The following is a 67,435-nucleotide window of genomic DNA, read 5'->3' as shown; positions in this document are numbered from 1 at the left end:
TCCCAGGGGCCTCTACTGCAAGTCCAGGGAGAGATATGGACCCCTGGGTAGCTTGCTGGGGTCAGAGGCCCCTAGGTGGAGGGCCACAGGGTACCTTGGGGCCTCTACTGCAAGTTCAGGGAGAGAGCTGGAGCCATGGGTAGCTTGCTGGGGTCAGAAGCCCCTGGGTGGAGGGCAAGGGGGCACCCTGGGAACTCTACTGCAAGTCCAGGGAGAGATGTGGACCCCTGGGTAGCTTGCCGGGGTCAAAGGGCCCTAGGTGGAGGGCCATGGGGCACCCTGGGGACTCTACTGCAAGTTCAAGGAGATAGGCAGGCCCCTGGGCAGCTTGCTGCGGTCAGACGGCCCTAGGTGGAGGGCCAAGGGTCAACCTGAGGCCTCTACTGCAAGTCCAGTGAGAGAAGTGAATCACTGGGAAGCTTGTTGGTGTCAAAGGCCCCTAGGGGGAGGGCCAGGGGGCACCGTAGGGCCTCTACTATAAATCCAGGGAGAGATGTGGACCCCTGGGTCGCTTGCTGGGGTCAGAGGCCCCTAGGTGGAGGGCCAGGGGGCACCCAGGGGCGTCTACTGCAAGTCCAGGGAGAGGTGTGGACCCCTGGGTAGCTTGCTGGGGTCAGAGGCCCCTAGGCGGAGGGCCAATGGGCACCCTGGGGCCTCTACTGCAAGTCCAGGGAGAGAGGTGAAGCCCTGGGTAGCTTTCTGGGGTCAGAGGCCAATAGGTGGAGGGCCAGAGGGCAGCCTAGGGCCTCTGCTGCAAGTCCAGGGAGAGAGGTGAATCACTGGGAAGCTTGCTGGGGTCAGTAGCCCCTAAGGGGAGGGTCAGGGGAAACTGTAGGGCCTCTACTATAAATCCAGGGAGAAAGGTGGACCCCTGGGTAGCTTTCTGGGGTCAGAGGCCCCTAGGTGGAGGGCCAAGGGGCACCCTGGGGCCTCTATTGCAAGTCCAGGGAGAGAGGTGGACTCCTGGGCAGCTTGCTGGGGTCAGAGGGCCCAAGGTGGAGGGCCATGGGGCACCTTGGGGACTCTACTGCAAGTCCAGGGAGATAGGTAGGCCCCTTGGTAGCTTGCTGTGGTCAGATGTCCCTTGGTGGAGGGCCACGGGGTACCCTGGGGCCTATACTGCAAGTCCAGGGAGAGAGGTGGACCCCTGGGTAGCTTGCTGGTGTCAGATGCAACTAAGTGGAGGGCCAGAGGGCACCCTGGGGCCTATACTGCAAGTCCAGGGAGAGAGGTGGACCCCTGGGTAGCTTGCTGGTGTTAGATGCCCCTAGTTGGAGGGCCAGGAGGCACCCTGGGTCCTATACTGCAAGTCCAGGGAGAGAGGTGGACCCCTGGGTAGCTTGCTGGGGTCAGATGCCCCTAGGTGGAGGGCCAGGGGGCACCCTGGTGCCTATACTGCAAGTCCAAGGAGAGAGGTGGACGCCTGGGTAGCTTGCTGGGGTCAGAGGCCCCTAGTTGGAGGGCCAGGGGGTACCCTGGGGCCTCTACTGCAAGTCCAGGGAGAGATGTGGACCCCTGGGTAGCTTGCTGGACTCAGAGGCCCCTAGGTGGAGGGCCAGGGGGCACCCTGTAAACTGTACTATAAGTCCAGGGAGAGAGGTGGACCCCTGGGTAGCTTGCTGGGGTCAGAGGCCCCTAGGTGGAGGGCCAGGGGTCACCCAGGGGCATCTACTGCAAGTCCAGGGAGAGAGGTGGACCCCTCGGTAGCTTGCTGGGGTCAGAGATCCCTAGGTGGAGGGCCAATGGGCACCCTGGGGCCTCTACTGCAAGTCCAGGGAGAGAGGTGGAGCCCTGGGTAGCTTGCTGGGGTCAAAGGCCCCTAGGTGGAGGGCCAGAGGGCAGCCTAGGGCCTCTACTACAAGTCCAGGGACAGAGGTGGAGCCCTGGGTAGCTTGCTGGGGTCAGTAGCCCCCGATGGAGGGCAAGGGGCACCCTGGGGCCTCTATTGCAAGTCCACGGAGGGAGCTGGACCCCTGAGTAGCTTGCTGGGTTCAGAGGCCCCTAGGTGGAGGGCCACGGGGTACCCTGGGGCCTCTACTGCAAGTCCAGGGAGAGATGTGGACCCCTGGGTAGCTTGCTGGACTCAGAGGCCCCTAGGTGGAGGGCCAGGGGGCACCCTGGGGCCTCTATTGCAAGTCCAGGAAGAAAGCTGGACCCCTGGGTAGCTTGCTGGGGTCAGAGGCCCCTAGGTGGAGGGCCACGGGGTACCCTAGGGGCCTCTACTGCAAGTCCAGGGAGAGAGGTGGAGCCCTGGGTAGCTTGCTGGGGCCAGTAGCCCCTGGGTGGAGGGCAAGGGGGCACCCTGGGGCCTCTACTGCAAGTCCAGGGAGAGAGGTGGAGCCCTGGGTAGCTTGCTGGGGTCAGAGGCCCCTAGGTGGAGGGCAAGGGGGCACCCTGTGGCCTATACTGCAAGTCCAGGGAGAGAGGTGGACCCCTGGGTAGCTTGCTGGGGTCAAAGGGCCCTAGGTGGAGGGCCAAGGGTCAACCTGGGGACTCTACTGCATGTCCAGGGAGAGAGGTGGAGCCCTGGGTAGCTTGCTGGGGTCAGAGGCCCCAGGTGGAGGGCCAGAGGGCAGCCTAGGGCCTCTACTACAAGTCCAGGGAGAGAGGTGGAGCCCTGGGTAGCTTGCTGGGGTCAGTAGCCCCGAGTTGGAGGGCCAGGGGGAACCCTGGGACCTATACTGCAAGTCCAGGAAGAGAGGTGGACCCCTGGGTAGCTTGCTGGGGTCAGAGGCCCCTAGGTGAAGGGCCATGGGGCACCCTGGGGAAACTACTGCAAGTCCAGGGAGATAGGCAGGCCCCAGGGCAGCTTGCTGGGGTCAGAGGCCCCTAGGTGGAGGGCCAAGGGTCACCCTGGGGCCTAGTCTGCAAGTGTAGGGAGAGAGGTGGACCCCTGGGTAGCTTGCTGGGGTCAGAGGCCCCTAGGTGGAGGGCCAAGGGGCACCCTGGGGCCTCTATTGCAAGTCCAGGGAGAGAGGTGGACCTCTGGGCAGCTTGCTTGGGTCAGGGGCCCCTAGGTGGAGGACCAGGGGGCACCCTGGGGCCTATACTGCTAGTCCAGAGATAGAGTTGGAGCCCTGGGTAGCTTGCTGGGGTCAGAGGGCCCTAGGTGGAGGGCCATGGGGCACCCTGGGGCCTCTATTGCAAGTCCAGGGAGATAGGTAGGCCCCTGGGTAGCTTGCTGGGGTCAGATGCCCCTAGGTGGAGGGCCAGAGGGCACCCTGGGGCCTATACTGCAAGTCCAGGGAGAGAGGTGGACCCCTGGGTAGCTTGCTGGTGTTAGATGCCCCTAGTTGGAGGGCCAGGGGGCACCCTGGGTCCTATACTGCAAGTCCAGGGAGAGAGGTGGACCCCTGGGTAGCTTGCTGGGGTCAGATGCCCCTAGGTGGAGGGCCAGGGGGCACCCTGGGGCCTTATACTGCAAGTCCAAGGAGAGAGGTGGAGCCCTGTGTAGCTTTCTGGGGTCAGTAGCCCCTTAGTGGAGGGCAAGGGGGCACCCTGGGGCCTCTATTGCAAGTCCACGGAGGGAGCTGGACCCCTGGGTAACTTGCTGGGTTCAGAGGCCCCTAGGTGGAGGGCCACGGGGTACCCTGGGTCCTCTACTGCAAGTCCAGGGAGAGATGTGGACGCCTGGGTTGCTTGCTGGACTCAGAGGCCCCTAGGTGGAGGGCCAGGGGGCACCCTGGGGCCTCTATTGCAAGTCCAGGGAGACAGCTGGACCCCTGGGTAGCTTGCTGGGGTCAGAGGCCCCTAGGTGGAGGGCCACGGGGTACCCTGGGGCCTCTACTGCAAGTCCAGGGAGAGAGGTGGAGCCAAGGGTAGCTTGCTGGGGCCAGTAGCCCCTGAGTGGAGGGCAAGGGGGCACCCTGGGGCCTCTACTGCAAGTCCAGGGAGAGAGGTGGAGCCCTGGGTAGCTTGCTGGGGTCAGAGGCCCCTAGGTGGAGGGCAAGGGGGCACCCTGTGGCCTATACTGCAAGTCCAGGGAGAGAGGTGGACCCCTGGGTAGCTTGCTGGGGTCAAAGGGCCCTAGGTGGAGGGCCAAGGGTCACCCTGGGGACTCTACTGCAAGTCCAGGGAGATAGGTAGGCCCCTGGGTAGCTTGCTGGGGTCAGATGCCCCTAGGTGGAGGGCCAGAGGGCACCTTGGGGCCTCTACTGCATGTCCAGGGAGAGAGGTGGAGCCCTGGGTAGCTTGCTGGGGTCAGAGGCCCCTAGGTGGAGGGTCACGGGGCACCCTGGGGCCTCTATTGCAAGTCCAGGGAGAGAGGTGGACCCCTCGGTAGCTTGCTGGGATCAGAGACCCCTAGGTGGAGGGCCAATGGGCACCCTGGGTTCTCTACTGCAAGTCCAGGGAGAGATGTGGACCCCTGGGTAGCTTGCTGGGGTCAGAGGCCCCTAGGTGGAGGGCCACGGGGTACCCTGGGGCCTCTACTGCAAATCCAGGGAGAGAGGTGGAGCCCTGGGTAGCTTGCTGGGGTCAGTAGCCCCTGGTTGGAGGGGCCAGGGGGCACCCTGGGGCCTATACTGCAAGTCCAAGGAGAGACGTGGACCCCTAGGTAGCTTGCTGGGGTCAGAGGCCCCTAGTTGGAGGGCCAGGGGGCACCCTGGGGACTATACTGCTAGTCCAGGAAGAGAGGTGGACCCCTGGGTAGCTTGCTGGACTCAGAGGCCCCTAGGTGGAGGGCCAGGGGGCACCCTGGGTCCTCTATTGCAAGTCCAGGGAGAGAGGTGGACCCCTGGGCAGCTTGCTTGGGTCAGGGGCCCCTAGGTGGAGGACCAGGGAGCACCCTGGGGCCTATACTGCAAGTCCAGGGAGAGAGTTGGAGCCCTGGGTAGCTTGCTGGGATCAGAGGGCCCAAGGTGGAGGGCCATGGGGCACCCTGGGGACTCTACTGCAAGTCCAGGGAGATAGGTAGGCCCCTGGGTAGCTTGCTGGGGTCAGAGGTCCCTTGGTGGAAGGCCACGGGGTACCCTGGGGCCTCTACTGCAAGTCCAGGGAGAGAGGTGGACCCCTGGGTAGCTTGGTGGTGTTAGATGCCCCTAGTTGGAGGGCCAGGGGGCACCCTGGGTCCTATACTGCAAGTCCAGGGAGAGAGGTGGACCCCTGGGTAGCTTGCTGGGGTCAGATGACCCTAGGTGGAGGGCCAGGGGGCACCCTGGTGCCTATACTGCAAGTCCAAGGAGAGAGGTGGACGCCTGGGTAGCTTGCTGGGGTCAGAGGCCCCTAGTTGGAGGGCCAGGGGGTACCCTGGGGCCTCTACTGCAAGTCCAGGGAGAGATGTGGACCCCTGGGTAGCTTGCTGGACTCAGATGCCCCTAGGTGGAGGGCCAGGGGGCACCCTGGAAACTCTACTATAAGTCCAGGGAGAGAGGTGTACCCCTGGGTAGCTTGCTGGGGGTCAGAGGCCCCTAGGTGGAGGGCCAGGGGTCACCCAGGGGCGTCTACTGCAAGTCCAGGGAGAGAGGTGGACCCCTCGGTAGCTTGCTGGGGTCAGAGACCCCTAGGTGGAGGGCCAATGGGCACCCTGGGGCCTCTACTGCAAGTCCAGGGAGAGAGGTGGAGCCCTGGGTAGCTTGCTGGGGTCAAAGGCCCCTAGGTGGAGGGCCAGAGGGCAGCCTAGGGCCTCTACTACAAGTCCAGGGAGAGAGGTGGAGCCCTGGGTAGCTTGCTGGGGTCAGTAGCCCCCGATGGAGGGCAAGGGGCACTCTGGGGCCTCTATTGCAAGTCCACGGAGGGAGCTGGACCCCTGAGTAGCTTGCTGGGTTCAGAGGCCCCTAGGTGAAGGGCCACGGGGTACCCTGGGGCCTCTACTGCAAGTCCAGGGAGAGATGTGGACCCCTAGGTAGCTTGCTGGACTTAGAGGCCCCTAGGTGGAGGGCCAGGGGGGACCCTGGGGCCTCTATTGCAAGTCCAGGAAGAAAGCTGGACCCATGGGTAGCTTGCTGGGGTCAGAGGCCCCTAGGTGGAGGGCCACGGGGTACCCTAGGGGCCTCTACTGCAAGTCCAGGGAGAGAGGTGGAGTCCTGGGTAGCTTGCTGGGGCCAGTAGCCCCTGGGTGGAGGGCAAGGGGGCAACCTGGGGCCTCTACTGCAAGTCCAGGGAGAGAGGTGGAGCCCTGGGAAGCTTGCTGGGGTCAGAGGCCCCTAGGTGGAGGGCAAGGGGGCACCCTGTGGCCTATACTGCAAGTCCAGGGAGAGAGGTGGACCCCTGGGTAGCTTGCTGGGGTCAAAGGGCCCTAGGTGGAGGGCCAAGGGTCAACCTGGGGACTCTACTGCATGTCTAGGGAGAGAGGTGGAGCCCTGGGTAGCTTGCTGGGGTCAGAGGCCCCAGGTGGAGGGCCAGAGGGCAGCCTAGGGCCTCTACTACAAGTCCAGGGAGAGAGGTGGAGCCCTGGGTAGCTTGCTGGGGTCAGTAGCCCCTAGTTGGAGGGCCAGGGGGCACCCTGGGACCTATACTGCAAGTCCAGGAAGAGAGGTGGACCCCTGGGTAGCTTGCCGGGGTCAGAGGCCCCTAGGTGAAGGGCCATGGGGCACCCTGGGGAAACTACTGCAAGTCCAGGGAGATAGGCAGGCCCCAGGGCAGCTTGCTGGGGTCAGAAGCCCCTAGGTGGAGGGCCAAGGGTCACCCTGGGGACTAGTCTGCAAGTGTAGGGAGAGAGGTGGACCCCTGGGTAGCTTTCTGGGGTCAGAGGCCCCTAGGTGGAGGGCCAAGGGGCACCCTGGGGCCTCTATTGCAAGTCCAGGGAGAGAGGTGGACCTCTGGGCAGCTTGCTTGGGTCAGGGGCCCCTAGGTGGAGGACCAGGGGGCACCCTGGGGCCTATACTGCTAGTCCAGGGAGAGAGTTGGAGCCCTGGGTAGCTTGCTGGGGTCATAGGGCCCTAGGTGGAGGGCCATGGGGCACCCTGGGGACTCTACTGCAAGTCCAGGGAGATAGGTAGGCCCCTGGGTAGCTTGCTGGGGTCAGATGCTCCTAGGTGGAGGGCCAGAGGGCACCCTGGGGCCTATACTGCAAGTCCAGGGAGAGAGGTGGACCCCTGGGTAGCTTGCTGGTGTTAGATGCCCCTAGTTGGAGGGCCAGGGGGCACCCTGGGTCCTATACTTTAAGTCCAGGGAGAGAGGTGGACCCCTGGGTAGCTTGCTGGGGTCAGATGCCCCTAGGTGGAGGGCCAGGGGGCACCCTGGGGCCTATACTGCAAGTCCAAGGAGAGAGGTGGACCCCTGGGTAGCTTGCTGGGGTCAGAGGCCCCTAGTTGGAGGGCCAGGTGGTACCCTGGGGCCTCTACTGCAAGTCCAGGGAGAGATGTGGACCCCTGGGTAGCTTGCTGGACTCAGAGGCCCCTAGGTGGAGGGCCAGGGGGCAGCCTGGAAACTCTACTATAAGTCCAGGGAGAGAGGTGGACCCCTTGGTAGCTTGCTGGGGTCAGAGGCCCCTAGGTGGAGGGCCAGGGGTCACCCAGGGGCGTCTACTGCAAGTCCAGGGAGAGAGTTGGACCCCTCGGTAGCTTGCTGGGGTCAGAGACCCCTAGGTGGAGGGCCAATGGGCACCCTGGGGCCTCTAATGCAAGTCCAGGGAGAGAAGTGGAGCCCTGGGTAGCTTGCTGGGGTCAAAGGCCCCTAGGTGGAGGGCCAGAGGGCAGCCTAGGGCCTCTACTACAAGTCCAGGGAGAGAGGTGGAGCCCTGGGTAGCTTTCTGGCGTCAGTAGCCCCTTAGTGGAGGGCAAGGGGGCACCCTGGGGCCTCTATTGCAAGTCCACGGAGGGAGCTGGACCCCTGGGTAACTTGCTGGGTTCAGAGGCCCCTAGGTGGAGGGCCACGGGGTACCCTGGGTCCTCTACTGCAAGTCCAGGGAGAGATGTGGACGCCTGGGTTGCTTGCTGGACTTAGAGGCCCCTAGGTGGAGGGCAAGGGGGCACCCTGGGGCCTCTATTGCAAGTCCACGGAGGGAGCTGGACCCCTGGGTAGCTTGCTGGGGTCAGAGGCCCCTAGAAGGAGGGCCACGGGGTACCCTGGGGCCACTACTGCAAGTCCAGGGAGAGAGGTGGAGCCCTGGGTAGCTTGCTGGGGCCAGTAGCCCCTGAGTGGTGGGCAAGAGGGCACCCTGGGGCCTCTACTGCAAGTCCAGGGAGAGAGGTGGAGCCCTGGGTAGCTTGCTGGGGTCAGAGGCCCCTAGGTGGAGGGCAAGGGGGCACCCTGTGGCCTATACTGCAAGTCCAGGGAGAGAGGTGGACCCCTGGGTAGCTTGCTGGGGTCAAAGGGCCCTAGGTGGAGGGCAAAGGGTCAAACTGGGGCCTCTACTGCATGTCCAGGGAGAGAGGTGGAGCCCTGGGTAGCTTGCTGGGGTCAGAGGCCCCTAGGTGGAGGGTCACGGGGCACCCTGGGGCCTCTATTGCAAGTCCAGGGAGAGAGGTGGACCCCTCGGTAGCTTGCTGGGATCAGAGACCCCTAGGTGGAGGGCCAATGGGCACCCTGGGTTCTCTACTGCAAGTCCAGGGAGAGATGTGGACCCCTGGGTAGCTTGCTGGGGTCAGAGGCCCCTAGGTGGAGGGCCACGGGGTACCCTGGGGCCTCTACTGCAAATCCAGGGAGAGAGGTGGAGCCCTGGGTAGCTTGCTGGGGTCAGTAGCCCCAGGTTGGAGGGCCAGGGGGCACCCTGGGGCCTATACTGCAAGTCCAAGGAGAGAGGTGGACCCCTGGGTAGCTTTGCTGGGGTCAGAGGCCCCTAGTTGGAGGGCCAGGGGGCACCCTGGGGCCTATACTGCAAGTCCAGGAAGAGAGGTGGACCCCTGGGTAGCTTGCTGGACTCAGAGGCCCCTAGGTGGAGGGCCAAGGGGCACCCTGGGGCCTCTATTGCAAGTCCAGGGAGAGAGGTGGACCCCTGGGCAGCTTGCTTGGGTCAGGGGCCCCTAGGTGGAGGACCAGGGGGCACCCTGGGGCCTATACTGCAAGTCCAGGGAGAGAGTTGGAGCCCTGGGTAGCTTGCTGGGATCAGAGGGCCCAAGGTGGAGGGCCATGGGGCACCCTGGGGACTCTACTGCAAGTCCAGGGAGATAGGTAGGCCCCTGGGTAGCTTGCTGGGGTCAGAGGTCCCTTGGTGGAAGGCCACGGGGTACCCTGGGGCCTCTACTGCAAGTCCAGGGAGAGAGGTGGACCCCTGGGTAGCTTGCTGGGGTCATAGGCCCCTAGGTGGAGGGCCAGAGGGCACACTGGGGCCTATAGTGCAAGTCCAGGGAGAGAGCTGGACCCCTGGGTAGCTTGCTGGTGTCAGATGCCCCTAGGTGGAGGGCCAGAGGGCACCCTGGGGCCTATACTGCAAGTCCATGGAGATGGAGAGAGGTGGACCCCTGGGTAGCTTGCTGGTGTTAGATGCCCCTAGTTGGAGGGCCAGGGGGCACCCTGGCTCCTATACTGCAAGTCCATGGAGAGAGGTGGACCCCTGGGTAGCTTGCTGGGGTCAGATGCCCCTAGGTGGAGGGCCAGGGGGCACCCTGGGGCCTATACTGTAAGTCCAAGGAGAGAGGTGGACCCCTGGGTAGCTTGCTGGGGTCAGAGGCCCCTAGTTGGAGGGCCAGGGGGTACCCTGGGGCCTCTACTGCAAGTCCAGGGAGAGATGTGGACCCCTGGGTAGCTTAAGGGACTCAAAGGCCCCTAGGTGGAGGGCCAGGGGGCACCCTGGAAACTCTACTATAAGTCCAGGGAGAGAGGTGGACCCCTGGGTAGCTTGCTGGGGTCAGAGGCTCCTAGGTGGAGGGCCAGGGGTCACCCAGGGGCGTCTACTGCAAGTCCGGGGAGAGAGGTGGACCCCTGGGTAGCTTGCTGGGGTCAAAGGGCCCTAGGTGGAGGGCCATGGGGAACCCTGGGGACTCTTCTGCAAGTTCAGGGAGATAGGCAGGCCCCTGGGCAGCTAGCTGGGGTCAGACGCCCCTAGGTGGAGGGCCAAGGGTCAACCTGGGGCCTCTACTGCAAGTCCAGTGAGAGAGGTGAATCACTGGGAAGCTTGCTGGTGTCAGAGGCCCCTAGGGGGAGGGCCAGGGGGCACCGTAGGGCCTCTACTATAAATCCAGGGAGAGATGTGGACCCCTGGGTCGCTTGCTGGGGTCAGAGGCCCCTAGGTGGAGGGCCAGGGGGCACCCAGGGGCGTCTACTGCAAGTCCAGGGAGAGATGTGGACCCCTGGGTAGCTTGCTGGGGTCAGAGGCCCCTAGGTGGAGGGCCAAGGGGCACCCTGGGGCCTCTACTGCAAGTCCAGGGAGAGGTGGACCCCTCGGTAGCTTGCTGGGGTCAGAGGCCCCTAGGTGGAGGGCCAATGGGCACCCTGGGGCCTCTACTGCAAGTCCAGGGAGAGAGGTGAAGCCCTAGGTAACTTGCTAGGGTCAGAGGCCCATAGGTGGAGGGCCAGAGGGCAGGCTAGGGCCTCTACTGCAAGTCCAGGGAGAGAGTTGAATCACTGGGAAGCTTGCTGGGGTCAGTAGCCCCAAAGGGGAGGGCCAGGGGGCACCGTAGGACCTCTACTATAAGTCCAGGGAGAGAGGTGGACCCTTGGGTAGCTTGCTTGGGTCCGGGGCCCCTAGGTAGAGGACCAGGGGGCACCCTGGGGCCTCTATTGCAAGTCCAGGGAAAGAGGTGGACCCCTCGGTAGCTTGCTGGGGTCAGAGACCCCTAGGTGGAGGACCAATGGGCACCCTGGGGCCTCTACTGCAAGTCCAGGGAGAGATGTGGACCCCTGGGTAGCTTGCTGGGGTCAGAGGCCCCTAGGTGGAGGGTCACGGGGCACTCTGGGGCCTCTATTGCAAGTCCAGGGAGAGAGGTGGACAACTCGGTAGCTTGCTGGGGTCAGAGACCCCTAGGTGGAGGGCCAATGGGCACCCTGGGGTTCTCTACTGCAAGTCCAGGGAGAGAGGCTGAGCCCTGGGTAGCTTGCTGGGGCCAGAGGCCCCTAGGTGGAGGGCCAGAGGGCAGCCTAGGGCCTCTACTACAAGTCCAGGGAGAGAGGTGGAGCCCTGGGTAGCTTGCTGGGGTCAGTAGCCCTTGGGTGGAGGGCAAGAGGGCACCCTGGGGCCTCTATTGCAAGTCCAGGGAGAGAGCTGGACCCCTGGGTAGCTTGCTGGGTTCGGAGGCCCCTAGGTGGAGGACCAGGGGGCACCCTGGGGCCTCTACTGCAAGTCCAGGGAGAGATGTGGACCCCTGGGCAGCTTGCTTGGGTCCGGGGCCCCTAGGTGGAGTACCAGGGGGTACCCTGGGGCCTTTACTGCAAGTCCAGGGAGAGATGTGGACCCCTGGGTAGCTTAAGGGACTCAAAGGCCCCTAGGTGGAGGGCCAGGGGGCACCCTGGAAACTCTACTATAAGTCCAGGGAGAGATGTGGAGCCCTGGGTAGCTTGCTGGGGTCAGAGGGCCCTAAGTGGAGGGCAAGGGGGCACCCTGGGGCCTCTATTGCAATTCCAGGGAGAGAGCTGGACCCCTGGGTAGCTTGCTGGGGTCAGAGGGCCCTACGTGGAGGGCCATGGGGCACCCTGGGGACACTACTGCAAGTCCAGGGAGATAGGCAGGCCCCTGGGCAGCTTGCTGGGATCAGAGGCCCCTAGGTGGAGGGCCAACGGTCACCCTGGGGCCTAGACTGCAAGTCTAGGGAGAGAGGTGGACCCCTGGGTAGCTTTCTAGGGTCAGAGGCCCCAAGGTGGAGGGCCAAGGGGCACCCTGGGGCCTCTATTGCAAGTCCAGGGAGAGAGGTGGACCCCTGGGCAGCTTGCTTGGGTCAGGGGCCCCTAGGTGGAGGACCAGGGGGCACCCTGGGGCCTATACTGCAAGTCCAGGGAGAGAGTTGGAGCCCTGAGTAGCTTGCTGGGGTCAGAGGGCCCAAGGTGGAGGGCCATGGGGCACCCTGGGGACTCTACTGCAAGTCCAGGGAGATAGGTAGGCCCCTGGGTAGCTTGCTGGGGTCTGAGGTCCCTAGGTGGAGGGCCAAGGGTCACCCTGGGGCCTCTACTGCAAGTCTAGGGAGAGAGGTGGACCACTGGGAAGCTTGCTGGTGTCAGAGGCCCCTAGGGGGAGGGCCAGGGGGCACCCTGGGGCCTCTATTGCAAGTCCAGGGAGAGAGGTGGACCTCTGGGCAGCTTGCTTGGGTTGGGGGCCCCTAGGTGGAGGACCAAGGGGCACCCTGGGGCCTATACTGCTAGTCCAGGGAGAGAGTTGGAGCCCTGGGTAGCTTGCTGGGGTCAGAGGCCAATAGAAGGAGGGCCAGAGGGCAGCCTAGGGCCTCTACTGCAAGTCTAGGAGAGAGGTGAATCACTGGGAAGCTTGCTGGGGTCAGTAGCCCCTAAGGGGAGGGTCAGGGGGCACCGTAGGGCCTATACTATAAGTCCAGGGAGAGAGGTGGAACCCTGGGTAGCTTGCTGGGTTCAGAGGCCCCTGGGTGGAGGGCCACGGGGTACCCTGGGGCCTCTACTGCAAGTCCAGGGAGAGAGTTGGACCCGTGGGTAGCTTGCTGGGGTCAGAGGGCCCTACGTGGAGGGCCATGGGGCACCCTGGGGACTTTACTGCAAGTCCAGGGAGATAGGTAGGCCCCTGGGTAGCTTGCTGGGGTCAGAGGTCCCTAGGTGGAGGGCCAAGGGTCACCCTGGGGCCTCTACTGCAAGTCTAGGGAGAGAGGTGGACCACTGGGAAGCTTGCTGGTGTCAGAGGCCCCTAGGGGGAGAGCCAGGGGGCACCCTGGGGCCTCTATTGCAAGTCCAGGGAGAGAGGTGGACCTCTGGGCAGCTTGCTTGGGTCAGGGGCCCCTAGGTGGAGGAACAGGGGGCACCCTGGGGCCTATACTGCTAGTCCAGGAAGAGAGTTGGAGCCCTGGGTAGCTTGCTCGGGTCAGAGGGCCCTAGGTGGAGGGCCATGGGGCACCCTGGGGACTCAACTGCAAGTCCAGGGAGATAGGTAGGCCCCTGGGTAGCTTGCTGGGGTCAGAGGCCCATAAGTGGAGGGACAAGGGTCACCCTGTGGCATAGTCTGCAAGTCTAGGGAGAGAGGTGGACCCCTGGGTTGCTTTCTGGGGTCAGAGGCCCCTAGGTGGAGGGCAAAGGGGCACCCTGGGGCCTCTATTGCAAGTCCAGGGAGAGAGGTGGACCCCTGGGCAGCTTGCTTGGGTCAGGGGCCCGTAGGTGGAGGACCAGGGGGCACCCTGGGGCCTATACTGCAAGTCCAGGGAGAGAGTTGGAGCCCTGGGTAGCTTGCTGGGGTCAGAGGGCCCAAGGTGGAGGGCCATGGGGCACCCTGGGGACTCTACTGCAAGTCCAGGGAGATAGGTAGGCCCCTGGGTAGCTTGCTGGGGTCAGAGGTCCCTAGGTGGAGGGCCACGGGGTACCCTGGGGCCTCTACTGCAAGTCCAGGGAGAGATGCGGACCCCTGGGTAGCTTGCTGGGGTCAGAGGTCCCTAGGTGGAGGGCCAGAGGGCACACTGGGGCCTATACTGCAAGTCCAGGGAGAGAGGTGGACCCCTGGGTAGCTTGCTGGTGTCAGATGCCCCTAGGTGGAGGGCCAGAGGGCACCCTGGGGCCTATACTGCAAGTCCAGGGAGAGAGGTGGGCCCCTGGGTAGCTTGCTGGTGATAGATGCCCCTAGTTGGAGGGACAGGGGTCACCCAGGGGCGTCTACTGCAAGTCCAGGGAGAGAGGTGGGCCCCTGGGTAGCTTGCTGGTGATAGATGCCCCTAGTTGGAGGGACAGGGGTCACCCAGGGGCGTCTACTGCAAGTCCAGGGAGAGAGGTGGACCCCTCGGTAGCTTGCTGGGGTCAAAGGCCCCTAGGTGGAGGGCCAGAGGGCAGCCTAGGGCCTCTACTACAAGTCCAGGGAGAGAGGTGGAGCCCTGGGTAGCTTGCTGGGGTCAGTAGCCCCTGGGTGGAGGGCAAGGGGGCACCCTGGGGCCTCTATTGCAAGTCCACGGAGGGAGCTGGACCCCTGGGTAGCTTGCTGGGTTCAGAGGCCCCTAGGTGGAGGGCCACGGGGTACCCTGGGGCCTCTACTGCAAGTCCAGGGAGAGATGTGGACCCCTGGGTAGCTTGCTGGATTCAGAGGCCCCTAGGTGGAGGGCTAGGGGGCACCCTGGGGCCTCTATTGCAAGTCCAGGGAGAAAGTTGGACCCCTGGGTAGCTTGCTGGGGTCAGAGGCCCCTATGTGGAGGGCCACGGGGTACCCTGGGGCCTCTACTGCAAGTCCAGGGAGAGAGGTGGAGCCCTGGGTAGCTTGCTGGGGTCAGAGGCCCCTAGGTGGAGGGCCAGGGGGCACCCAGGGGTGTCTACTGCAAGTCCAGGGAGAGATGTGGACCCCTGGGTAGCTTGCTTGGGTCAGAGGCTCCTAGGTGGAGGGCCAAGGGGCACCCTGGGGCCTCTACTGCAAGTCCAGGGAGAGGTGGACCCCTCGGTAGCTTGCTGGGGTCAGAGGCCCCTAGGTGGAGGGCCAATGGGCACCCCGGGGCCTCTACTGCAAGTCCAGGGAGAGAGGTGGACCCCTCGGTAGCTTGCTGGGGTCAGAGACCCCTAGGTGGAGGACCAATGGGCACCCTGGGGCCTCTATTGCAAGTCCAGGGAGAGAAGTGGACCCCTCAGTAGCTTGCTGGGGTCAGAGACCCCTAGGTGGAGGGCCAATGAGCACCCTGGGGCCTCTACTGCAAGTCCAGGGAGAGAGGTGGACCCCTGGGTAGCTTGCTGGGGTCAGAGGCCCCTAGGTGGAGGGCCAGAGGGCAGCCTAGGGCCTCTACTACAAGTCCAGGGAGAAAGGTGGAGCCCTGGGTAGCTTGCTGGGGTCAGTAGCCCTTGGGTGGAGGGCAAGAGGGCACCCTGGGGCCTCTATTGCAAGTCCAGGGAGAGAGCTGGACCCCTGGGTAGCTTGCTGGGTTCGGAGGCCTCTAGGTGGAGGGCCACGGGGTACCCTGGGGCCTCTACTGCAAGTCCAGGGAGAGATGTGGACCCCTGGGTAGCTTGCTGGACTCAGAGGCCCCTAGGTGGAGGGCCACGGGGTACACTGGGGCCTCTACTGCAAGTCCAGGTAGAGAGGTGGAGCCCTGGGTAGCTTGCTGGGGTCAGTAGCCCCTGGGTGGAGGGCAAGGGGGCACCCTGGGGCCTCTACTGCAAGTCCAGGGAGAGAAGTGGAGCCCTGGGTAGCTTGCTGGGGTCAGAGGCCCCTATGTGTAGGGCAAGGGGGCACCCTGTGGCCTATACTGCAATTCCAGGGAGAGATGTGGACCCCTGGGTAGCTTGCTGGGGTCAGAGGGCCCTAGGTGGAGGGCCATGGGGCACCCTGGTGACTCTACTGCAAGTCCAGGGAGATAAGCAGGCACCTGGGCAGCTTGCTGGGGTCAGAAGCCCCTAGGTGGAGGGCCAAGGGTCACCATGGGGCCTAGTCTGCAAGTCTAGGGAGAGAGGTGGACCCCTGGGTAGCTTTCAGGGGTCAGAGGCCCCTAGGTGGAGGGCCAAGGGGCACCCTGGGGCCTCTATTGCAAGTCCAGGGAGAGAGGTGGACCCCTGGGTAGCTTTCTGGGGTCAGAAGCCCCTAGGTGGAGGGCCAAGGGTCACCCTGGGGCCTAGTCTGCAAGTCTAGGGAGAGAGGTGGAGCCCTGGGTAGCTTGCTGGGGTCAAAGGCCCCTAGGTGGAGGGTTAGAACGCAGCCTAGGGCCTCTACTACAAGTCCAGGGAGAGAGGTGGAGCCCTGGGTAGCTTGCTGGGGTCAGTAGCCCTTAATGGAGGGCAAGGGGCACCCTGGGGCCTCTATTGCAAGTCCACGGAGGGAGCTGGACCCCTGAGTAGCTTGCTGGGTTCAGAGGCCCCTAGGTGGAGGGCCACGGGGTACCCTGGGGCCTCTACTGCAAGTCCAGGGAGAGATGTGGACCCCTGGGTAGCTTGCTGGGGACAGAGGCCCCTAGTTGGAGGGCCAGGGGGCACCCTGGGGCCTCTACTAAAAGTCTAGGGAGAGAGGTGGACCCCTGGGTAGCTTGCTGGGGTCAGAGACCACTAGGTGGAGGGCCAATGGGCACCCTGCGGCCTCTACTGCAAGTCCAGGGAGAGAGGTGGAGCCCTGGGTAGCTTGCTGAGGTCAGAGGCCCCTAAGTGGGGGGCCAGAGGGCAGCCTAGGGCCTCTACTTAAAGTCTAGGGAGAGAGGTGGAGCCCTGGGTAGCTTGCTGGGGTCAGTAGCCCCTGGGTGGAGGGCAAGGGGGCACCCTGGGGCCTCTATTGCAATTCCAGGGAGAGAGCTGGACCCCTGGGTAGCTTGCTGGGTTCAGAGGCCCCTAGGTGGAGGGCCACGGGGTTCCCAGGGGCCTCTACTGCAAGTGCAGGGAGAGATGTGGACCCCTGGGTAGCTTGCTGGGGTCAGAGGCCCCTAGGTGGAGGGCCACAGGGTACCTTGGGGCCTCTACTGCAAGTTCAGGGAGAGAGCTGGAGCCATGGGTAGCTTGCTGGGGTCAGAGGCCACTAGGTGGAGGGCAAGGGGGCACCCTGTGGCCTATACTGCAAGTCCAGAGAGAGAGCTGGACCCCTGGGTAGCTTGCTGGGGTCAAAGGGCCCTAGGTGGAGGGCCAAGGGTCAACCTGGGGCCTCTACTGCAAGTCCAGGGAGAGAGAAGGAGCCCTGGGTAGCTTGCTGGGGTCAGAGGCCACTAGGTGGAGGGCAAGGGGGCACCCTGTGGCCTATACTGCAAGTCCAGGGAGAGAGGTGAAGCCCTAGGTAACTTGCTAGGGTCAGAGGCCCATAGGTGGAGGGCCAGAGGGCAGGCTAGGGCCTCTACTGCAAGTCCAGGGAGAGAGTTGAATCACTGGGAAGCTTGCTGGGGTCAGTAGCCCCAAAGGGGAGGGCCAGGGGGCACCGTAGGACCTCTACTATAAGTCCAGGGAGAGAGGTGGACCCTTGGGTAGCTTGCTTGGGTCCGGGGCCCCTAGGTAGAGGACCAGGGGGCACCCTGGGGCCTCTATTGCAAGTCCAGGGAAAGAGGTGGACCCCTCGGTAGCTTGCTGGGGTCAGAGACCCCTAGGTGGAGGACCAATGGGCACCCTGGGGCCTCTACTGCAAGTCCAGGGAGAGATGTGGACCCCTGGGTAGCTTGCTGGGGTCAGAGGCCCCTAGGTGGAGGGTCACGGGGCACTCTGGGGCCTCTATTGCAAGTCCAGGGAGAGAGGTGGACAACTCGGTAGCTTGCTGGGGTCAGAGACCCCTAGGTGGAGGGCCAATGGGCACCCTGGGGTTCTCTACTGCAAGTCCAGGGAGAGAGGCTGAGCCCTGGGTAGCTTGCTGGGGTCAGAGGCCCCTAGGTGGAGGGCCAGAGGGCAGCCTAGGGCCTCTACTACAAGTCCAGGGAGAGAGGTGGAGCCCTGGGTAGCTTGCTGGGGTCAGTAGCCCTTGGGTGGAGGGCAAGAGGGCACCCTGGGGCCTCTATTGCAAGTCCAGGGAGAGAGCTGGACCCCTGGGTAGCTTGCTGGGTTCGGAGGCCCCTAGGTGGAGGACCAGGGGGCACCCTGGGGCCTCTACTGCAAGTCCAGGGAGAGATGTGGACCCCTGGGCAGCTTGCTTGGGTCCGGGGCCCCTAGGTGGAGTACCAGGGGGCACCCTGGGGCCTCTATTGCAAGTCCAGGGAGAGATGTGGACCCCTGGGTAGCTTGCTGGGGTCAGAGGGCCCTAGTTGGAGGGCCATGGGGCACCCTGGGGACTCTACTGCAAGTCCAGGGAGATAGGCAGGCACCTGGGCAGCTTGCTGGGGTCAGAAGCCCCTAGGTGGAGGGCCAAGGGTCACCCTGGGGCCTAGTCTGCAAGTCTAGGGAGAGAGGTGGACCCCTGGGTAGCTTTCTGGGGTCAGAGGCCCCTAGGTGGAGGGCCAAGGGGCACCCTGGAGCCTCTATTGCAAGTCCAGGGAGAGAGGTGGACCCCTGGGCAGCTTGCTTGGGTCAGGGGCCCCTAGGTGGAGGACAAGGGGGCACCCTGAGGCCTATACTGCAAGTCCAGGGACAGAGTTGGAGCCCTGGGTAGCTTGCTGGGGTCAGAGGCCCCTAGGTGGAGGGCCATGGGCTACCCTGGGGACTCTACTGCAAGTCCAGGGAGTTAGGTAGGACCCTGGGTAGCTTGCTGGGGTTAGAGACCCCTAGGTGGAGGGCCAAGAGTCACCCTGGGGCCTCTACTGCAAGTCTAGGGAGAGAGGTGGACCACTGGGAAGCTTGCTGGTGTCAGAGGCCCCTAGGGGGAGGGCCTTGGGGCACCCTGGGGCCTCTACTGCAAGTCCAGGGAGAGAGGTGGACCCCTGGGTAGTTTGCTAGGGTCAGAGGCCCCTAGGTGGAGGACCAGGGGGCACCCTGGGGCCTATACTGCAAGTCCAGGGAGAGAGTTGGAGCCCTGGGTAGCTTGCTGGGGTCAGAGGGCCCTAGGTGGAGGGCCATGGGGCACCCTGGGGACTCTACTGCAAGCCCAGGAAGAGATGTGGACCCCTAGGTAGTTTGCTGGGGTCAGAGGCCCCTATGTGGAGGGCCAGGGGACACCTTGGGGCCTCCACTATAAGTCCAGGGAGAGAGGTGGAGCCCTGGGTAGCTTGCTGGGATCAGAGGCCCCTAGGTGGAGGGCCAGGGGGCACCCAGGGGCCTCTACTTAAAGTCCAGGGAGAGAGGTGGACCCCTGGGTAGCTTGCTGGGGTCAGAGGCCCCTAGGTGGAGGGCCACGGGGTACCCAGGGGCCTCTACTGCAAGTCCAGGGAGAGTTGTGGACCCCTGGGTAGCTTGCTGGGGTCAGAGGCCCCTAGGTGGAGGGCCACGGGGTACCCAGCAGCGTCTACTGCAAGTCCACGGAGAGATGTGGACCCCTGGGTAGCTTGCTGAAGTCAGAGGCCCCTAGGTGGAGGGTCACTGGGCACCCTGGGGCCTCTATTGCAAGTCCAGGGAGAGAGGTGGACCCCTCTGTAGCTTGCTGGGCTCAGAGACCCCTAGGTGGAGGGCCAATGGGCACCCTGCGGCCTCTACTGCAAGTCCAAGGAGAGAGGTGGAGCCCTGGGTAGCTTGCTGGGGTCAGAGTGCCCTAAGTGGAGGGCAAGGGGGCACCCTGGGGCCTCTATTGCAATTCCAGGGAGAGAGCTGGACCCCTGGGTAGCTTGCTGGGTTCAGAGGCCCCTAGGTGGAGGGCCACAGGGTACCCAGGGGCCTCTACTGCAAGTCCAGGGAGAGTTGTGGACCCCTGGGTAGCTTGCTGGGATCAGAGGCCCCTAGGTGGAGGGCCACGGGGTACCCTGGGGCCTCTTCTGCAAGTCCAGGGAGAGAGTTGGACCCCTGGGTAGCTTGCTGGGGTCAGAGGGCCCTACGTGGAGGGCCATGGGGCACCCTGGGGACACTACTGCAAGTCCAGGGAGATAGGCAGGCCCCTGGGCAGCTTGCTGGGGTCAGAGGCCCCTAGGTGGAGGGCCAACGGTCACCCTGGGGCCTAGTCTGCAAGTCTAGGGAGAGAGGTGGACCCCTGGGTAGCTTTCTAGGGTCAGAGGCCCCAAGGTGGAGGGCCAAGGGGCACCCTGGGGCCTCTATTGCAAGTCCAGGGAGAGAGGTGGACCTCTGGGCAGCTTGCTTGGGTTGGGGGCCCCTAGGTGGAGGACCAAGGGGCACCCTGGGGCCTATACTGCTAGTCCAGGGAGAGAGTTGGAGCCCTGGGTAGCTTGCTGGGGTCAGAGGGCCCTAGGTGGAGGGCCATGGGGCACCATGGGGACTCTACTGCAAGTCCAGGGAGATAGGTAGGCCCCTGGGTAGCTTGCTGGGGTCAGAGGCCCCTAGGTGGAGGGCCAAGGGTCACCCTGGGGCCTAGTCTGCAAGTCTAGGGAGAGAGGTGGACCCCTGGGTAGCTTTCTGGGGTCAGAGGCCCCTAGGTGGAGGGCCAAGGGGCACCCAGGTGCTTTTATTGCAAGTCCAGGGAGAGAGGTGGACCCCTGGGCAGCTTGCTTGGGTCAGGGGCCCCTAGGTGGAGGACCAGGGGGCACCCTGGGGCCTATACTGCAAGTCCAGGGAGAGAGTTGGAGCCCTGGGTAGCTTGCTGGGGTCAGAGGGCCCAAGGTGGAGGGCCATGGGGCACCCTGGGGGCTCTACTGCAAGTCCAGGGAGATAGGTAGGCCCCTGGGTAGCTTGCTGGGGTCAGAGGTCCCTAGGTGGAGGGCCAAGGGTCACCCTGGGGCCTCTACTGCAAGTCTAGGGAGAGAGGTGGACCACTGGGAAGCTTGCTGGTGTCAGAGGCCCCTAGGGGGAGGGCCAGGGGGCACCCTGGGGCCTTTATTGCAAGTCCAGGGAGAGAGGTGAACCTCTGGGCAGCTTGCTTGGGTCAGGGGCCCCTAGGTGGAGGACCAGGGGGCACCGTGGGGCCTATACTGCTAGTCCAGGGAGAGAGTTGTTGGCCTGGGTAGCTTGCTGGGGTCAGAGGGGCCCTAGGTGGAGGGCCATGGGGCACCCTGGGGACTATACTGCAAGTCCAGGGAGATAGGTGGACCCTGGGTAGCTTGCTGGGGTCAGAGGCCCCTAGGTGGAGGGCCAAGGGTCACCCTGGGGCCTCTACTGCAAGTCTAGGGAGAGAGGTGGACCACTGGGAAGCTTGCTGGTGTCAGAGGCCCCTAGGGGGAGGGCCAGGGGGCACCTTAGGGCCTCTACTGCAAGTCCAGGGAGAGAGGTGGACCTCTGGGCAGCTTGCTTGGGTCAGGGGCCCCTAGGTGGAGGACCAGGGGGCACCCTGGGGCCTATACTGCTAGTCCAGGAAGAGAGTTGGAGCCCTGGGTAGCTTGCTCGGGTCAGAGGGCCCTAGGTGGAGGGCCATGGGGCACCCTGGGGACTCAACTGCAAGTCCAGGGAGATAGGTAGGCCCCTGGGTAGCTTGCTGGGGTCAGAGGCCCATAAGTGGAGGGACAAGGGTCACCCTGTGGCATAGTCTGCAAGTCTAGGGAGAGAGGTGGACCCCTGGGTTGCTTTCTGGGGTCAGAGGCCCCTAGGTGGAGGGCAAAGGGGCACCCTGGGGCCTCTATTGCAAGTCCAGGGAGAGAGGTGGACCCCTGGGCAGCTTGCTTGGGTCAGGGGCCCGTAGGTGGAGGACCAGGGGGCACCCTGGGGCCTATACTGCAAGTCCAGGGAGAGAGTTGGAGCCCTGGGTAGCTTGCTGGGGTCAGAGGGCCCAAGGTGGAGGGCCATGGGGCACCCTGGGGACTCTACTGCAAGTCCAGGGAGATAGGTAGGCCCCTGGGTAGCTTGCTGGGGTCAGAGGTCCCTAGGTGGAGGGCCACGGGGTACCCTGGGGCCTCTACTGCAAGTCCAAGGAGAGATGTGGACCCCTGGGTAGCTTGCTGGGGTCAGAGGTCCCTAGGTGGAGGGCCAGAGGGCACACTGGGGCCTATACTGCAAGTCCAGGGAGAGAGGTGGACCCCTGGGTAGCTTGCTGGTGTCAGATGCCCCTAGGTGGAGGGCCAGAGGGCACCCTGGGGCCTATACTGCAAGTCCAGGGAGAGAGGTGGAGCCCTGGGTAGCTTGCTGGGGTCAGTAGCCCCTGGGTGGAGGGCAAGGGGGCACCCTGGGGCCTCTATTGCAAGTCCACGGAGGGAGCTGGACCCCTGGGTAGCTTGCTGGGTTCAGATGCCCCTAGTTGGAGGGACAGGGGTCACCCAGGGGCGTCTACTGCAAGTCCAGGGAGAGAGGTGGACCCCTCGGTAGCTTGCTGGGGTCAGAGACCCCTAGGTGTAGGGCCAATGGGCACCCTGGGGCCTCTACTGCAAGTCCAGGGAGAGAGGTGGAGCCCTGGGTAGCTTGCTGGGGTCAAAGGCCCCTAGGTGGAGGGCCAGAGGGCAGCCTAGGGCCTCTACTACAAGTCCAGGGAGAGAGGTGGAGCCCTGGGTAGCTTGCTGGGGTCAGTAGCCCCTGGGTGGAGGGCAAGGGGGCACCCTGGGGCCTCTATTGCAAGTCCACGGAGGGAGCTGGACCCCTGGGTAGCTTGCTGGGTTCAGAGGCCCCTAGGTGGAGGGCCACCGGGTACCCTGGGGCCTCTACTGCAAGTCCAGGGAGAGATGTGGACCCCTGGGTAGCTTGCTGGATTCAGAGGCCCCTAGGTGGAGGGCTAGGGGGCACCCTGGGGCCTCTATTGCAAGTCCAGGGAGAAAGTTGGACCCCTGGGTAGCTTGCTTGGGTCAGAGGCCCCTATGTGGAGGGCCACGGGGTACCCTGGGGCCTCTACTGCAAGTCCAGGGAGAGAGGTGGAGCCCTGGGTAGCTTGCTGGGGTCAGAGGCCCCTAGGTGGAGGGCCAGGGGGCACCCAGGGGCGTCTACTGCAAGTCCAGGGAGAGATGTGGACCCCTGGGTAGCTTGCTGGGGTCAGAGGCTCCTAGGTGGAGGGCCAAGGGGCACCCTGGGGCCTCTACTGCAAGTCCAGGGAGAGGTGGACCCCTCGGTAGCTTGCTGGGGTCAGAGGCCCCTAGGTGGAGGGCCAATGGGCACCCCGGGGCCTCTACTGCAAGTCCAGGGAGAGAGGTGGACCCCTCGGTAGCTTGCTGGGGTCAGAGACCCCTAGGTGGAGGACCAATGGGCACCCTGGGGCCTCTATTGCAAGTCCAGGGAGAGAAGTGGACCCCTCAGTAGCTTGCTGGGGTCAGAGACCCCTAGGTGGAGGGCCAATGAGCACCCTGGGGCCTCTACTGCAAGTCCAGGGAGAGAGGTGGACCCCTGGGTAGCTTGCTGGGGTCAGAGGCCCCTAGGTGGAGGGCCAGAGGGCAGCCTAGGGCCTCTACTACAAGTCCAGGGAGAAAGGTGGAGCCCTGGGTAGCTTGCTGGGGTCAGTAGCCCTTGGGTGGAGGGCAAGAGGGCACCCTGGGGCCTCTATTGCAAGTCCAGGGAGAGAGCTGGACCCCTGGGTAGCTTGCTGGGTTCGGAGGCCTCTAGGTGGAGGGCCACGGGGTACCCTGGGGCCTCTACTGCAAGTCCAGGGAGAGATGTGGACCCCTGGGTAGCTTGCTGGACTCAGAGGCCCCTAGGTGGAGGGCCACGGGGTACCCTGGGGCCTCTACTGCAAGTCCAGGTAGAGAGGTGGAGCCCTGGGTAGCTTGCTGGGGTCAGTAGCCCCTGGGTGGAGGGCAAGGGGGCACCCTGGGGCCTCTACTGCAAGTCCAGGGAGAGAAGTGGAGCCCTGGGTAGCTTGCTGGGGTCAGAGGCCCCTATGTGTAGGGCAAGGGGGCACCCTGTGGCCTATACTGCAATTCCAGGGAGAGATGTGGACCCCTGGGTAGCTTGCTGGGGTCAGAGGGCCCTAGGTGGAGGGCCATGGGGCACCCTGGGGACTCTACTGCAAGCCCAGGAAGAGATGTGGACCCCTAGGTAGTTTGCTGGGGTCAGAGGCCCCTAGGTGGAGGGCCAGGGGACACCTTGGGGCCTCCACTATAACTCCAGGGAGAGAGGTGGAGCCCTGGGTAGCTTGCTGGGATCAGAGGCCCCTAGGTGGAGGGCCAGGGGGCACCCAGGGGCCTCTACTAAAAGTCCAGGGAGAGATGTGGACCCCTGGGTAGCTTGCTGGGGTCAGAGGCCCCTAGGTGGAGGGCCACGGGGTACCCAGGGGCCTCTACTGCAAGTCCAGGGAGAGTTGTGGACCCCTGGGTAGCTTGCTGGGGTCAGAGGCCCCTAGGTGGAGGGCCACGGGGTACCCAGCAGCGTCTACTGCAAGTCCACGGAGAGATGTGTACCCCTGGGTAGCTTGCTGAAGTCAGAGGCCCCTAGGTGGAGGGTCACTGGGCACCCTGGGGCCTCTATTGCAAGTCCAGGGAGAGAGGTGGACCCCTCGGTAGCTTGCTGGGGTCAGAGAACCCTAGGTGGAGGGCCAATGGGCACCCTGTGGCCTCTACTGCAAGTCCAAGGAGAGAGGTGGAGCCCTGGGTAGCTTGCTGGGGTCAGAGGGCCCTAGGTGGAGGGCAAGGGGGCACCCTGGGGCCTCTATTGCAATTCCAGGGAGAGAGCTGGACCCCTGGGTAGCTTGCTGGGTTCGGAGGCCCCTAGGTGGAGGGCCACGGGGTACCCAGGGGCCTCTACTGCAAGTCCAGGGAGAGTTGTGGACCCCTGGGTAGCTTGCTGGGGTCAGAGGCCCCTAGGTGGAGGGCCACGGGGTACCCTGGGGCCTCTTCTGCAAGTCCAGGGAGAGAGTTGGACCCCTGGGTAGCTTGCTGGGGTCAGAGGGCCCTACGTGGAGGGCCATGGGGCACCCTGGGGACACTTTTGCAAGTCCAGGGAGATAGGTGGACCCCTCGGTAGCTTGCTGGGGTCAGAGAACCCTAGGTGGAGGGCCAATGGGCACCCTGTGGCCTCTACTGCAAGTCCAAGGAGAGAGGTGGAGCCCTGGGTAGCTTTCTAGGGTCAGAGGCCCCAAGGTGGAGGGCCAAGGGGCACCCTGGGGCCTCTATTGCAAGTCCAGGGAGAGAGGTGGACCCCTGGGCAGCTTGCTTGGGTCAGGGGCCCCTAGGTGGAGGGCCATGGGGCACCCTGGGGACTCTACTGAAAGTCCAGGGAGATAGGTAGGCCCCTGGGTAGCTTGCTGGGGTCTGAGGTCCCTAGGTGGAGGGCCAAGGGTCACCCTGGGGCCTCTACTGCAAGTCTAGGGAGAGAGGTGGACCACTGGGAAGCTTGCTGGTGTCAGAGGCCCCTAGGGGGAGGGCCAGGGGGCACCCTGGGGCCTCTATTGCAAGTCCAGGGAGAGAGGTGGACCTCTGGGCAGCTTGCTTGGGTTGGGGGCCCCTGGGTGGAGGACCAAGGGGCACCCTGGGGCCTATACTGCTAGTCCAGGGAGAGAGTTGGAGCCCTGGGTAGCTTGCTGGGGTCAGAGGGCCCTAGGTGGAGGGCCATGGGGCACCATGGGGACTCTACTGCAAGTCCAGGGAGATAGGTAGGCCCCTGGGTAGCTTGCTGGGGTCAGAGGCCCCTAGGTGGAGGGCCAACGGTCACCCTGGGGCCTAGTCTGCAAGTCTAGGGAGAGAGGTGGACCCCTGGGTAGCTTTCTGGGGTCAGAGGCCCCTAGGTGGAGGGCCAAGGGGCACCCAGGTAATTTTATTGCAAGTCCAGGGAGAGAGGTGGACCCCTGGGCAGCTTGCTTGGGTCAGGGGCCCCTAGGTGGAGGACCAGGGGGCACCCTGGGGCCTATACTGCAAGTCCAGGGAGAGAGTTGGAGCCCTGGGTAGCTTGCTGGGGTCAGAGGGCCCAAGGTGGAGGGCCATGGGGCACCCTGGGGGCTCTACTGCAAGTCCAGGGAGATAGGTAGGCCCCTGGGTAGCTTGCTGGGGTCAGAGGTCCCTAGGTGGAGGGCCAAGGGTCACCCTGGGGCCTCTACTGCAAGTCTAGGGAGAGAGGTGGACCACTGGGAAGCTTGCTGGTGTCAGAGGCCCCTAGGGGGAGGGCCAGGGGGCACCCTGGGGCCTCTATTGCAAGTCCAGGGAGAGAGGTGAACCTCTGGGCAGCTTGCTTGTGTCAGGGGCCCCTAGGTGGAGGACCAGGGGGCACCGTGGGGCCTATACTGCTAGTCCAGGGAGAGAGTTGGAGCCCTGGGTAGCTTGCTGGGGTCAGAGGGGCCCTAGGTGGAGGGCCATGGGGCACCCTGGGGACTCTACTGCAAGTCCAGGGAGATAGGTGGACCCTGGGTAGCTTGCTGGGGTCAGAGGCCCCTAGGTGGAGGGCCAAGGGTCACCCTGGGGCATCTACTGCAAGTCTAGGGAGAGAGGTGGACCACTGGGAAGCTTGCTGGTGTCAGAGGCCCCTAGGGGGAGGGCCAGGGGGCACCGTAGGGCCTCTACTGCAAGTCCAGGAAGAGAGGTGGACCCCTGGGTAGTTTGCTGGGGTCAGAGGCCCCTAGGTGGAGGGCCAGGGGGCACCCTGGGGCCTCTTCTAAAAGTCCAGGGAGAGAGGTGGACCCCTGGGTAGCTTGCTGGGGTCAGAGGCCCCTAGGTGGAGGGCCAGAGGGCAGCCTAGGGCCTCTACTACAAGTCCAGGGAGAGAGGTGGAGCCCTGGGTAGCTTGCTGGGGTCAGTAGCCCCTAATGGAGGGCAAGGGGCACCCTGGGGCCTCTATTGCAAGTCCACGGAGGGAGCTGGACCCCTGAGTAGCTTGCTGGGGTCAGAGGCCCCTAGGTGGAGGGCCACGGGGTACCCTGGGGCCTCTACTGCAAGTCCAGGGAGAGAGGTGGACCACTGGGAAGCTTGCTGGTGTCAGAGGCCCCTAGGGGGAGGGCCAGGGGGCACCGTAGGGCCTCTACTGCAAGTCCAGGAAGAGAGGTAGACCCCTGGGTAGTTTGCTGGGGTCAGAGGCCCCTAGGTGGAGGGCCAGGGGGCACCCTGGGGCCTCTTCTAAAAGTCCAGGGAGAGAGGTGGACCCCTGGGTAGCTTGCTGGGGTCAGAGGCCCCTAGGTGGAGGGCCAGAGGGCAGCCTAGGGCCTCTACTACAAGTCCAGGGAGAGAGGTGGAGCCCTGGGTAGCTTGCTGGGGTCAGTAGCCCCTAATGGAGGGCAAGGGGCACCCTGGGGCCTCTATTGCAAGTCCACGGAGGGAGCTGGACCCCTGAGTAGCTTGCTGGTGTCAGAGGCCCCTAGGTGGAGGGCCACGGGGTACCCTGGGGCCTCTACTGCAAGTCCAGGGAGAGATGTGGACCCCTGGGTAGCTTGCTGGGGTCAGAGGCCCCTAGGTGGAGGGCCAGGGGGCACCCTGGGGCCTCTACTAAAAGTCCAGGGAGAGAGGTGGACCCCTGGGTAGCTTGCTGGGGTCAGAGACCCCTAGGTGGAGGGCCAATGGGCACCCTGCGGCCTCTACTGCAAGTCCAGGGAGAGAGGTGGAGCCCTGGGTAGCTTGCTGGGGTCAGAGGCCCCTAAGTGGGGGGCCAGAGGGCAGCCTAGGGCCTCTACTTAAAGTCTAGGGAGAGAGGTGGAGCCCTGGGTAGCTTGCTGGGGTCAGTAGCCCCTGGGTGGAGGGCAAGGGGGCACCCTGGGGCCTCTATTGCAATTCCAGGGAGAGAGCTGGACCACTGGGTAGCTTGCTGGGATCAGAGGCCCCTAGGTGGAGGGCCACGGGGTTCCCAGGGGCCTCTACTGAAAGTCCAGGGAGAGATGTGGACCCCTGGGTAGCTTGCTGGACTTAGAGGCCCCTAGTTGGAGGGCCAGGGGGTACCCTGGGGCCTCTACTGCAAGTCCAGGGAGAGATGTGGACCCCTGGGTAGCTTGCTGGACTCAGAGGCCCCTAGGTGGAGGGCCAGGGGGCAGCCTGGAAACTCTACTATAAGTCCAGGGAGAGAGGTGGACCCCTTGGTAGCTTGCTGGGGTCAGAGGCCCCTAGGTGGAGGGCCAGGGGTCACCCAGGGGCGTCTACTGCAAGTCCAGGGAGAGAGTTGGACCCCTCGGTAGCTTGCTGGGGTCAGAGACCCCTAGGTGGAGGGCCAATGGGCACCCTGGGGCCTCTACTGCAAGTCCAGGGAGAGAGGTGGAGCCCTGGGTAGCTTGCTGGGGTCAAAGGCCCCTAGGTGGAGGGCCAGAGGGCAGCCTAGGGCCTCTACTACAAGTCCAGGGAGAGAGGTGGAGCCCTGGGTAGCTTTCTGGGGTCAGTAGCCCCTTAGTGGAGGGCAAGGGGGCACTCTGGGGCCTCTATTGCAAGTCCACGGAGGGAGCTGGACCCCTGGGTAACTTGCTGGGTTCAGAGGTCCCTAGGTGGAGGGCCACGTGGTACCCTGGGTCCTCTACTGCAAGTCCAGGGAGAGATGTGGACGCCTGGGTTGCTTGCTGGACTTAGAGGCCCCTAGGTGGAGGGCCAGGGGGCACCCTGGGGCCTCTATTGCAAGTCCAGGGAGACAGCTGGACCCCTGGGTAGCTTGCTGGGGTCAGAGGCCCCTAGAAGGAGGGCCACGGGGTACCCTGGGGCCTCTACTGCAAGTCCAGGGAGAGAGGTGGAGCCCTGGGTAGCTTGCTGGGGCCAGTAGCCCCTGAGTGGAGGGCAAGGGGGCACCCTGGGGCCTCTACTGCAAGTCCAGGGAGAGAGGTGGAGCCCTGGGTAGCTTGCTGGGGTCAGAGGCCCCTAGGTGGAGGGCAAGGGGGCACCCTGTGGCCTATACTGCAAGTCTAGGGAGAGAGGTGGACCCCTGGGTAGCTTTCTGGGGTCAGAGGCCCCTAGGTGGAGGGCCAAGGGGCACCCAGGTGCTTTTATTGCAAGTCCAGGGAGAGAGGTGGACCCCTGGGCAGCTTGCTTGGGTCAGGGGCCCCTAGGTGGAGGACCAGGGGGCACCCTGGGGCCTATACTGCAAGTCCAGGGAGAGAGTTGGAGCCCTGGGTAGCTTGCTGGGGTCAGAGGGCCCAAGGTGGAGGGCCATGGGGCACCCTGGGGGCTCTACTGCAAGTCCAGGGAGATAGGTAGGCCCCTGGGTAGCTTGCTGGGGTCAGAGGTCCCTAGGTGGAGGGCCAAGGGTCACCCTGGGGCCTCTACTGCAAGTCTAGGGAGAGAGGTGGACCACTGGGAAGCTTGCTGGTGTCAGAGGCCCCTAGGGGGAGGGCCAGGGGGCACCCTGGGGCCTCTATTGCAAGTCCAGGGAGAGAGGTGAACCTCTGGGCAGCTTGCTTGTGTCAGGGGCCCCTAGGTGGAGGACCAGGGGGCACCGTGGGGCCTATACTGCTAGTCCAGGGAGAGAGTTGGAGCCCTGGGTAGCTTGCTGGGGTCAGAGGGGCCCTAAGTGGAGGGCCATGGGGCACCCTGGGGACTCTACTGCAAGTCCAGGGAGATAGGTGGACCCTGGGTAGCTTGCTGGGGTCAGAGGCCCCTAGGTGGAGGGCCAAGGGTCACCCTGGGGCATCTACTGCAAGTCTAGGGAGAGAGGTGGACCACTGGGAAGCTTGCTGGTGTCAGAGGCCCCTAGGGGGAGGGCCAGGGGGCACCGTAGGGCCTCTACTGCAAGTCCAGGAAGAGAGGTGGACCCCTGGGTAGTTTGCTGGGGTCAGAGGCCCCTAGGTGGAGGGCCAGGGGGCACCCTGGGGCCTCTTCTAAAAGTCCAGGGAGAGAGGTGGACCCCTGGGTAGCTTGCTGGGGTCAGAGGCCCCTAGGTGGAGGGCCAGAGGGCAGCCTAGGGCCTCTACTACAAGTCCAGGGAGAGAGGTGGAGCCCTGGGTAGCTTGCTGGGGTCAGTAGCCCCTAATGGAGGGCAAGGGGCACCCTGGGGCCTCTATTGCAAGTCCACGGAGGGAGCTGGACCCCTGAGTAGCTTGCTGGGGTCAGAGGCCCCTAGGTGGAGGGCCACGGGGTACCCTGGGGCCTCTACTGCAAGTCCAGGGAGAGATGTGGACCCCTGGGTAGCTTGCTGGGGTCAGAGGCCCCTAGGTGGAGGGCCAGGGGGCACCCTGGGGCCTCTACTAAAAGTCCAGGGAGAGAGGTGGACCCCTGGGTAGCTTGCTGGGGTCAGAGACCCCTAGGTGGAGGGCCAATGGGCACCCTGCGGCCTCTACTGCAAGTCCAGGGAGAGAGGTGGAGCCCTGGGTAGCTTGCTGGGGTCAGAGGCCCCTAAGTGGGGGGCCAGAGGGCAGCCTAGGGCCTCTACTTAAAGTCTAGGGAGAGAGGTGGAGCCCTGGGTAGCTTGCTGGGGTCAGTAGCCCCTGGGTGGAGGGCAAGGGGGCACCCTGGGGCCTCTATTGCAATTCCAGGGAGAGAGCTGGACCCCTGGGTAGCTTGCTGGGATCAGAGGCCCCTAGGTGGAGGGCCACGGGGTTCCCAGGGGCCTCTACTGAAAGTCCAGGGAGAGATGTGGACCCCTGGGTAGCTTGCTGGACTTAGAGGCCCCTAGTTGGAGGGCCAGGGGGTACCCTGGGGCCTCTACTGCAAGTCCAGGGAGAGATGTGGACCCCTGGGTAGCTTGCTGGACTCAGAGGCCCCTAGGTGGAGGGCCAGGGGGCAGCCTGGAAACTCTACTATAAGTCCAGGGAGAGAGGTGGACCCCTTGGTAGCTTGCTGGGGTCAGAGGCCCCTAGGTGGAGGGCCAGGGGTCACCCAGGGGCGTCTACTGCAAGTCCAGGGAGAGAGTTGGACCCCTCGGTAGCTTGCTGGGGTCAGAGACCCCTAGGTGGAGGGCCAATGGGCACCCTGGGGCCTCTACTGCAAGTCCAGGGAGAGAGGTGGAGCCCTGGGTAGCTTGCTGGGGTCAAAGGCCCCTAGGTGGAGGGCCAGAGGGCAGCCTAGGGCCTCTACTACAAGTCCAGGGAGAGAGGTGGAGCCCTGGGTAGCTTTCTGGGGTCAGTAGCCCCTTAGTGGAGGGCAAGGGGGCACCCTGGGGCCTCTATTGCAAGTCCACGGAGGGAGCTGGACCCCTGGGTAACTTGCTGGGTTCAGAGGCCCCTAGGTGGAGGGCCACGGGGTACCCTGGGTCCTCTACTGCAAGTCCAGGGAGAGATGTGGACGCCTGGGTTGCTTGCTGGACTTAGAGGCCCCTAGGTGGAGGGCCAGGGGGCACCCTGGGGGCTCTATTGCAAGTCCAGGGAGACAGCTGGACCCCTGGGTAGCTTGCTGGGGTCAGAGGCCCCTAGAAGGAGGGCCACGGGGTACCCTGGGGCCTCTACTGCAAGTCCAGGGAGAGAGGTGGAGCCCTGGGTAGCTTGCTGGGGCCAGTAGCCCCTGAGTGGAGGGCAAGGGGGCACCCTGGGGCCTCTACTGCAAGTCCAGGAAGAGAGGTGGAGCCCTGGGTAGCTTGCTGGGGTCAGAGGCCCCTAGGTGGAGGGCAAGGGGGCACCCTGTGGCCTATACTGCAAGTCCAGGGAGAGAGGTGGACCCCTGGGTAGCTTGCTGGGGTCAAAGGGCCCTAGGTGGAGGGCCAAGGGTCAACCTGGGGCCTCTACTGCATGTCCAGGGAGAGAGGTGGAGCCCTGGGTAGCTTGCTGGGGTCAGAGGCCCCTAGGTGGAGGGTCACGGGGCACCCTGGGGCCTCTATTGCAAGTCCAGGGAGAGAGGTGGACCCCTCGGTAGCTTGCTGGGATCAGAGACCCCTAGGTGGAGGGCCAATGGGCACCCTGGGTTCTCTACTGCAAGTCCAGGGAGAGATGTGGACCCCTGGGTAGCTTGCTGGGGTCAGAGGCCCCTAGGTGGAGGGCCACAGGGTACCCTGGGGCCTCTACTGCAAATCCAGGGAGAGAGGTGGAGCCCTGGGTAGCTTGCTGGGGTCAGTAGCCCCTGGTTGGAGGGCCAGGGGGCACCCTGGGGCCTATACTGCAAGTCCAAGGAGAGAGGTGGACCCCTGAGTAGCTTTGCTGGGGTCTGAGGCCCCTAGTTGGAGGGCCAGGGGGCACCCTGGGGCCTATACTGCAAGTGTAGGGAGAGAGGTGGACCCCTGGGTAGCTTTCTGGGGTCAGAGGCCCCTAGGCGGAGGGCCAAGGGGCACCCTGGGGCCTCTATTGCAAGTCCAGGGAGATAGGTAGGCCCCTGGGTAGCTTGCTGGGGTCAGAGGTCCCTTGGTGGAAGGCCACGGGGTACCCTGGGGCCTCTACTGCAAGTCCAGGGAGAGAGGTGGACCCCTGGGTAGCTTGCTGGGGTCATAGGCCCCTAGGTGGAGGGCCAGAGGGCACACTGGGGCCTATACTGCAAGTCCAGGGAGAGAGCTGGACCCCTGGGTAGCTTGCTGGTGTCAGATGCCCCTAGGTGGAGGGCCAGAGGGCACCCTGGGGCCTATACTGCAAGTCCATGGAGATGGAGAGAGGTGGACCCCTGGGTAGCTTGCTGGTGTTAGATGCCCCTAGTTGGAGGGCCAGGGGGCACCCTGGGTCCTATACTGCAAGTCCAGGGAGAGAGGTGGACCCCTGGGTAGCTTGCTGGGGTCAGATGCCCCTAGGTGGAGGGCCAGGGGGCACCCTGGGGCCTCTACTGCAAGTCCAAGGAGAGAGGTGGACCCCTGGGTAGCTTGCTGGGGTCAGAGGCCCCTAGTTGGAGGGCCAGGGGGTACCCTGGGGCCTCTACTGCAAGTCCAGGGAGAGATGTGGACCCCTGGGTAGCTTAAGGGACTCAGAGGCCCCTAGGTGGAGGGCCAGGGGGCACCCTGGAAACTCTACTATAAGTCCAGGGAGAGAGGTGGACCCCTGGGTAGCTTGCTGGGGTCAGAGGCTCCTAGGTGGAGGGCCAGGGGTCACCCAGGGGCGTCTACTGCAAGTCCAGGGAGAGAGGTGGACCCCTCGGTAGCTTGCTGGTGTCAGAGACCCCTAGGTGGAGGGCCAATGGGCACCCTGGGGCCTCTACTGCAAGTCCAGGGAGAGAGGTGGACCCCTCGGTAGCTTGCTGGGATCAGAGACCCCTAGGTGGAGGGCCAAAGGGCACCCTGGGTTCTCTACTGCAAGTCCAGGGAGAGATGTGGACCCCTGGGTAGCTTGCTGGGGTCAGAGGCCCCTAGGTGGAGGGCCACGGGGTACCCTGGGGCCTCTACTGCAAATCCAGGGAGAGAGGTGGAGCCCTGGGTAGCTTGCTGGGGTCAGTAGCCCCTGGTTGGAGGGCCAGGGGGCACCCTGGGGCCTATACTGCAAGTCCAAGGAGAGAGGTGGACCCCTGGGTAGCTTTGCTGGGGTCAGAGGCCCCTAGTTGGAGGGCCAGGGGGCACCCTGGGGCCTATACTGCAAGTCCAGGAAGAGAGGTGGACCCCTGGGTAGCTTGCTGGACTCAGAGGCCCCTAGGTGGAGGGCCAGGGGGCACCCTGGGGCCTCTATTGCAAGTCCAGGGAGAGAGGTGGACCCCTGGGCAGCTTGCTTGGGTCAGGGGCCCCTAGGTGGAGGACCAGAGGGCACCCAGGGGCGTCTACTGCAAGTCCAGGGAGAGATGTGGACCCCTGGGTAGCTTGCTGGGGTCAGAGGCCCCTAGGCGGAGGGCCAATGGGCACCCTGGGGCCTCTACTGCAAGTCCAGGGAGAGAGGTGAAGCCCTGGGTAGCTTTCTGGGGTCAGAGGCCAATAGGTGAAGGGCCAGAGGGCAGCCTAGGGCCTCTGCTGCAAGTCCAGGGAGTGGGGTGAATCACTGGGAAGCTTGCTGGGGTCAGTAGCCCCTAAGGGGAGGGCCAGGGGGCACCGTAGGGCCTCTACTATAAGTCCAGGGAGAAAGGTGGACCCCTGGGTAGCTTTCTGGGGTCAGAGGCCCCTAGGTGGAGGGCCAAGGGGCACCCTGGGGCCTCTATTGCAAGTCCAGGGAGAGAGGTGGACTCCTGGGCAGCTTGCTTGGGCCAGGGGCCCTTAGGTGGAGGACCAGGGGTCACCCTGAAGCCTATACTGCAAGTCCAGGGAGAGAGTTGGAGCCCTGGGTAGCTTGCTGGGGTCAGAGGACCCAAGGTGGAGGGCCATGGGGCACCTTGGGGACTCTACTGCAAGTCCAGGGAGATAGGTAGGCCCCTGGGTAGCTTGCTGGGGTCAGATGTCCCTTGGTGGAGGGCCACGGGGTACCCTGGGGCCTCTGCTGCAAGTCCAGGGAGAGATGTGGACCCCTGGGTAGCTTGCTGGGGTCAGAGGCCCCTAGATGGAGGGCCAGAGGGCACACTGGGGCCTATACTGCAAGTCCAGGGAGAGAGGTGGACCCCTGGGTAGCTTGATGGTGTCAAATGCAACTAAGTGGAGGGCCAGAGGGCACCCTGGGGCCTATACTGCAAGTCCAGGGAGAGAGGTGGACCCCTGGGTAGCTTGCTGGTGTTAGATGCCCCTAGTTGGAGGGCCAGGAGGCACCCTGGGTCCTATACTGCAAGTCCAGGGAGAGAGGTGGACCCCTGGGTAGCTTGCTGGGGTCAGATGCCCCTAGGTGGAGGGCCAGGGGGCACCCTGGTGCCTATACTGCAAGTCCAAGGAGAGAGGTGGACGCCTGGGTAGCTTGCTCGGGTCAGAGGCCCCTAGTTGGAGGGCCAGGGGGTACCCTGGGGCCTCTACTGCAAGTCCAGGGAGAGATGTGGACCCCTGGGTAGCTTGCTGGACTCAGAGGCCCCTAGGTGGAGGGCCAGGGGGCACCCTGGAAACTTTACTATAAGTCCAGGGAGAGAGGTGGACCCCTGGGTAGCTTGCTGGGGTCAGAGACCCCTAGGTGGAGGGCCAATGGGCACCCTGGGGCCTCTACTGCAAGTCCAGGGAGAGAGGTGGAGCCCTGGGTAGCTTGCTGGGGTCAAAGGCCCCTAGGTGGAGGGCCAGAGGGCAGCCTAGGGCCTCTACTACAAGTCCAGGGAGAGAGGTGGAGCCCTGGGTAGCTTGCTGGGGTCAGTAGCCCCTAATGGAGAGCAAGGGGCACCCTGGGGCCTCTATTGCAAGTCCACGGAGGGAGCTGGACCCCTGAGTAGCTTGCTGGGTTCAGAGGCCCCTAGGTGGAGGGCCACGGGGTACCCTGGGGCCTCTACTGCAAGTCCAGGGAGAGAGGTGGACCCCTGGGTAGCTTGCTGGGGTCAGAGACCCCTAGGTGGAGGGCCAATGGGCACCCTGCGGCCTCTACTGCAAGTCCAGGGAGAGAGGTGGAGCCCTGGGTAGCTTGCTGGGGTCAGTAGCCCCTGGGTGGAGGGCAAGGGGGCACCCTGGGGCCTCTATTGCAATTCCAGGGAGAGAGCTGGACCCCTGGGTAGCTTGCTGGGTTCAGAGGCCCCTAGGTGGAGGGCCACGGGGTTCCCAGGGGCCTCTACTGCAAGTCCAGGGAGAGATGTGGACCCCTGGGTAGCTTGCTGGGGTCAGAGGCCACTAGGTGGAGGGCCACAGGGTACCTTGGGGCCTCTACTGCAAGTTCAGGGAGAGAGCTGGAGCCATGGGTAGCTTGCTGGGGTCAGTAGCCCCTGGGTGGAGGGCAAGGGGGCACCCTGGGGCCTCTACTGCAAGTCCAGGGAGAGATGTGAACCCCTGGGTAGCTTGCCGGGGTCAAAGGGCCCTAGGTGGAGGGCCATGGGGCACCCTGGGGACTCTACTGCAAGTTCAAGGTGATAGGCAGGCCCCTGGGCAGCTTGCTGGGGTCAGACGGCCCTAGGTGGAGGGCCAAGGGTCAACCTGAGGCCTCTACTGCAAGTCCAGTGAGAGAAGTGAATCACTGGGAAGCTTGTTGGTGTCAGAGGCCCCTAGGGGGAGGGCCAGGGGGCACCGTAGGGCCTCTACTATAAATCCAGGGAGAGATGTGGACCCCTGGGTCGCTTGCTGGGGTCAGAGGCCCCTAGGTGGAGGGCCAGGGGGCACCCAGGGGCGTCTACTGCAAGTCCAGGGAGAGATGTGGACCCCTGGGTAGCTTGCTGGGGTCAGAGGCCCCTAGGCGGAGGGCCAATGGGCACCCTGGGGCCTCTACTGCAAGTCCAGGGAGAGAGGTGAAGCCCTGGGTAGCTTTCTGGGGTCAGAGGCCAATAGGTGGAGGGCCAGAGGGCAGCCTAGGGCCTCTGCTGCAAGTCCAGGGAGAGAGGTGAATCACTGGGAAGCTTGCTGGGGTCAGTAGCCCCTAAGGGGAGGGCCAGGGGAAACCGTAGGGCCTCTACTATAAATCCAGGGAGAAACGTGGACACCTGGGTAGCTTTCTGTGGTCAGAGGCCCCTAGGTGGAGGGCCAGGGGGCACCCTGGGGCCTCTATTGCAAGTCCAGGGAGAGAGGTGGACTCCTGGGCAGCTTGCTGGGGTCAGAGGGCCCAAGGTGGAGGGCCATGGGGCACCTTGGGGACTCTACTGCAAGTCCAGGGAGATAGGTAGGCCCCTGGGTAGCTTGCTGGGGTCAGAGGTCCCTTGGTGGAGGGCCACGGGGTACCCTGGGGCCTCTGCTGCAAGTCCAGGGAGAGATGTGGACCCCTGGGTAGCTTGCTGGGGTCAGAGGCCCCTAGGTGGAGGGCCAGAGGGCACACTGGGGCCTATACTGCAAGTCCAGGGAGAGAGGTGGACCCCTGGGTAGCTTGCTGGTGTCAGATGCAACTAAGTGGAGGGCCAGAGGGCACCCTGGGGCCTATACTGCAAGTCCAGGGAGAGAGGTGGACCCCTGGGTAGCTTGCTGGTGTTAGATGCCCCTAGTTGGAGGGCCAGGAGGCACCCTGGGTCCTATACTGCAAGTCCAGGGAGAGAGGTGGACCCCTGGGTAGCTTGCTGGGGTCAGATGCCCCTAGGTGGAGGGCCAGGGGGCACCCTGGTGCCTATACTGCAAGTCCAAGGAGAGAGGTGGACGCCTGGGTAGCTTGCTGGGGTCAGAGGCCCCTAGTTGGAGGGCCAGGGGGTACCCTGGGGCCTCTACTGCAAGTCCAGGGAGAGATGTGGACCCCTGGGTAGCTTGCTGGACTCAGAGGCCCCTAGGTGGAGGGCCAGGGGGCACCCTGGAAACTCTACTATAAGTCCAGGGAGAGAGGTGGACCCCTGGGTAGCTTGCTGGGGTCAGAGGCCCCTAGGTGGAGGGCCAGGGGTCACCCAGGGGCGTCTACTGCAAGTCCAGGGAGAGAGGTGGACCCCTCGGTAGCTTGCTGGGGTCAGAGACCCCTAGGTGGAGGGCCAATGGGCACCCTGGGGCCTCTACTGCAAGTCCAGGGAGAGAGGTGGAGCCCTGGGTAGCTTGCTGGGGTCAAAGGCCCCTAGGTGGAGGGCCAGAGGGCAGCCTAGGGCCTCTACTACAAGTCCAGGGAGAGAGGTGGAGCCCTGGGTAGCTTGCTGGGGTCAGTAGCCCCCGATGGAGGGCAAGGGGCACCCTGGGGCCTCTATTGCAAGTCCACGGAGAGAGCTGGACCCCTGAGTAGCTTGCTGGGTTCAGAGGCCCCTAGGTGGAGGGCCACGGGGTACCCTGGGGCCTCTACTGCAAGTCCAGGGAGAGATGTGGACCCCTGGGTAGCTTGCTGGACTCAGAGGCCCCTAGGTGGAGGGCCAGGGGGCACCCTGGGGCCTCTATTGCAAGTCCAGGAAGAAAGCTGGACCCCTGGGTAGCTTGCTGGGGTCAGAGGCCCCTAGGTGGAAGGCCACGGGGTACCCTAGGGGCCTCTACTGCAAGTCCAGGGAGAGAGGTGGAGCCCTGGGTAGCTTGCTGGGGCCAGTAGCCCCTGGGTGGAGGGCAAGGGGGCACCCTGGGGCCTCTACTGCAAGTCCAGGGAGAGAGGTGGAGCCCTGGGTAGCTTGCTGGGGTCAGAGGCCCCTAGGTGGAGGGCAAGGGGGCACCCTGTGGCCTATACTGCAAGTCCAGGGAGAGAGGTGGACCCCTGGGTAGCTTGCTGGGGTCAAAGGGCCCTAGGTGGAGGGCCAAGGGTCAACCTGGGGACTCTACTGCATGTCCAGGGAGAGAGGTGGAGCCCTGGGTAGCTTGCTGGGGTCAGAGGCCCCAGGTGGAGGGCCAGAGGGCAGCCTAGGGCCTCTACTACAAGTCCAGGGAGAGAGGTGGAGCCCTGGGTAGCTTGCTGGGGTCAGTAGCCCCTAGTTGGAGGGCCAGGGGGCACCCTGGGACCTATACTGCAAGTCCAGGAAGAGAGGTGGACCCCTGGGTAGCTTGCTGGGGTCAGAGGCCCCTAGGTGAAGGGCCATGGGGCATCCTGGGGAAACTACTGCAAGTCCAGGGAGATAGGCAGGCCCCAGGGCAGCTTGCTGGGGTCAGAGGCCCCTAGGTGGAGGGCCAAGGGTCACCCTGGGGCCTAGTCTGCAAGTGTAGGGAGAGAGGTGGACCCCTGGGTAGCTTTTTGGGGTCAGAGGCCCCTAGGTGGAGGGCCAAGGGGCATCCTGGGACCTCTATTGCAAGTCCAGGGAGAGAGGTGGACCTCTGGGCAGCTTGCTTGGGTCAGGGGCCCCTAGGTGGAGGACCAGGGGGCACCCTGGGGCCTATACTGCGAGTCCAGGGAGAGAGTTGGAGCCCTGGGTAGCTTGCTGGGGTCAGAGGGTCCTAGGTGGAGGGCCATGGGGCACCCTGGGGACTCTACTGCAAGTCCAGGGAGATAGGTAGGCCCCTGGGTAGCTTGCTGGGGTCAGATGCCCCTAGGTGGAGGGCCAGAGGGCACCTTGAGGCCTATACTGCAAGTCCAGGGAGAGAGGTGGACCCCTGGGTAGCTTGCTGGTGTTAGATGCCCCTAGTTGGAGGGCCAGGGGGCACCCTGGGTCCTATACTGCAAGTCCAGGGAGAGAGGTGGACCCCTGGGTAGCTTGCTGGGGTCAGATGCCCCTAGGCGGAGGGCCAGGGGGCACCCTGGGGCCTATACTGCAAGTCCAAGGAGAGAGGTGGACCCCTGGGTAGCTTTCTGGGGTCAGAGGCCCCTAGTTGGAGGGCCAGGGGGTACCCTGGGGCCTATACTGCAAGTCCAGGGAGAGAGTTGGAGCCCTGGGTAGCTTGCTGGGATCAGAGGGCCCAAGGTGGAGGGCCATGGGGCACCCTGGGGACTCTACTGCAAGTCCAGGGAGATAGGTAGGCCCCTGGGTAGCTTGCTGGGGTCAGAGGTCCCTTGGTGGAAGGCCACGGGGTACCCTGGGGCCTCTACTGCAAGTCCAGGGAGAGAGGTGGACCCCTGGGTAGCTTGCTGGTGTTAGATGCCCCTAGTTGGAGGGCCAGGAGGCACCCTGGGTCCTATACTGCAAGTCCAGGGAGAGAGGTGGACCCCTGGGTAGCTTGCTGGGGTCAGATGCCCCTAGGTGGAGGGCCAGGGGGCACCCTGGTGCCTATACTGCAAGTCCAAGGAGAGAGGTGGACGCCTGGGTAGCTTGCTGGGGTCAGAGGCCCCTAGTTGGAGGGCCAGGGGGTACCCTGGGGCCTCTACTGCAAGTCCAGGGAGAGATGTGGACCCCTGGGTAGCTTGCTGGACTCAGAGGCCCCTAGGTGGAGGGCCAGGGGGCACCCTGGAAACTCTACTATAAGTCCAGGGAGAGAGGTGGACCCCTGGGTAGCTTGCTGGGGTCAGATGCCCCTAGGTGGAGGGCCAGGGGGCACCCTGGTGCCTATACTGCAAGTCCAAGGAGAGAGGTGGACGCCTGGGTAGCTTGCTGGGGTCAGAGGCCCCTAGTTGGAGGGCCAGGGGGTACCCTGGGGCCTCTACTGCAAGTCCAGGGAGAGATGTGGACCCCTGGGTAGCTTGCTGGACTCAGAGGCCCCTAGGTGGAGGGCCAGGGGGCACCCTGGAAACTCTACTATAAGTCCAGGGAGAGAGGTGGACCCCTGGGTAGCTTGCTGGGGTCAGAGGCCCCTAGGTGGAGGGCCAGGGGTCACCCAGGGGCGTCTACTGCAAGTCCAGGGAGAGAGGTGGACCCCTCGGTAGCTTGCTGGGGTCAGAGACCCCTAGGTGGAGGGCCAATGGGCACCCTGGGGCCTCTACTGCAAGTCCAGGGAGAGAGGTGGAGCCCTGGGTAGCTTGCTGGGGTCAAAGGCCCCTAGGTGGAGGGCCAGAGGGCAGCCTAGGGCCTCTACTACAAGTCCAGGGAGAGAGGTGGAGCCCTGGGTAGCTTGCTGGGGTCAGTAGCCCCCGATGGAGGGCAAGGGGCACCCTGGGGCCTCTATTGCAAGTCCACGGAGAGAGCTGGACCCCTGAGTAGCTTGCTGGGTTCAGAGGCCCCTAGGTGGAGGGCCACGGGGTACCCTGGGGCCTCTACTGCAAGTCCAGGGAGAGATGTGGACCCCTGGGTAGCTTGCTGGACTCAGAGGCCCCTAGGTGGAGGGCCAGGGGGCACCCTGGGGCCTCTATTGCAAGTCCAGGAAGAAAGCTGGACCCCTGGGTAGCTTGCTGGGGTCAGAGGCCCCTAGGTGGAAGGCCACGGGGTACCCTAGGGGCCTCTACTGCAAGTCCAGGGAGAGAGGTGGAGCCCTGGGTAGCTTGCTGGGGCCAGTAGCCCCTGGGTGGAGGGCAAGGGGGCACCCTGGGGCCTCTACTGCAAGTCCAGGGAGAGAGGTGGAGCCCTGGGTAGCTTGCTGGGGTCAGAGGCCCCTAGGTGGAGGGCAAGGGGGCACCCTGTGGCCTATACTGCAAGTCCAGGGAGAGAGGTGGACCCCTGGGTAGCTTGCTGGGGTCAAAGGGCCCTAGGTGGAGGGCCAAGGGTCAACCTGGGGACTCTACTGCATGTCCAGGGAGAGAGGTGGAGCCCTGGGTAGCTTGCTGGGGTCAGAGGCCCCAGGTGGAGGGCCAGAGGGCAGCCTAGGGCCTCTACTACAAGTCCAGGGAGAGAGGTGGAGCCCTGGGTAGCTTGCTGGGGTCAGTAGCCCCTAGTTGGAGGGCCAGGGGGCACCCTGGGACCTATACTGCAAGTCCAGGAAGAGAGGTGGACCCCTGGGTAGCTTGCTGGGGTCAGAGGCCCCTAGGTGAAGGGCCATGGGGCATCCTGGGGAAACTACTGCAAGTCCAGGGAGATAGGCAGGCCCCAGGGCAGCTTGCTGGGGTCAGAGGCCCCTAGGTGGAGGGCCAAGGGTCACCCTGGGGCCTAGTCTGCAAGTGTAGGGAGAGAGGTGGACCCCTGGGTAGCTTTTTGGGGTCAGAGGCCCCTAGGTGGAGGGCCAAGGGGCATCCTGGGACCTCTATTGCAAGTCCAGGGAGAGAGGTGGACCTCTGGGCAGCTTGCTTGGGTCAGGGGCCCCTAGGTGGAGGACCAGGGGGAACCCTGGGGCCTATACTGCGAGTCCAGGGAGAGAGTTGGAGCCCTGGGTAGCTTGCTGGGGTCAGAGGGTCCTAGGTGGAGGGCCATGGGGCACCCTGGGGACTCTACTGCAAGTCCAGGGAGATAGGTAGGCCCCTGGGTAGCTTGCTGGGGTCAGATGCCCCTAGGTGGAGGGCCAGAGGGCACCTTGGGGCCTATACTGCAAGTCCAGGGAGAGAGGTGGACCCCTGGGTAGCTTGCTGGTGTTAGATGCCCCTAGTTGGAGGGCCAGGGGGCACCCTGGGTCCTATACTGCAAGTCCAGGGAGAGAGGTGGACCCCTGGGTAGCTTGCTGGGGTCAGATGCCCCTAGGTGGAGGGCCAGGGGGCACCCTGGGGCCTATACTGCAAGTCCAAGGAGAGAGGTGGACCCCTGGGTAGCTTTCTGGGGTCAGAGGCCCCTAGTTGGAGGGCCAGGGGGTACCCTGGGGCCTATACTGCAAGTCCAGGGAGAGAGTTGGAGCCCTGGGTAGCTTGCTGGGATCAGAGGGCCCAAGGTGGAGGGCCATGGGGCACCCTGGGGACTCTACTGCAAGTCCAGGGAGATAGGTAGGCCCCTGGGTAGCTTGCTGGGGTCAGAGGTCCCTTGGTGGAAGGCCACGGGGTACCCTGGGGCCTCTACTGCAAGTCCAGGGAGAGAGGTGGACCCCTGGGTAGCTTGCTGGTGTTAGATGCCCCTAGTTGGAGGGCCAGGAGGCACCCTGGGTCCTATACTGCAAGTCCAGGGAGAGAGGTGGACCCCTGGGTAGCTTGCTGGGGTCAGATGCCCTTAGTTGGAGGGCCAGGAGGCACCCTGGGTCCTATACTGCAAGTCCAGGGAGAGAGGTGGACCCCTGGGTAGCTTGCTGGGGTCAGATGCCCCTAGGTGGAGGGCCAGGGGGCACCCTGGTGCCTATACTGCAAGTCCAAGGAGAGAGGTGGACGCCTGGGTAGCTTGCTGGGGTCAGAGGCCCCTAGTTGGAGGGCCAGGGGGTACCCTGGGGCCTCTACTGCAAGTCCAGGGAGAGATGTGGACCCCTGGGTAGCTTGCTGGACTCAGAGGCCCCTAGGTGGAGGGCCAGGGGGCAGCCTGGAAACTCTACTATAAGTCCAAGAGAGAGGTGGACCCCTTGGTAGCTTGCTGGGGTCAGAGGCCCCTAGGTGGAAGGCCAGGGGTCACCCAGGGGCGTCTACTGCAAGTCCAGGGAGAGAGGTGGACCCCTCGGTAGCTTGCTGGGGTCAGAGACCCCTAGGTGGAGGGCCAATGGGCACCCTGGGGCCTCTACTGCAAGTCCAGGGAGAGAGGTGGAGCCCTGGGTAGCTTGCTGGGGTCAAAGACCCCTAGGTGGAGGGCCAGAGGGCAGCCTAGGGCCTCTACTACAAGTCCAGGGAGAGAGGTGGAGCCCTGGGTAGCTTTCTGGGGTCAGTAGCCCCTTAGTGGAGGGCAAGGGGGCACCCTGGGGCCTCTATTGCAAGTCCACGGAGGGAGCTGGACCCCTGGGTAACTTGCTGGGTTCAGAGGCCCCTAGGTGGAGGGCCACGGGGTACCCTGGGTCCTCTACTGCAAGTCCAGGGAGAGATGTGGACGCCTGGGTTGCTTGCTGGACTTAGAGGCCCCTAGGTGGAGGGCCAGGGGGCACCCTGGGGCCTCTATTGCAAGTCCAGGGAGACAGCTGGACCCCTGGGTAGCTTGCTGGGGTCAGAGGCCCCTAGGTGGAGGGCCACGGGGTACCCTGGGGCCTCTACTGCAAGTCCAGGGAGAGAGGTGGACCCCTGGGTAGCTTGCTGGGGTCAGAGGCCACTGAGTGGAGGGCAAGGGGGCACCCTGGGGCCTCTACTGCAAGTCCAGGGAGAGAGGTGGAGCCCTGGGTAGCTTGCTGGGGTCAGAGGCCCCTAGGTTGAGGGCAAGGGGGCACCCTGTGGCCTATACTGCAAGTCCAGGGAGAGAGGTGGACCCCTGGGTAGCTTGCTGGGGTCAAAGGGCCCTAGGTGGAGGGCCAAGGGTCAACCTAGGGCCTCTACTGCATGTCCAGGGAGAGAGGTGGAGCCCTGGGTAGCTTGCTGGGGTCAGAGGCCCCTAGGTGGAGGGTCACGGGGCACCCTGGGGCCTCTATTGCAAGTCCAGGGAGAGAGGTGGACCCCTCGGTAGCTTGCTGGGGTCAGAGGCCCCTAGGTGGAGGGTCACGGGGCACCCTGGGGCCTCTATTGCAAGTCCAGGGAGAGAGGTGGACCCCTGGGTAGCTTGCTGGGGTCAGAGGCCCCTAGGTGGAGGGCCACGGGGTACCCTGGGGCCTCTACTGCAAATCCAGGGAGAGAGGTGGAGCCCTGGGTAGCTTGCTGGGGTCAGTAGCCCCTGGTTGGAGAGCCAGGGGGCACCCTGGGGCCTATACTGCAAGTCCAAGGAGAGAGGTGGACCCCTGGGTAGCTTTGCTGGGGTCAGAGGCCCCTAGTTGGAGGGCCAGGGGGCACCCTGGGGCCTATACTGCAAGTCCAGGAAGAGAGGTGGACCCCTGGGTAGCTTGCTGGACTCAGAGGCCCCTAGGTGGAGGGCCAGGGGGCACCCTGGGGCCTCTATTGCAAGTCCAGGGAGAGAGGTGGACCCCTGGGCAGCTTGCTTGGGTCAGGGGCCCCTAGGTGGAGGACCAGGGGGCACCCCTAGGGGCCCCTAGGTGGAGGGCCACAGGGTACCTTGGGGCCTCTACTGCAAGTTCAGGGAGAGAGCTGGAGCCATGGGTAGCTTGCTGGGGTCAGTAGCCCCTGGGTGGAGGTCAAGGGGGCACCCTGGAGCCTCTACTGCAAGTCCAGGGAGAGATGTGGACCCCTGGGTAGCTTGCCGGGGTCAAAGGGCCCTAGGTGGAGGGCCATGGGGCACCCTGGGGACTCTACTGCAAGTTCAAGGAGATAGGCAGGCCCCTGGGCAGCTTGCTGGGGTCAGACGGCCCTAGGTGGAGGGCCAAGGGTCAACCTGAGGCCTCTACTGCAAGTCCAGTGAGAGAAGTGAATCACTGGGAAGCTTGTTGGTGTCAGAGGCCCCTAGGGGGAGGGCCAGGGGGCACCGTAGGGCCTCTACTATAAATCCAGGGAGAGATGTGGACCCCTGGGTCGCTTGCTGGGGTCAGAGGCCCCTAGGTGGAGGGCCAGGGGGCACCCAGGGGCGTCTACTGCAAGTCCAGGGAGAGATGTGGACCCCTGGGTAGCTTGCTGGGGTCAGAGGCCCCTAGGCGGAGGGCCAATGGGCACCCTGGGGCCTCTACTGCAAGTCCAGGGAGAGAGGTGAAGCCCTGGGTAGCTTTCTGGGGTCAGAGGCCAATAGGTGGAGGGCCAGAGGGCAGCCTAGGGCCTCTGCTGCAAGTCCAGGGAGAGAGGTGAATCACTGGGAAGCTTGCTGGGGTCAGTAGCCCCTAAGGGGAGGGTCAGGGGAAACCGTAGGGCCTCTACTATAAATCCAGGGAGAAAGGTGGACCCCTGGGTAGCTTGCTGGGGTCAGTAGCCACTGGGTGGAGGGCAAGGGGGCACCCTGGGGCCTCTATTGCAAGTCCAGGGAGAGAGCTGGACCCCTGGGTAGCTTGCTGGGTTCAAAGGCCCCTAGGTGGAGGGCCACGAGGTACCCTGGGGCCTCTACTGCAAGTCCAGGGAGAGATATGGACCCCTGGGTAGCTTGCTGGGGTCAGAGGCCCCTAGGTGGAGGGCCACGGGGTACCCTGGGGCCTCTACTGCAAGTCCAGGGAGAGAGGTGAATCACAGGGAAGTTTGCTGGTGTCAGAGGCCCCTAGGGAGAGGGCCAGGGGTCACCATAGGGCCTCTACTATAAGTCCAGGGAGAGAGGTGGACCCCTGGGTAACTTGCTGGGTTCAGAGTCCCCTGGGTGGAGGGCCAGGGGTACCCTGGGGCCTCTACTGCAAGTCCAGGGAGAGAGTTGGACCCCTGGGTAGCTTGCTGGGGTCAGAGAGCCCTACGTGGAGGGCTATGGGGCACCCTGGGGACACTACTGCAAGTCCAGGGAGATAGGCAGGCCCCTGGGCAGCTTGCTGGGGTCAGAGGCCCCTAGGTGGAGGGCCAAGGGTCACCCTGGTGCCTAGTCTGCAAGTCTAGGGAGAGAGGTGGACCCCTGGGTAGCTTTCTGGGGTCAGAGGCCCCTAGGTGGAGGGCCAAGGGGCACCCTGGGGCCTCTATTGCAAGTCCAGGGAGAGATGTGGACCCCTGGGCAGCTTGCTTGGGTCAGGGGCCCCTAGGTGGAGGACCAAGGGGCACCCTGGGGCCTATACTGCAAGTCCAGGGAGAGAGTTGGAGCCCTGGGTAGCTTTTTGGGAATCAGAGGTTCCAAGGTGGAGGGCCATGGGGCACCCTGGGGACTGTACTGCAAGTCCATGGAGATAGGTAGGCCCCTGGGTAGCTTGCTGGGATCAGAGGTCCCTAGGTGGAGGGCCAAGGGTCACCCTGTGGCCTCTACTGCAAGTTTAGGGAGAGAGGTGGACCACTGGGAAGCTTGCTGGTGTCAGAGGCCCCTAGGGGGAGGGCCAGGGGGCACCCTGGGGCCTCTATTACAAGTCCAGGGAGAGAGGTGGACCTCTGGGCAGCTTGCTTGGGTCAGGGACCCCTGGTGGAGGACCAGGGGGCACCCTGGGGCCTATACTGCTAGTCCAGGGAGAGAGTTGGAGCCCTGGGTAGCTTGCTGGGGTCAGAGGGCCCTAGGTGGAGGGCCATTGGGCACCCTGGGGACTCTACTGCAAGTCCAGGGAGATAGGTAGGCCCCTGGGTAGCTTGCTGGGGTCAGAGGCCCCTAGGTGGAGGGCCAAGGGTCACCCTGGGGCCTAGTCTGCAAGTCTAGGGAGAGAGGTGGACCCCTGGGTAGCTTTCTGGGGTCAGAGGCCCCTAGGTGGAGGGCCAAGGGGCACCCTGTGGCCTCTATTGCAAGTCCAGGGAGAGAGGTGGACCCCTGGGCAGCTTGCTTGGGTCAGGGGCCCCTAGGTGGAGGACCAGGGGGCACCCAGGGGCGTCTACTGCAAGTCCAGGGAGAGATGTGGACCCCTGGGTAGCTTGCTGGGGTCAGAGGCCCCTAGGTGGAGGGCCAAGGGGCACCCTGTGGCCTCTACTGCAAGTCCAGGGAGAGAGGTGGACCCCTCGGTAGATTGCTGGGGTCAGAGGCCCCTAGGTGGAGGGCCAATGGGCACCCTGGGGCCTCTACTGCAAGACCAGGGAGAGAGGTGAAGCCCTGGGTAGCTTGCTGGGGTCAGAGGCCAAGAGGTGGAGGGCCAGAGGGCAGCCTAGGGCCTCTATTGCAAGTCCAGGGAGAGATGTGAATCACTGGGAAGCTTTCTGGGGTCAGTAGCCCCTAAGGGGAGGGCCAGGGGGCACCGTAGGGCCTCTACTATAAGTCCAGGGAGAGAGGTGGACCCCTGGTTAGCTTGCTGGGTTCAGAGGCCCCTGGGTGGAGGGCCACGGGGTGCCCTGGGGCCTCTACTGCAAGTCCAGGGAGAGAGTTGGACCCCTGGGTAGCTTGCTGGGGTCAGAGGGCCCTACGTGGAGGGCCATGGGGCACCCTGGGGACACTACTGCAATTCCAGGGAGATAGGCAGGCCCCTGGGCAGCTTGCTGGGGTCAGAGGCCCCTAGATGGAGGGCCAAGGGTCACCCTGGGGCCTAGTCTGCAAGTCTAGGGAGAGATGTGGACCCCTGGGTAGCTTGCTGGTTTCAGAGGCCCCTGGGTGGAGGGCCACGGGGTGTCCTGGGGCCTATACTGCAAGTCCAGGGAGAGAGTTGGAGCCCTGGGTAGCTTGCTGGGGTCAGAGGGCCCAAGGTGGAGGGCCATGGGGCACCCTGGGGACTCTACTGCAAGTCCAGGGAGATAGGTAGGCCCCTGGGTAGCTTGCTGGGGTCAGAGGTCCCTAGGTAGAGGGCCAAGGGTCACCCTGGGGCCTCTACTGCAAGTCTAGGGTCACCCTGGGGCCTAGTCTGCAAGTCTACGGAGAGAGGTAGACCCCTGGGTAGCTTTCTGGGGTCAGAGGCCCCTAGGTGGAGGGCCCAGGGGCACCCTGGGGCCTCTATTGCAAGTCCAGGGAGAGAGGTGGACCCCTGGGCAGCTTGCTTGGGTCAGGGGCCCCTGGTTGGAGGACCAGGGGGCACCCTGGGGCGTATACTGCAAGTCCAGGGAGAGAGTTGGAGCCCTGGGTAGCTTGCTGGGGTCAGAGGGCCCAAGGTGGAGGGCCATGGGGCACCCTGGGGACTCTACTGCAAGTCCATGGAGATAGGTAGGCCCCTGGGGAGCTTGCTGGGATCAGAGGTCCCTAGGTGGAGGGCCAAGGGTCACCCTGGGGCCTCTACTGCAAGTCTAGGGATAGAGGTGGACCACTGGGAAGCTTGCTGGTGTCAGAGGCCCCTAGGGGGAGGGCCAGGGGGCACCCTGGGGCCTCTATTAAAGTCCAGGGAGAGAGGTGGACCTCTGGGCAGCTTGCTTGGGTCAGGGACCCCTGGTGGAGGACCAGGGGGCACCCTGGGGCCTATACTGCTAGTCCAGGGAGAGAGTTGGAGCCCTGGGTAGCTTGCTGGGGTCAGAGGGCCCAAGGTGGAGGGCCATGGGGCACCCTGGGGACTCTACTGCAAGTCCAGGGAGATAGGTAGGCCCCTGGGTAGCTTGCTGGGGTCAGAGGTCCCTAGGTGGAGGGCCAAGGGTCACCCTGGGGCCTCTAATGCAAGTCTAGGGAGAGAGGTGGACCACTGGGAAGCTTGCTGGTGTCAGAGGCCCCTAGGGGGAGGGCCAGGGGGCACCCTGGGGCCTCTATTGCAAGTCCAGGGAGAGAGGTGGACCTCTGGGCAGCTTGCTTGGGTCAGGGGCCCCTAGGTGGAGGGTCACGGGGCACCCTGGGGCCTCTATTGCAAGTCCAGGGAGAGAGGTGGACCCCTCGGTAGCTTGCTGGGATCAGAGACCTCTAGGTGGAGGGCCAATGGGCACCCTGGGTTCTCTACTGCAAGTCCAGGGAGAGATGTGGACCCCTGGGTAGCTTGCTGGGGTCAGAGGCCCCTAGGTGGAGGGCCACGGGGTACCCTGGGGCCTCTACTGCAAATCCAGGGAGAGAGGTGGAGCCCTGGGTAGCTTGCAGGGGTCAGTAGCCCCTGGTTGGAGGGCCAGGGGGCACCCTGGGGCCTATACTGCAAGTCCAAGGAGAGAGGTGGAGCCCTGGGTAGCTTTGCTGGGGTCAGAGGCCCCTAGTTGGAGGGCCAGGGGGCACCCTGGGGCCTATACTGCAAGTCCAGGAAGAGAGGTGGACCCCTGGGTAGCTTGCTGGACTCAGAGGCCCCTAGGTGGAGGGCCAGGGGGCACCCTGGGGCCTCTATTGCAAGTCCAGGGAGAGAGGTGGACCCCTGGGCAGCTTGCTGGGGTCAGGGGCCCCTAGGTGGAGGACCAGGGGGCACCCTGGGGCCTATACTGCAAGTCCAGGGAGAGAGTTGGAGCCCTGGGTAGCTTGCTGGGATCAGAGGGCCCAAGGTGGAGGGCCATGGGGCACCCTGGGGACTCTACTGCAAGTCCAGGGAGATAGGTAGGCCCCTGGGTAGCTTGCTGGGGTCAGACGTCCCTTGGTGGAAGGCCACGGGGTACCCTGGGGCCTCTACTGCAAGTCCAGGGAGAGAGGTGGACCCCTGGGTAGCTTGCTGGGGTCATAGGCCCCTAGGTGGAGGGCCTGAGGGCACACTGGGGCCTATACTGCAAGTCCAGGGAGAGAGCTGGACCCCTGGGTAGCTTGCTGGTGTCAGATGCCCCTAGGTGGAGGGCCAGAGGGCACCCTGGGGCCTATACTGCAAGTCCAAGGAGAGAGGTGGACCCCTGGGTAGCTTGCTGGTGTTAGATGCCCCTAGTTGGAGGGCCAGGGGGCACCCTGGGTCCTATACTGCAAGTCCAGGGAGAGAGGTGGACCCCTGGGTAGCTTGCTGGTGTCAGATGCCCCTAGGTGGAGGGCCAGGGGGCACCCTGGGGCCTATACTGCAAGTCCAAGGAGAGAGGTGGACCCCTGGGTAGCTTGCTGGGGTCAGAGGCCCCTAGTTGGAGGGCCAGGGGGTACCCTGGGGCCTCTACTGCAAGTCCAGGGAGAGATGTGGACCCCTGGGTAGCTTAAGGGACTCAGAGGCCCCTAGGTGGAGGGCCAGGGGGCACCCTGGAAACTCTACTATAAGTCCAGGGAGAGAGGTGGACCCCTGGGTAGCTTGCTGGGGTCAGAGGCTCCTAGGTGGAGGGCCAGGGGTCACCCAGGGGCGTCTACTGCAAGTCCAGGGAGAGAGGTGGAAACCTCGGTAGCTTGCTGGGGTCAGAGACCCCTAGGTGGAGGGCCAATGGGCACCCTGGGGCCTCTACTGCAAGTCCAGGGAGAGAGGTGGAGCCCTGGGTAGCTTGCTGGGGTCAAATGCCCCTAGGTGGAGGGCCAGAGGGCAGCCTAGGGCCTCTACTACAAGTCCAGGGAGAGAGGTGGAGCCCTGGGTAGCTTGCTAGGGTCAGTAGCCCATGAGTGGAGGGCAAGGGGGCACCCTGGGGCCTCTATTGCAAGTCCACGGAGGGAGCTGGACCCCTGGGTTACTTGCTGGGTTCAGAGGCCCCTAGGTGGAGGGCCACGGGGTACCCTGGGGCCTCTACTGCAAGTCCAGGGAGAGATGTGGACGCCTGGGTTGCTTGCTGGACTCGGAGGCCCCTAGGTGGAGGGCCAGGGGGCACCCTGGGGCTTCTATTGCAAGTCCAGGGAGACAGCTGGACACCTGGGTAGCTTGCTGGGGTCAGAGGCCCCTAGGTGGAGGGCCACGGGGTACCCTGGGGCCTCTACTGCAAGTCCAGGGAGAGAGGTGGAGCCCTGGGTAGCTTGCTGGGGCCAGTAGCCCCTGAGTGGATGGCAAGGGGGCACCCTGGGGCCTCTACTGCAAGTCCAGGGAGAGAGGTGGAGCCCTGGGTAGCTTGCTGGAGTCAGAGGCCCCTAGGTGGAGGGCAAGGGGGCACCCTGTGGCCTATACTGCAAGTCCAGGGAGAGAGGTGGACCCCTGGGTAGCTTGCTGGGGTCAAAGGGCCCTAGGTGGAGGGCCAAGGGTCAACCTGGGGCCTCTACTGCATGTCCAGGGAGAGAGGTGGAGCCCTGGGTAGCTTGCTGGGGTCAGATGCCCCTAGGTGGAGGGCCAGAGGGCAGCCTAGGGCCTTTACTACAAGTCCAGGGAGAGAGGTGGAGCCCTGGGTAGCTTGCTGGGGTCAGTAGCCCCTGGGTGGAGGGCAAGGGGGCACCCTGGGGCCTCTATTGCAAGCCCAGGGAGAGAGCTGGACCCCTGGGTAGCTTGCTTGGGTCAGAGGCCCCTAGGTGGAGGGTCACGGGGCACCCTGGGGCCTCTATTGCAAGTCCAGGGAGTGAGGTGGACCCCTCGGTAGCTTGCTGGGATCAGAGACCCCTAGGTGGAGGGCCAATGGGCACCCTGGGTTCTCTACTGCAAGTCCAGGGAGAGATGTGGACCCCTGGGTAGCTTGCTGGGGTCAGAGGCCCCTGGGTGGAGGGCAACGGGGTACCCTGGGGCCTCTACTGCAAATCCAGGGAGAGAGGTGGAGCCCTGGGTAGCTTGCTGGGGTCAGTAGCCCCTGGGTGGAGGGCCAGGGGGCACCCTGGGGCCTATACTGCAAGTCCAGGGAGAGATGTGGACCCCTGGGTAGCTTTGCTGGGGTCAGAGGCCCCTAGTTGGAGGGCCAGGGGGAACCCTGGGGCCTATACTGCAAGTCCAGGGAGAGATGTGGACCCCTGGGTAGCTTGCTGGGGTCAGAAGCCCCTAGGTGGAGGGCCAGGGGGCACCCTGGTGCCTATACTGCAAGTCCAGGGAGAGAGGTGGACCCCTCGGTAGCTTGCTGGGATCAGAGACCCCTAGGTGGAGGGCCAATGGGCACCCTGGGTTCTCTACTGCAAGTCCAGGGAGAGATGTGGACCCCTGGGTAGCTTGCTGGGGTCAGAGGCCCCTAGGTGGAGGGCCACGGGGTACCCTGGGGCCTCTACTGCAAATCCAGGGAGAGAGGTGGAGCCCTGGGTAGCTTGCTGGGGTCAGTAGCCCCTGGTTGGAGGGCCAGGGGGCACCCTGGGGCCTATACTGCAAGTCCAAGGAGAGAGGTGGACCCCTGGGTAGCTTTGCTGGGGTCAGAGGCCCCTAGTTGGAGGGCCAGGGGGCACCTTGGGGCCTATACTGCAAGTCCAGGAAGAGAGGTGGACCCCTGGGTAGCTTGCTGGACTCAGAGGCCCCTAGGTGGAGGGCCAGGGGGCACCCTGGGGCCTCTATTGCAAGTCCAGGGAGAGAGGTGGACCCCTGGGCAGCTTGCTTGGGTCAGGGGCCCCTAGGTGGAGGACCAGGGGGCAGCCTGGGGCCTATACTGCAAGTCCAGGGAGAGAGTTGGAGCCCTGGGTAGCTTGCTGGGACCAGAGGGCCCAAGGTGGAGGGCCATGGGGCACCCTGGGGACTCTACTGCAAGTCCAGGGAGATAGGTAGGCCCCTGGGAAGCTTGCTGGGGTCAGAGGTCCCTTGGTGGAAGGCCACGGGGTACCCTGGGGCCTCTACTGCAAGTCCAGGGAGAGAGGTGGACCCCTGGGTAGCTTGCTGGGGTCATAGGCCCCTAGGTGGAGGGCCAGAGGGCACACTGGGGCCTATACTGCAAGTCCAGGGAGAGAGCTGGACCCCTGGGTAGCTTGCTGGTGTCAGATGCCCCTAGGTGGAGGGCCAGAGGGCACCCTGGGGCCTATACTGCAAGTCCATGGAGAGAGGTGGACCCCTGGGTAGCTTGCTGGTGTTAGATGCCCCTAGTTGGAGGGCCAGGGGGCACCCTGGGTCCTATACTGCAAGTCCAGGGAGAGAGGTGGACCCCTGGGTAGCTTGCTGGGGTCAGATGCCCCTAGGTGGAGGGCCAGGGGGCACCCTGGGGCCTATACTGCAAGTCCAAGGAGAGAGGTGGACCCCTGGGTAGCTTGCTGGGGTCAGAGGCCCCTAGTTGGAGGGCCAGGGGGTACCCTGGGGCCTCTACTGCAAGTCCAGGGAGAATTGTGGACCCCTGGGTAGCTTAAGGGACTCAGAGGCCCCTAGGTGGAGGGCCAGGGGGCACCCTGGAAACTCTACTATAAGTCCAGGGAGAGAGGTGGACCCCTGGGTAGCTTGCTGGGGTCAGAGGCTCCTAGGTGGAGGGCCAGGGGTCACCCAGGGGCGTCTACTGCAAGTCCAGGGAGAGAGGTGGACCCCTCGGTAGCTTGCTGGGGTCAGAGACCCCTAGGTGGAGGGCCAATGGGCACCCTGGGGCCTCTACTGCAAGTCCAGGGAGAGAGGTGGAGCCCTGGGTAGCTTGCTGAGGTCAAATGCCCCTAGGTGGAGGGCCAGAGGGCAGCCTAGGGCCTCTACTACAAGTCCAGGGAGAGAGGTGGAGCCCTGGGTAGCTTGCTGGGGTCAGTAGCCCATGAGTGGAGGGCAAGGGGGCACCCTGGGGCCTCTATTGCAAGTCCACGGAGGGAGCTGGACCCCTGGGTTACTTGCTGGGTTCAGAGGCCCCTAGGTGGAGGGCCACGGGGTACCCTGGGGCCTCTACTGCAAGTCCAGGGAGAGATGTGGACGCCTGGGTTGCTTGCTGGACTCAGAGGCCCCTAGGTGGAGGGCCATGGGGCACCCTGGGGCCTCTATTGCAAGTCCAGGGAGACAGCTGGACACCTGGGTAGCTTGCTGGGGTCAGAGGCCCCTAGGTGGAGGGCCACGGGGTAACCTGGGGCCTCTACTGCAAGTCCAGGGAGAGAGGTGGAGCCCTGGGTAGCTTGCTGGGGCCAGTAGCCCCTGAGTGGAGGGCAAGGGGGCACCCTGGGGCCTCTACTGCAAGTCCAGGGAGAGAGGTGGAGCCCTGGGTAGCTTGCTGGAGTCAGAGGCCCCTAGGTGGAGGGCAAGGGGGCACCCTGTGGCCTATACTGCAAGTCCAGGGAGAGAGGTGGACCCCTGGGTAGCTTGCTGGGGTCAACGGGCCCTAGGTGGAGGGCCAAGGGTCAACCTGGGGCCTCTACTGCATGTCCAGGGAGAGAGGTGGAGCCCTGGGTAGCTTGCTGGGGTCAGATGCCCCTAGGTGGAGGGCCAGAGGGCAGCCTAGGGCCTTTACTACAAGTCCAGGGAGAGAGGTGGAGCCCTGGGTAGCTTGCTGGGGTCAGTAGCCCCTGGGTGGAGGGCAAGGGGGCACCCTGGGGCCTCTTTTGCAAGCCCAGGGAGAGAGCTGGACCCCTGGGTAGCTTGCTTGGGTCAGAGGCCCCTAGGTGGAGGGTCACGGGGCACCCTGGGGCCTCTATTGCAAGTCCAGGGAGTGAGGTGGACCCCTCGGTAGCTTGCTGGGATCAGAGACCCCTAGGTGGAGGGCCAATGGGCACCCTGGGTTCTCTACTGCAAGTCCAGGGAGAGATGTGGACCCCTGGGTAGCTTGCTGGGGTCAGAGGCCCCTAGGTGGAGGCCAACGGGGTACCCTGGGGCCTCTACTGCAAATCCAGGGAGAGAGGTGGAGCCCTGGGTAGCTTGCTGGGGTCAGTAGCCCCTGGGTGGAGGGCCAGGGGGCACCCTGGGGCCTATACTGCAAGTCCAAGGAGAGAGGTGGACCCCTGGGTAGCTTTGCTGGGGTAAGAGGCCCCTAGGTGGAGGGCCAGGGGGCACCCTGGGGCCTATACTGCAAGTCCAGGAAGAGAGGTGGACCCCTGGGTAGCTTGCTGGGGTCAGAGGCCCCTAGGTGGAGGGTCACGGGGCACCCTGGGGCCTCTATTGCAAGTCAAGGGAGAGAGGTGGACCCCTCGGTAGCTTGCTGGGGTCAGAGACCCCTAGGGGGAGGGCCAATGGGCACCCTGGGGCCTCTACTGCAAGTCCAGGGAGAGATGTGGACCCCTGGGTAGCTTGCTGGGGTCAGTAGCCACTGGGTGGAGGGCAAGGGGGCACCCTGGGGCCTCTATTGCAAGTCTAGGGAGAGAGCTGGACCCCTGGGTAGCTTGCTGGGTTCAAAGGCCCCTAGGTGGAGGGCCACGAGGTACCCTGGGGCCTCTACTGCAAGTCCAGGGAGAGATATGGACCCCTGGGTAGCTTGCTGGGGTCAGAGGCCCCTAGGTGGAGGGCCACGGGGTACCCTGGGGCCTCTACTGCAAGTCCAGGGAGAGAGGTGAATCACAGGGAAGTTTGCTGGTGTCAGAGGCCCCTAGGGAGAGGGCCAGGGGTCACCATAGGGCCTCTACTATAAGTCCAGGGAGAGAGGTGGACCCCTGGGTAACTTGCTGGGTTCAGAGTCCCCTGGGTGGAGGGCCAGGGGTACCCTGGGGCCTCTACTGCAAGTCCAGGGAGAGAGTTGGACCCCTGGGTAGCTTGCTGGGGTCAGAGAGCCCTACGTGGAGGGCCATGGGGCACCCTGGGGACACTACTGCAAGTCCAGGGAGATAGGCAGGCCCCTGGGCAGCTTGCTGGGGTCAGAGGCCCCTAGGTGGAGGGCCAAGGGTCACCCTGGTGCCTAGTCTGCAAGTCTAGGGAGAGAGGTGGACCCCTGGGTAGCTTTCTGGGGTCAGAGGCCCCTAGGTGGAGGGCCAAGGGGCACCCTGGGGCCTCTATTGCAAGTCCAGGGAGAGAGGTGGACCCCTGGGCAGCTTGCTTGGGTCAGGGGCCCCTAGGTGGAGGACCAAGGGGCACCCTGGGGCCTATACTGCAAGTCCAGGGAGAGAGTTGGAGCCCTGGGTAGCTTTTTGGGAATCAGAGGTTCCAAGGTGGAGGGCCATGGGGCACCCTGGGGACTGTACTGCAAGTCCATGGAGATAGGTAGGCCCCTGGGTAGCTTGCTGGGATCAGAGGTCCCTAGGTGGAGGGCCAAGGGTCACCCTGTGGCCTCTACTGCAAGTATAGGGAGAGAGGTGGACCACTGGGAAGCTTGCTGGTGTCAGAGGCCCCTAGGGGGAGGGCCAGGGGGCACCCTGGGGCCTCTATTACAAGTCCAGGGAGAGAGGTGGACCTCTGGGCAGCTTGCTTGGGTCAGGGACCCCTGGTGGAGGACCAGGGGGCACCCTGGGGCCTATACTGCTAGTCCAGGGAGAGAGTTGGAGCCCTGGGTAGCTTGCTGGGGTCAGAGGGCCCTAGGTGGAGGGCCATTGGGCACCCTGGGGACTCTACTGCAAGTCCAGGGAGATAGGTAGGCCCCTGGGTAGCTTGCTGGGGTCAGAGGCCCCTAGGTGGAGGGCCAAGGGTCACCCTGGGGCCTAGTCTGCAAGTCTAGGGAGAGAGGTGGACCCCTGGGTAGCTTTCTGGGGTCAGAGGCCCCTAGGTGGAGGGCCAAGGGGCACCCTGTGGCCTCTATTGCAAGTCCAGGGAGAGAGGTGGACCCCTGGGCAGCTTGCTTGGGTCAGGGGCCCCTAGGTGGAGGACCAGGGGGCACCCAGGGGCGTCTACTGCAAGTCCAGGGAGAGATGTGGACCCCTGGGTAGCTTGCTGGGGTCAGAGGCCCCTAGGTGGAGGGCCAAGGGGCACCCTGTGGCCTCTACTGCAAGTCCAGGGAGAGAGGTGGACCCCTCGGTAGATTGCTGGGGTCAGAGGCCCCTAGGTGGAGGGCCAATGGGCACCCTGGGGCCTCTACTGCAAGACCTGGGAGAGAGGTGAAGCCCTGGGTAGCTTGCTGGGGTCAGAGGCCAAGAGGTGGAGGGCCAGAGGGCAGCCTAGGGCCTCTACTGCAAGTCCAGGGAGAGATGTGAATCACTGGGAAGCTTGCTGGGGTCAGTAGCCCCTAAGGGGAGGGCCAGGGGGCACCGTAGGGCCTCTACTATAAGTCCAGGGAGAGAGGTGGACCCCTGGTTAGCTTGCTGGGTTCAGAGGCCCCTGGGTGGAGGGCCACGGGGTGCCCTGGGGCCTCTACTGCAAGTCCAGGGAGAGAGTTGGACCCCTGGGTAGCTTGCTGGGGTCAGAGGGCCCTACGTGGAGGGCCATGGGGCACCCTGGGGACACTACTGCAATTCCAGGGAGATAGGCAGGCCCCTGGGCAGCTTGCTGGGGTCAGAGGCCCCTAGATGGAGGGCCAAGGGTCACCCTGGGGCCTAGTCTGCAAGTCTAGGGAGAGATGTGGACCCCTGGGTAGCTTGCTGGGTTCAGAGGCCCCTGGGTGGAGGGCCACGGGGTGTCCTGGGGCCTATACTGCAAGTCCAGGGAGAGAGTTGGAGCCCTGGGTAGCTTGCTGGGGTCAGAGGGCCCAAGGTGGAGGGCCATGGGGCACCCTGGGGACTCTACTGCAAGTCCAGGGAGATAGGTAGGCCCCTGGGTAGCTTGCTGGGGTCAGAGGTCCCTAGGTAGAGGGCCAAGGGTCACCCTGGGGCCTCTACTGCAAGTCTAGGGTCACCCTGGGGCCTAGTCTGCAAGTCTACGGAGAGAGGTAGACCCCTGGGTAGCTTTCTGGGGTCAAAGGCCCCTAGGTGGAGGGCCCAGGGGCACCCTGGGGCCTCTATTGCAAGTCCAGGGAGAGAGGTGGACCCCTGGGCAGCTTGCTTGGGTCAGGGGCCCCTGGTTGGAGGACCAGGGGGCACCCTGGGGCGTATACTGCAAGTCCAGGGAGAGAGTTGGAGCCCTGGGTAGCTTGCTGGGGTCAGAGGGCCCAAGGTGGAGGGCCATGGGGCACCCTGGGGACTCTACTGCAAGTCCATGGAGATAGGTAGGCCCCTGGGGAGCTTGCTGGGATCAGAGGTCCCTAGGTGGAGGGCCAAGGGTCACGCTGGGGCCTCTACTGCAAGTCTAGGGATAGAGGTGGACCACTGGGAAGCTTGCTGGTGTCAGAGGCCCCTAGGGGGAGGGCCAGGGGGCACCCTGGGGCCTCTATTAAAGTCCAGGGAGAGAGGTGGACCTCTGGGCAGCTTGCTTGGGTCAGGGACCCCTGGTGGAGGACCAGGGGGCACCCTGGGGCCTATACTGCTAGTCCAGGGAGAGAGTTGGAGCCCTGGGTAGCTTGCTGGGGTCAGAGGGCCCAAGGTGGAGGGCCATGGGGCACCCTGGGGACTCTACTGCAAGTCCAGGGAGATAGGTAGGCCCCTGGGTAGCTTGCTGGGGTCAGAGGTCCCTAGGTGGAGGGCCAAGGGTCACCCTGGGGCCTCTAATGCAAGTCTAGGGAGAGAGGTGGACCACTGGGAAGCTTGCTGGTGTCAGAGGCCCCTAGGGGGAGGGCTAGGGGGCACCCTGGGGCCTCTATTGCAAGTCTAGGGAGAGAGGTGGACCACTGGGAAGCTTGCTGGTGTCAGAGGCCCTTAGGGGGAGGGCCAGGGGGCACCCTGGGGCCTCTATTGCAAGTCCAGGGAGAGAGGTGGACCTCTGGGCAGCTTGCTTGGGTCAGGGGCCCCTAGGTGGAGGGTCACGGGGCACCCTGGGGCCTCTATTGCAAGTCCAGGGAGAGAGGTGGACCCCTCGGTAGCTTGCTGAGATCAGAGACCTCTAGGTGGAGGGCCAATGGGCACCCTGGGTTCTCTACTGCAAGTCCAGGGAGAGATGTGGACCCCTGGGTAGCTTGCTGGGGTCAGAGGCCCCTAGGTGGAGGGCCACGGGGTACCCTGGGGCCTCTACTGCAAATCCAGGGAGAGAGGTGGAGCCCTGGGTAGCTTGCTATGGTCAGTAGCCCCTGGTTGGAGGGCCAGGGGGCACCCTGGGGCCTATACTGCAAGTCCAAGGAGAGAGGTGGAGCCCTGGGTAGCTTTGCTGGGGTCAGAGGCCCCTAGTTGGAGGGCCAGGGGGCACCCTGGGGCCTATACTGCAAGTCCAGGAAGAGAGGTGGACCCCTGGGTAGCTTGCTGGACTCAGAGGCCCCTAGGTGGAGGGCCAGGGGGCACCCTGGGGCCTCTATTGCAAGTCCAGGGAGAGAGGTGGACCCCTGGGCAGCTTGCTAGGGTCAGGGGCCCCTAGGTGGAGGACCAGGGGGCACCCTGGGGCCTATACTGCAAGTCCAGGGAGAGAGTTGGAGCCCTGGGTAGCTTGCTGGGATCAGAGGGCCCAAGGTGGAGGGCCATGGGGCACCCTGGGGACTCTACTGCAAGTCCAGGGAGATAGGTAGGCCCCTGGGTAGCTTGCTGGGGTCAGAGGTCCCTTGGTGGAAGGCCACGGGGTACCCTGGGGCCTCTACTGCAAGTCCAGGGAGAGAGGTGGACCCCTGGGTAGCTTGCTGGGGTCATAGGCCCCTAGGTGGAGGGCCTGAGGGCACACTGGGGCCTATACTGCAAGTCCAGGGAGAGAGCTGGACCCCTGGGTAGCTTGCTGGTGTCAGATGCCCCTAGGTGGAGGGCCAGAGGGCACCCTGGGGCCTATACTGCAAGTCCAAGGAGAGAGGTGGACCCCTGGGTAGCTTGCTGGTGTTAGATGCCCCTAGTTGGAGGGCCAGGGGGCACCCTGGGTCCTATACTGCAAGTCCAGGGAGAGAGGTGGACCCCTGGGTAGCTTGCTGGGGTCAGATGCCCCTAGGTGGAGGGCCAGGGGGCACCCTGGGGCCTATACTGCAAGTCCAAGGAGAGAGGTGGACCCCTGGGTAGCTTGCTGGGGTCAGAGGCCCCTAGTTGGAGGGCCAGGGGGTACCCTGGGGCCTCTACTGCAAGTCCAGGGAGAGATGTGGACCCCTGGGTAGCTTAAGGGACTCAGAGGCCCCTAGGTGGAGGGCCAGGGGGCACCCTGGAAACTCTACTATAAGTCCAGGGAGAGAGGTGGACCCCTGGGTAGCTTGCTGGGGTCAGAGGCTCCTAGGTGGAGGGCCAGGGGTCACCCAGGGGCGTCTACTGCAAGTCCAGGGAGAGAGGTGGACCCCTCGGTAGCTTGCTGGGGTCAGAGACCCCTAGGTGGAGGGCCAATGGGCACCCTGGGGCCTCTACTGCAAGTCCAGGGAGAGAGGTGGAGCCCTGGGTAGCTTGCTGGGGTCAAATGCCCCTAGGTGGAGGGCCAGAGGGCAGCCTAGGGCCTCTACTACAAGTCCAGGGAGAGAGGTGGAGCCCTGGGTAGCTTGCTAGGGTCAGTAGCCCATGAGTGGAGGGCAAGGGGGCACCCTGGGGCCTCTATTGCAAGTCCACGGAGGGAGCTGGACCCCTGGGTTACTTGCTGGGTTCAGAGGCCCCTAGGTGGAGGGCCACGGGGTACCCTGGGGCCTCTACTGCAAGTCCAGGGAGAGATGTGGACGCCTGGGTTGCTTGCTGGACTCAGAGGCCCCTAGGTGGAGGGCCAGGGGGCACCCTGGGGCTTCTATTGCAAGTCCAGGGAGACAGCTGGACACCTGGGTAGCTTGCTGGGGTCAGAGGCCCCTAGGTGGAGGGCCACGGGGTACCCTGGGGCCTCTACTGCAAGTCCAGGGAGAGAGGTGGAGCCCTGGGTAGCTTGCTGGGGCCAGTAGCCCCTGAGTGGATGGCAAGGGGGCACCCTGGGGCCTCTACTGCAAGTCCAGGGAGAGAGGTGGAGCCCTGGGTAGCTTGCTGGAGTCAGAGGCCCCTAGGTGGAGGGCAAGGGGGCACCCTGTGGCCTATACTGCAAGTCCAGGGAGAGAGGTGGACCCCTGGGTAGCTTGCTGGGGTCAAAGGGCCCTGGGTGGAGGGCCAAGGGTCACCCTGGGGCCTCTACTGCATGTCCAGGGAGAGAGGTGGAGCCCTGGGTAGCTTGCTGGGGTCAGATGCCCCTAGGTGGAGGGCCAGAGGGCAGCCTAGGGCCTTTACTACAAGTCCAGGGAGAGAGGTGGAGCCCTGGGTAGCTTGCTGGGGTCAGTAGCCCCGGGGTGGAGGGCAAGGGGGCACCCTGGGGCCTCTATTGCAAGCCCAGGGAGAGAGCTGGACCCCTGGGTAGCTTGCTTGGGTCAGAGGCCCCTAGGTGGAGGGTCACGGGGCACCCTGGGGCCTCTATTGCAAGTCCAGGGAGTGAGGTGGACCCCTCGGTAGCTTGCTGGGATCAGAGACCCCTAGGTGGAGGGCCAATGGGCACCCTGGGTTCTCTACTGCAAGTCCAGGGAGAGATGTGGACCCCTGGGTAGCTTGCTGGGGTCAGAGGCCCCTAGGTGGAGGGCCAGGGGTCACCCAGGGGTCAGTCCAGGGAGAGAGGTGGACCCCTCGGTAGCTTGCTAGGGTCAGAGACCCCTAGGTGGAGGGCCAATGGGCACCCTGGGGCCTCTATTGCAAGTCCAGGGAGAGAGGTGGAGCCCTGGGTAGCTTGCTGGGGTCAAAGGCCCCTAGGTGGAGGGCCAGAGGGCAGCCTAGGGCCTCTACTACAAGTCCAGGGAGAGAGGTGGAGCCCTGGGTAGCTTGCTGGGGTCAGTAGCCCCCGATGGAGGGCAAGGGGCTCCCTGGGGCCTCTATTGCAAGTCCACGGAGGGAGCTGGACCCCTGAGTAGCTTGCTGGGTTCAGAGGCCCCTAGGTGAAGGGCCACGGGGTACCCTGGGGCCTCTACTGCAAGTCCAGGGAGAGATGTGGACCCCTGGGTAGCTTGCTGGACTCAGAGGCCCCTAGGTGGAGGGCCAGGGGGCACCCTGGGGCCTCTATTGCAAGTCCAGGAAGAAAGCTGGACCCCTGGGTAGCTTGCTGGGGTCAGAGGCCCCTAGGTGGAGGGCCACGGGGTACCCTAGGGGCCTCTACTGCAAGTCCAGGGAGAGAGGTGGAGCCCTGGGTAGCTTGCTGGGGCCAGTAGCCCCTGGGTGGAGGGCAAGGGGGCACCCTGGGGCCTCTACTGCAAGTCCAGGGAGAGAGGTGGAGCCCTGGCTAGCTTTGTGGGGTCAGAGGCCCCTAGGTGGAGGGCAAGGGGGCACCCTGTGGCCTATACTGCAAGTCCAGGGAGAGAGGTGGACCCCTGGGTAGCTTGCTGGGGTCAAAGGGCCCTAGGTGGAGGGCCAAGGGTCAACCTGGGGACTCTACTGCATGTCCAGGGAGAGAAGTGGAGCCCTGGGTAGCTTGCTGGGGTCAGAGGCCCCAGGTGGAGGGCCAGAGGGCAGCCTAGGGCCTCTACTACAAGTCCAGGGAGAGAGGTGGAGCCCTGGGTAGCTTGCTGGGGTCAGTAGCCCCTAGTTGGAGGGCCAGGGGGCACCCTGGGACCTATACTGCAAGTCCAGGAAGAGAGGTGGACCCCTGGGTAGCTTGCTGGGGTCAGAGGCCCCTAGGTGAAGGGCCATGGGGCACCCTGGGGAAACTACTGCAAGTCCAGGGAGATAGGCAGGCCCCAGGGCAGCTTGCTGGGGTCAGAGGCCCCTAGGTGGAGGGCCAAGGGTCACCCTGGAGCCTAGTCTGCAAGTGTAGGGAGAGAGGTGGACCCCTGGGTAGCTTTCTGGGGTCAGAGGCCCCTAGGTGGAGGGCCAAGGGGCACCCTGGGGCCTCTATTGCAAGTCCAGGGAGAGAGGTGGACCTCTGGGCAGCTTGCTTGGGTCAGGGGCCTCTAGGTGGAGGACCAGGGGGCACCCTGGGGCCTATACTGCTAGTCCAGGGAGAGAGTTGGAGCCCTGGGTAGCTTGCTGTTGTTAGATGCCCCTAGTTGGAGGGCCAGGGGGCACCCTGGGTCCTATACTGCAAGTCCAGGGAGAGAGGTGGACCCCTGGGTAGCTTGCTGGGGTCAGATGCCCCTAGGTGGAGGGCCAGGGGGCACCCTGGGGCCTATACTGCAAGTCCAAGGAGAGAGGTGGACCCCTGGGTAGCTTGCTGGGGTCAGAGGCCCCTAGTTGGAGGGCCAGGGGGTACCCTGGGGCCTCTACTGCAAGTCCAGGGAGAGATGTGGACCCCTGGGTAGCTTGCTGGACTCAGAGGCCCCTAGGTGGAGGGCCAGGGGGCAGCCTGGAAACTCTACTATAAGTCCAGGGAGAGAGGTGGACCCCTTGGTAGCTTGCTGGGGTCAGAGACCCCTAGTTGGAGGGCCAGGGGGTACCCTGGGGCCTCTACTGCAAGTCCAGGGAGAGATGTGGACCCCTGGGTAGCTTGCTGGACTCAGAGGCCCCTAGGTGGAGGGCCAGGGGTCACCCAGGGGCGTCTACTGCAAGTCCAGGGAGAGAGTTGGACCCCTCGGTAGCTTGCTGGGGTCAGAGACCCCTAGGTGGAGGGCGAATGGGCACCCTGGGGCCTCTACTGCAAGTCCAGGGAGAGAGGTGGAGCCCTGGGTAGCTTGCTGGGGTCAAAGGCCCCTAGGTGGAGGGCCAGAGGGCAGCCTAGGGCCTCTACTACAAGTCCAGGGAGAGAGGTGGAGCCCTGGGTAGCTTTCTGGGGTCAGTAGCCCCTTAGTGGAGGGCAAGGGGGCACCCTGGGGCCTCTATTGCAAGTCCACGGAGGGAGCTGGACCCCTGGGTAACTTGCTGGGTTCAGAGGCCCCTAGGTGGAGGGCCATTGGGTACCCTGGGTCCTCTACTGCAAGTCCAGGGAGAGATGTGGACGCCTGGGTTGCTTGCTGGACTTAGAGGCCCCTAGGTGGAGGGCCAGGGGGCACCCTGGGGCCTCTATTGCAAGTCCAGGGAGACAGCTGGACCCCTGGGTAGCTTGCTGGGGTCAGAGGCCCCTAGAAGGAGGGCCACGGGGTACCCTGGGGCCTCTACTGCAAGTCCAGGGAGAGAGGTGGAGCCCTGGGTAGCTTGCTGGGGCCAGTAGCCCCTGAGTGGAGGGCAAGGGGGCACCCTGGGGCCTCTACTGCAAGTCCAGGGAGAGAGGTGGAGCCCTGGGTAGCTTGCTGAGGTCAAATGCCCCTAGGTGGAGGGCCAGAGGGCAGCCTAGGGCCTCTACTACAAGTCCAGGGAGAGAGGTGGAGCCCTGGGTAGCTTGCTGGGGTTAGTAGCCCATGAGTGGAGGGCAAGGGGGCACCCTGGGGCCTCTATTGCAAGTCCACGGAGGGAGCTGGACCCCTGGGTTACTTGCTGGGTTCAGAGGCCCCTAGGTGGAGGGCCACGGGGTACCCTGGGGCCTCTACTGCAAGTCCAGGGAGAGATGTGGACGCCTGGGTTGCTTGCTGGACTCAGAGGCCCCTAGGTGGAGGGCCAGGGGGCACCCTGGGGCCTCTATTGCAAGTCCAGGGAGAGAGGTGGACACCTGGGTAGCTTGCTGGGGTCAGAGGCCCCTAGGTGGAGGGCCACGGGGTACCCTGGGGCCTCTACTGCAAGTCCAGGGAGAGAGGTGGAGCCCTGGGTAGCTTGCTGAGGCCAGTAGCCCCTGAGTGGAGGGCAAGGGGGCACCCTGGGGCCTCTACTGCAAGTCCAGGGAGAGAGGTGGAGCCCTGGGTAGCTTGCTGGAGTCAGAGGCCCCTAGGTGGAGGGCAAGGGGGCACCCTGTGGCCTATACTGCAAGTCCAGGGAGAGAGGTGGACCCCTGGGTAGCTTGCTGGGGTCAAAGGGCCCTAGGTGGAGGGCCAAGGGTCAACCTGGGGCCTCTACTGCATGTCCAGGGATAGAGGTGGAGCCCTGGGTAGCTTGCTGGGGTCAGATGCCCCTAGGTGGAGGGCCAGAGGGCAGCCTAGGGCCTTTACTACAAGTCCAGGGAGAGAGGTGGAGCCCTGGGTAGCTTGCTGGGGTCAGTAGCCCCTGGGTGGAGGGCAAGGGGGCACCCTGGGGCCTCTTTTGCAAGCCCAGGGAGAGAGCTGGACCCCTGGGTAGCTTGCTTGGGTCAGAGGCCCCTAGGTGGAGGGTCACGGGGCACCCTGGGGCCTCTATTGCAAGTCCAGGGAGTGAGGTGGACCCCTCGGTAGCTTGCTGGGATCAGAGACCCCTAGGTGGAGGGCCAATGGGCACCCTGGGTTCTCTACTGCATGTCCAGGGAGAGAGGTGAAGCCCTGGGTAGCTTGCTGGGGTCAGATGCCCCTAGGTGGAGGGCCAGAGGGCAGCCTAGGGCCTTTACTACAAGTCCAGGGAGAGAGGTGGAGCCCTGGGTAGCTTGCTGGGGTCAGTAGCCCCTGGGTGGAGGGCAAGGGGGCACCCTGGGGCCTCTTTTGCAAGCCCAGGGAGAGAGCTGGACCCCTGGGTAGCTTGATTGGGTCAGAGGCCCCTAGGTGGAGGGTCACGGGGCACCCTGGGGCCTCTATTGCAAGTCCAGGGACTGAGGTGGACCCCTCGGTAGCTTGCTGGGATCAGAGACCCCTAGGTGGAGGGCCAATGGGCACCCTGGGTTCTCTACTGCAAGTCCAGGGAGAGATGTGGACCCCTGGGTAGCTTGCTGGGGTCAGAGGCCCCTAGTTGGAGGGCCAGGGGGCACCCTGGGGCCTATACTGCAAGTCCAGGAAGAGAGGTGGACCCCTGGGTAGCTTGCTGGGGTCAGAGGCCCCTAGGTGGAGGGTCACGGGGCACCCTGGGGCCTCTATTGCAAGTCAAGGGAGAGAGGTGGACCCCTCGGTAGCTTGCTGGGGTCAGAGACCCCTAGGTGGAGGGCCAATGGGCACCCTGGGGCCTCTACTGCAAGTCCAGGGAGAGATGTGGACCCCTGGGTAGCTTGCTGGGGTAAGTAGCCACTGGGTGGAGGGCAAGGGGGCACCCTGGGGCCTCTATTGCAAGTCCAGGGAGAGAGCTGGACCCCTGGGTAGCTTGCTGGGTTCAAAGGCCCCTAGGTGGAGGGCCACGAGGTACCCTGGGGCCTCTACTGCAAGTCCAGGGAGAGATATGGACCCCTGGGTAGCTTGCTGGGGTCAGAGGCCCCTAGGTGGAGGGCCACGGGGTACCCTGTAGCCTCTACTGCAAGTCCAGGGAGAGAGGTGAATCACAGGGAAGTTTGCTGGTGTCAGAGGCCCCTAGGGAGAGGGCCAGGGGTCACCATAGGGCCTCTACTATAAGTCCAGGGAGAGAGGTGGACCCCTGGGTAACTTGCTGGGTTCAGAGTCCCCTGGGTGGAGGGCCAGGGGTACCCTGGGGCCTCTACTGCAAGTCCAGGGAGAGAGTTGGACCCCTGGGTAGCTTGCTGGGGTCAGAGAGCCCTACGTGGAGGGCCATGGGGCACCCTGGGGACACTACTGCAAGTCCAGGGAGATAGGCAGGCCCCTGGGCAGCTTGCTGGGGTCAGAGGCCCCTAGGTGGAGGGCCAAGGGTCACCCTGGTGCCTAGTCTGCAAGTCTAGGGAGAGAGGTGGACCCCTGGGTAGCTTTCTGGGGTCAGAGGCCCCTAGGTGGAGGGCCAAGGGGCACCCTGGGGCCTCTATTGCAAGTCCAGGGAGAGAGGTGGACCCCTGGGCAGCTTGCTTGGGTCAGGGGCCCCTAGGTGGAGGACGAAGGGGCACCCTGGGGCCTATACTGCAAGTCCAGGGAGAGAGTTGGAGCCCTGGGTAGCTTTTTGGGAATCAGAGGTTCCAAGGTGGAGGGCCATGGGGCACCCTGTGGCCTCTACTGCAAGTCCATGGAGATAGGTAGGCCCCTGGGTAGCTTGCTGGGATCAGAGGTCCCTAGGTGGAGGGCCAAGGGTCACCCTGTGGCCTCTACTGCAAGTCTAGGGAGAGAGGTGGACCACTGGGAAGCTTGCTGGTGTCAGAGGCCCCTAGGGGGAGGGCCAGGGGGCACCCTGGGGCCTCTATTACAAGTCCAGGGAGAGAGGTGGACCTCTGGGCAGCTTGCTTGGGTCAGGGGCCCCTGGTGGAGGACCAGGGGGCACCCTGGGGCCTATACTGCTAGTCCAGGGAGAGAGTTGGAGCCCTGGGTAGCTTGCTGGGGTCAGAGGGCCCTAGGTGGAGGGCCATGGGGCACCCTGGGGACTCTACTGCAAGTCCAGGGAGATAGGTAGGCCCCTGGGTAGCTTGCTGGGGTCAGAGGCCCCTAGGTGGAGGGCCAAGGGTCACCCTGGGGCCTAGTCTGCAAGTCTAGGGAGAGAAGTGGACCCCTGGGTAGCTTTTTGGGGTCAGAGGCCCCTAGGTGGAGGGCCAAGGGGCACCCTGTGGCCTCTATTGCAAGTCCAGGGAGAGAGGTGGACCCCTGGGCAGCTTGCTTGGGTCAGGGGCCCCTAGGTGGAGGACCAGGGGGCACCCAGGGGCGTCTACTGCAAGTCCAGGGAGAGATGTGGACCCCTGGGTAGCTTGCTGGGGTCAGAGGCCCCTAGGTGGAGGGCCAAGGGGCACCCTGTGGCCTCTACTGCAAGTCCAGGGAGAGAGGTGGACCCCTCGGTAGATTGCTGGGGTCAGAGGCCCCTAGGTGGAGGGCCAATGGGCACCCTGGGGCCTCTACTGCAAGACCAGGGAGAGAGGTGAAGCCCTGGGTAGCTTGCTGGGGTCAGAGGCCAAGAGGTGGAGGGCCAGAGGGCAGCCTAGGGCCTCTACTGCAAGTCCAGGGAGAGATGTGAATCACTGGGAAGCTTGCTGGGGTCAGTAGCCCCTAAGGGGAGGGCCAGGGGGCACCGTAGGGCCTCTACTATAAGTCCAGGGAGAGAGGTGGACCCCTGGTTAGCTTGCTGGGTTCAGAGGCCCCTGGGTGGAGGGCCACGGGGTGCCCTGGGGCCTCTACTGCAAGTACAGGGAGAGAGTTGGACCCCTGGGTAGCTTGCTGGGGTCAGAGGGCCCTACGTGGAGGGCCATGGGGCACCCTGGGGACACTACTGCAATTCCAGGGAGATAGGCAGGCCCCTGGGCAGCTTGCTGGGGTCAGAGGCCCCTAGGTGGAGGGCCAAGGGTCACCCTGGGGCCTAGTCTGCAAGTCTAGGGAGAGATGTGGACCCCTGGGTAGCTTGCTGGGTTCAGAGGCCCCTGGGTGGAGGGCCACGGGGTGTCCTGGGGCCTATACTGCAAGTCCAGGGAGAGAGTTGGAGCCCTGGGTAGCTTGCTGGGGTCAGAGGGCCCAAGGTGGTGGGCCATGGGGCACCCTGAGGACTCTACTGCAAGTCCAGGGAGATAGGTAGGCCCCTGGGTAGCTTGCTGGGGTCAGAGGTCCCTAGGTAGAGGGCCAAGGGTCACCCTGGGGCCTCTACTGCAAGTCTAGGGTCACCCTGGGGCCTAGTCTGCAAGTCTACTGAGAGAGGTAGACCCCTGGGTAGCTTTCTGGGGTCAGAGGCCCCTAGGTGGAGGGCCCAGGGGCACCCTGGGGCCTCTATTGCAAGTCCAGGGAGAGAGGTGGACCCCTGGGCAGCTTGCTTGGGTCAGGGGCACCTGGTTGGAGGACCAGGGGGCACCCTGGGGCGTATACTGCAAGTCCAGGGAGAGAGTTGGAGCCCTGGGTAGCTTGCTGGGGTCAGAGGGCCCAAGGTGGAGGGCCATGGGGCACACTGGGGACTCTACAGCAAGTCCATGGAGATAGGTAGGCCCCTGGGGAGCTTGCTGGGATCAGAGGTCCCTAGGTGGAGGGCCAAGGGTCACCCTGGGGCCTCTACTGCAAGTCTAGGGATAGAGGTGGACCACTGGGAAGCTTGCTGGTGTCAGAGGCCCCTAGGGGGAGGGCCAGGGGGCACCCTGGGGCCTCTATTAAAGTCCAGGGAGAGAGGTGGACCTCTGGGCAGCTTGCTTGGGTCAGGGACCCCTGGTGGAGGACCAGGGGGCACCCTGGGGCCTATACTGCTAGTCCAGGGAGAGAGTTGGAGCCCTGGGTAGCTTGCTGGGGTCAGAGGGCCCAAGGTGGAGGGCCATGGGGCACCCTGGGGACTCTACTGCAAGTCCAGGGAGATAGGAAGGCCCCTGGGTAGCTTGCTGGGGTCAGAGGTCCCTAGGTGGAGGGCCAAGGGTCACCCTGGGGCCTCTAATGCAAGTCTAGGGAGAGAGGTGGACCACTGGGAAGCTTGCTGGTGTCAGAGGCCCCTAGGGGGAGGGCCAGGGGGCACCCTGGGGCCTCTATTGCAAGTCTAGGGAGAGAGGTGGACCACTGGGAAGCTTGCTGGTGTCAGAGGCCCCTAGGGGGAGGGCCAGGGGGCACCCTGGGGCCTCTATTGCAAGTCCAGGGAGAGAGGTGGACCTCTGGGCAGCTTGCTTGGGTCAGGGGCCCCTAGGTGGAGGGTCACGGGGCACCCTGGGGCCTCTATTGCAAGTCCAGGGAGAGAGGTGGACCCCTCGGTAGCTTGCTGGGATCAGAGACCTCTAG

The sequence above is a fragment of the Danio rerio genome, chromosome 16 (assembly GCF_052040795.2).
Source record: "Danio rerio strain M-AB ecotype USA chromosome 16, GRCz13ab, whole genome shotgun sequence".
Classification (NCBI taxonomy): domain Eukaryota; kingdom Metazoa; phylum Chordata; class Actinopteri; order Cypriniformes; family Danionidae; genus Danio; species Danio rerio.
Note: the sequence above shows the minus strand (reverse complement) of the source record.